Below are 72,089 nucleotides of genomic sequence, written 5' to 3'. Positions count from 1 at the left end.
TTGTAACAAAGTATCATTAATCGTTAAATAACTTTACGATAATACTACAGAAAAAAAAATAGTCAAAATTTATCTTATTTAATATTTATTAATTATCGTAATAATTAATGAATATTAAATAAGATAAATTATGACTGTTTTACTTGATTTTCTTTGATTATCAACTATTTCCGTAACTATATATCTCTTCATAAGTCATTTAGATCATGAATTCATCATGATGAATAATTATCAGGTTTGATGATGATGATTCATAGCGAAGTTACAAATCATTTACTCCTCAAAATAGTTATATAAAAAATTTTACACTATAATGTACATCGTAATTAAACTCTCCCTAAGTCCTAATAATTAACCGTAAAAAAAATAAAATTGTTTTTAACTTTTTATTGATGACACACCTATCTATGCTAGGGTTGTTACGACTACTTCAAATTAAAGTATATATAGTATAGTATATATCAAAAAGTCCAAAGTCTATATAAAAAAAATCAAACTAAAAAAGCAAAAGAGAGAAAAGGGAGAGGGAGGGGCATGTTGCCAATATGCCATGGCGTGTAATAAAATATGCATAAGTACGTGTTTGTGTTGATCTTATTCAATAGCGGAAAGCGTGTGTCACTTAGTCTAAACTCCAAACACACCCCAAAATAACAAAACTAACGTATTTGGATTCATATTTGTTTAATTGTTTTACCCATTCCCCCTTCCGTCCCCTTTGACGGTTACAAGTCTCCATTTTTTTCAACTCTTTATCTTCAATGGTCAATATTCAAAATCATATCATCTCACACACACACATACTAACTATTACAAATTAAGAGTTTAATTGGTGAGTTTTATATTATCGTTTAATCATATATATATTATTTTAAATGATTATTTATATCGTTAATATAAAAATTATTTTTTGTACATAATAATATCTAATTGAATATGCATTAAAATTAAATTTTTAAATTAAAACTAACCAAAATATATATAAAAAATATGCATTATGTGTCTTACTCTTCTTCAATTTGAATGCTTCTGGTTAGAATATTTCTTAATTCTTTTCTGTTCTTTTGGGTTATGGTCTAACCTTTGAACACACATTGTATGAAAGCAAAGACCCATGACTCTCAACTTATATAGCTACCAAAAAACACACACACATGAGATACATGACATATATGATATATCTACAGGTGTGTATATATAAAGAGAGAGACAGAGAGAGAAACACCAACTATCGCAAATTGCAAGACCCATCAAAATTTTCTTACAAAGTTTCAAACTTTGATCATCAAATAGCACAGAACCAATAAAAAAAACAAAGAAGCACCATTGCTACTACTATTTCTAGCTTGATTTCTATTATCAAGTTGGTTGTGTTTGAACCCTTTGAGATGGTGCTAGGTTGGAGTAGAAGGAGGAAGAACAACAATCACAAGGCTAATGGAAAACCAAGCATGGAGCTAGTGATTCCAAACCATTTCAGGTGCCCAATTTCGTTAGACCTAATGAAAGATCCTGTGACATTATCAACCGGCATAACATACGACAGAGAAAGCGTTGAAAGATGGTTTGATGATGGGAATTTCAAGTGCCCTGTCACAAGCCAGATTGTGAAGAACTTTGACATGATCCCAAACCATTCTCTGAGGATGATGATCCAAGATTGGTGTGTGGAGAATAGGCAGCATGGTGTTGAGAGGATCCCAACACCAAGGATCCCAATTAGCCCAACTGATGTCTCTGATCTTCTTCTGCAACTTAAGGAATCTTCACTGCGCTTGGAACAGTTTACTTGCCTTGAATTGATTCAGAAGATGGAGAGATGGGGTGCTGAGAGTGAAAGGAACAAGAGGATTATAGTTGATAATGGAGCACCAGCTGCATTGGCCTCATCATTTGATTCATTTGCAGGTAAACAAAATAAACCCTTTCATGCATTAATACTAGCACTTCATTTAATATCTTTTCATGAGTTTAATTTTCATGGCAGTATAAAATATTTTGTCGTAGTCGTGTAATCACATTTGTTATTTCGAACGACCATTCACTTGATCAATATAAAAAGTAGTCATTTTTTCTGATGTGATGTTACGTAATTGGATAATGTGTAGAACTACTTTACGCATCAAAATTAAATTCATCTTTTTCAAGTTATATGACCAACATGGATTCTTATTTGTGCAGGTGATTCTGTTGAGAGAAATGTGGGTGTTCTTGATGAGATCCTTTCAGCACTGAAATGGATGTTCCCACTTCAATTGGAGGCTCAGAAATCATTGGGGTCCATTGCATCATTGAGCTGTATGGTTTGGTTCTTGAAGCACCAAGACCTCCCTGGAAAAGAAAAATCCATTGTTGCATTGAAGGAGCTTCTCTCCTTTGGTGACAGTAATAATGTTGAGGCACTTTCAAAGATTGAAGGGGTCAACGAACTCTTGGTGGAATTGGTCAACAAGAGAATTAGTCCAACAGTAACAAAGAACTCACTGAGGGTGATCTGGTACATGGTTTCATCATCAAAATCTGAATGTGGTGAGAAGATGAAGATTTCATTTGTGGAGTTGGGATTTGTGAATACCCTTTTGGGAGTCCTAATTGATTCAGAAAAGAGCATTTGCGAGAAGGCTTTGGCAATCTATGATTGTCTTTGTAGCAGTGAGAAAGGGAGAGAAAGTGCTCTTGGGAATGATCTAACTATTCCTGTTTTGGTGAAGAAGGTTTTGAGGATTTCTTCACTTAGCACTGATTACTCTGTGTCTGCAATATGGAAGATGTGCAAATTTGGAGAAAGAGGTGATGAAGAAGGGAAGGTTCTTGTTGAGGCTCTTCAAGTTGGTGCATTCCAGAAGCTTCTCTTGGTTTTGCAGGTTGGTTGTGGTGATTCCACAAAGGAAAAAGCCACTGAGCTTCTCAAGTTGATGAATCCTTATAGGGCTGAATTGGAATGCATTGACTCTGATTTCAAGAATCTTAAGAGATCCTTCTAACACTTTTCATACACAACAATACATAGAAAATTAGACAAATTTTATCTCAAAGATATCATTTGTTTCTGTCTATGTTTGTCACATTTTTTTTAAAACAAAAATAATTTACCAAACATTAAGTATCTCTGAAAAACCTCTTTGAACCAAAAGTTTGCTTTAGGATTGGCATTGATTTTATGGATTAAATGCATGGATCTGTGCAGTTTGTATCATAGGATTCAAAGGATTATAGATAGGGAACATAGAGAAAGATTATTCTTTTTGTATATTGTAATAATTACGCTAAAATATTATATTCGTATTCAATATTTGAGCAAAGTTCTAATTTAGTTATTAACGTTTCTTTCCGTTTTAAAAAATTTTGAACGGGTTGTCTCAATATTAAAGTTGGCTAATAATATTTTATTTCAGAACATAATTAAATCAATCCACTAATGATCACTAATAAAAGTTTTTTCTTTAATTCTAAAACATTGATGATTGATTGCTAGAATTGAAAATATTTTTATAAGAGATTGAGAAAAAGAAGTATTACAAAAAGGTTTTGATTATATTTTTCTAATACAAAATAAAAATCTACTAATCTTCTAAATTCGGATCAGTTGTTCCAAATCAAAGAGTAAGTATTCGCTATTGATATGTCCGAGCTAAGATTAGTTGAGGTGGGTAAAGACAGTTGCCTAACTTATTTAGTAAAAGACTCCTTTTATGACTTAATAATTATGTTATTAACATTTACATTATTTACTTTATTAATTCTTTGTGTTTAATTATAGGATAATATTAAATTTATTTAAATTTTTTTACGATAAAAATAAAATATTTTTAAAATATTAGAGACCGAATTAAAATTATTTAATTTAAATATTAAGAACTAAAATAATACTTTATTTTAATAATTATCAATAATAAGATGAAGTTTGATATATATCAAAATGTGTTTGAACTTTGAACCCCCAAAACAGGGCACCTATCGTGGGGTAAGAAATGAGAATGCAGGCGTGAATAAACTAAGGGCTTATTTGGTAAAGTCTTTATTTTTTAAAAATAATTTATAAAAATTAATTTTTAAAAAATAATTATTTAAAAATTATAGTATTAATATTTAATAAATTATTTTTAAATGAATTAAGTATAATTTTGATCTTTAAAATATAGGTCGAAAATTTTTTTCGTCTCTAATATTTTTTAATATAAGATCGTTCCTAAGATTTGAAATCAAGTTTCAAAATCGTCATTTTTACTCAAATTTTAAAATTTTGGACTAAATTATTCATAATAAAAAAAATTATTAAAAAAAAATAAGAGAAATAGTGTTTCTACTCCTACGGAAAGGGAAGAAGAAGAAGAGAGAAGAAAAGAAGAAGAAGTTGTTTACGATCCATCTCTATTTCTGCCGCTACTTCTGTACAATTTTGGTCCCTAAGATAAGGATGATTTTAAAATCAAGTTAAACCTTAGGGACGATTTTGTATGCAAAAAAAGATTGGGAGCGAAAAAAATTTTCGCCCTATGCCTTAGAGACTAAAATCGTACTTAATCCGAATTAAATTAAAAATGACTTTTGATAAGTATAAGCAATAATAATTGTATTTGGTAAAATAATTTTTAAAATTTTAAATATTATGATAGATATAAATATAAGAATTAAATTTAAAAACTAATTAATATATAATGTTATATTAAATTTTTTAATTTTAATAAATACAACTGTACAAGTTATCTTTAAAAAGATATACTTTAGATACTTTTAAAAGTATTCATATCTTTTAAAAATTACAAACACAAATACATAATTTTTTAAATTTATTAAATACAAAATGAAAAATTTATAAAAAGCACAAATATTTTTTCAAAAATTTTTATCAAACTAAACTTAACAAAGATAATTCTAATTCATGGTTTTACTTATAACTATGCTCGATGTAGATTAAAAATCAGTTACTAAATATAAAATATATATTAAAAATAAATTAAATAACATATATATTATTTATATAGAAAAACTGTATTAATATACATTGATTGATTTTGTTTTACTTATATATTCAAAGGGTGGAGATTTTCATGCTAACATAGAAATCGTTATTAAGTTTGGCTAACTTGACTATAAAAAAGTTTGATGGTTTTGTCAGGAAAAAAAATTAAAAACTATTTTTTATAAAATAATAAATTTAATATTATAATAATATCTAAATTTTTAAAGTATTTAACATTGTTTCGAAAATTAGATTGGAAACCAAGAGCCAGTCCGGTTAACCAAAAATTAGTTATTGAATTGATTTGGTTTAAGATTAAAAAAAAAAAAAAACAGTATGTAATAAATTAGTCAAAAAATTATAAAAACAGTCGAACAATTAGTTAACCAGTTGAACCGGTCCGAATTATTAATAGTTAAGTGGTTTTAAATAATAAAATATAAAAAATTTTATCTTTTTAAAAACTAATATATTTTTATATATAAATATATGTTTTATTATATCCAGTTTAATTCTATTTAAATTTTGATTGAACTTTTAAATTTATAACTCTATCGGTTTAATTATTAATTTGATTTTTAAAAATTTAGTATTTATAATAAAATTTAATTTTTATATACAGTTAGTGTAAAAAAATTTATATAAACAATGAATTATATATTGTAGTATCAACAAAAATAACTAATTTTTACTTAAAAAATTGTCTACCTAATTTTTTCGACCATGGTAGCTAATAAAAATAATATTGTAACTCATAAATTTGATATTATCAGTTTTTGGTATAATTTTTTAAAATTATTTTTTATATTTACTATTTTACATCATATGCATTCAATTACGTTACACCGTGACACGTTAGCAAAAATAATTATAAAAAAAACAGATGTAATCAAACTTTACATCTAAATGAGGAAGAGTTTACATTTAAAATAATATATAATAAAAAAACGGATATTATTAACTAGGAAGTGACAATATCCATTCTCAAAAATAATTTGAGATTTTTGTTTTTCTTCATGAAATTCTCATGTATGTATGTGGTTCTTGAGATGAGGAAGCACAAATTGATGTATGGTGGTTACCATGGATCAGAGATGCAATTTGGACAGTGATTTAAATAAGTTGAAGCTGGAAACACAGAGTCTCTCTCTCTCAAAAGAAAAGAACCCTTGTGGAAGTGTGAAACTTGAAATCAATAGGTCATTTTCATTTCCATGTTTTCAATGCAATGAAGAAACGTCCTCGCAAGAAATCGAGTCCTCTAATAATCTTTTATCACCAAATTATAGTAAGCAAGAATTTTTTTTTCAAATAAAAAATAGGCATTTGTTAATGTAAATAATTTAATTTTAATGTATTAACAGTGTAATTATATCTATTTTTTAAATAATTATTCATATAATCGATGTAAAAAAATAATTATTATTGCTTACATAGTGTTATTTGATTAAATGCATTATAAAATAATTTTATGATTTTAATTTCTAATAAAATATCATTTTCAGATATGTGCTTCAAATTCCATTAAACGTGTGAAATCATTCTTCGATATATCAAATATAATTTATATCACATTCACCTTTATTCATTCAAACACATTTAACATTTCCATCATCATCATTATTATCATTAAATGAATTTTAGAGGGTAGTAAATTTTGTAATTATAATTATTAATTAGTTATTATTGGTATTTTTAATAGTGTGAGATTTTATTCAATAATGTGAGATTATTTTTTTTTTTTGTTGGTTAAATATTGACCAAATTTTAATAAAAGTATTAATTCTCTAAACTTATTATTATTATTATGAAAAAGTCTAGGAGACCAGCAAATTTGTTAAAATCTGGCCAGCACTTAGCTAGCAAAACGAAAATGAATAATTCTTCACCATTAGATAAAATCTTACACCATTAAATACACTATTGATGGCTAATTGATGACTACAATTCACAAAATCTGCTGCTTCTAGCACTCCTCTATTATTATTATTATTATTATTATTATTATTATTATTATTATTGATTTCAAATCATTCTTACCAAATACCGAGCCATGCAAACGCATTATGCCTAAACCAAACCCTATTATAATATGTGAGAATGTAACTTAAAACAATCATTACATACAACACTGCTGCCGCGGTTGCCCTTAGTTGTGAATCCAAGAGTATGTAATATTATTTTTTTTTCTTCGGTATTTTTTAATTTCAAAAGTTAAAGATTAATTCGTCACGAATCAAAATTTCATTTAAGAATTTATTATTAGCTAATAGATTATTACATGTACAAGATAAGAATCAAATTCTTAATATTTATTTAAATAGATGAGTAAACTAGCTACTAAACCAACCCAAATTGACTAGATTAAATAATATCATTATTTAGTGTGAAGATGAAGTGTACCACACTTAAATGGAAACTGGTGGTTTTGCCATTTCGTTCATATCTTATTCTATCAACAAATTAAACGACTCTATCCAATTCAGAATGCGAATCACGTGATAAATTATGTTTATATAAACATGATGAGCACAACACAATGGTTCAAGAACATGATTGAAAAAACTTTGGCAAATGAGAACATTTGTTTGTTTCACACTGCCACTGCTAAAGGAGCAGTGAAACCTTGTTTAAAACAATAGCTACTTTCAGATACAGCCACAACATATAATAATATGTAACATATTACGTTGGAAAATTAATATTTTATAATTAAAATCAACTGACCTGAAATTCTTCCTATAACGTTACATCTAATACAAAGAAAATTGTTGCATACAATATAATAAATTAAAAAAAGTCTAGACCAGTATTTTTTTCGGTCAATATTTTAATAAATTAGCTAATTTTATAACAAAATACTAAAAAAATCCAAAACTTAATTAAAAAAAAATCCAAAATTATAGAAAAAAAATTTAAAATCTAATAAAAAAATATTTAAAATTATTGAAAAAAAGTAAAGAACATCTAAAACTTACTAAAATAAAACGTTCAAAATCATAGAAAAAAAATATCCAAAACATTTAAAATTTGAATAGGAAAAATTCAGAGGTATTATTTGTTTTTATTTATTTTTTAATGTGCATTTACAAAAAAACATCTGAAATATTTAAAATTTAAATATCCAAAACCTAGGTATAAGAAATTTTTGAAATGATGTCTTTATTTTTAATAATTTACTTTTATTTATTTTTAGAGTGAATACTCCATCTGCCCTGACAATTATTTCGAAAGGACAACGAGGTTTTTAAGAAAAAAACACCAACCCGATCCCTGATCTTTTTTTTGGGACTAATTAGTTCCTGTACAAAAAAAATAACATTGACTTTTTTTAGCACAGAAGCTAATCAATCCCATAAAAATAAATTTCAGGAGTCGGATTGAATATTTTTTTTTCGTCAAGAACTTTATTGTCTTTTGAAATAATTGTGAAAGGCTATTTTAGATTTCTCTCAAAATTTTAATTGTACATTCCTAAAAAAATATCTGAAATTTTTAAATTTAAACATATAAAATATATGTATAAAAAACATCTAAAATTATGCCTTTTTCATAGTTTGTTTTTATTTATTTTTATTGTACATTTCTAAAAAAAATTAAAATCTCTAAAATTGAAACATTTAAATTTTAGATATAAGAGTCCTCTGAAACTGAAAGTGATGCGTTTTTTTTATTATAATTAAAAGAGTTTTTATTGTATTTAAATTTTAAATTTTTTTTGTTAGATTTTGAATATTTTTTATAATAATTTTAAATTTTGTGGTTAAATTTTGGATATTTTTCTTATAAAAATTTTAGATTTTTTTTATTTTAAATATTTTTTTAGATTTTGAATCTTTTTTATTTAATTTTAAATATTTTTTATTTATTTGCAATTTAACTAATAATTAATTGTTATTGGCATTCTTGCGCGTATTTACTCACATACGTGTATCCTAAACAGAGACGCGTATGACTTGGAAAATTTAAGGTTCCGTTTGAATAAAGAAAATTATTGTATGTTTTTATTGAAATTACTGCCAAAAATAACAATAAGGTCCACACGTGAAAATAGTCCACCGACTCAATTGACATTAGAATTCGCCGTTTAGTTTATTCTGTTGTTTATTACTAGTGTCCTGCCTTTCATTTCTGGATGGGTTTATTGACCCACCATTTAAGATTTCCATAGGATTGTAATTTAATGCTTAGCTAGGGTGCGTCTCATTCTCACTAATTAAAAAAGTGTTATTATAGTTTCATTTTTTTTAGATATATAGTTGACATGAAGCAAAAACTTAGATGCTATTTTGTTTAACTTATTTGAAAAGGCTTTTTTTTTTTTTGGCATCACCGAATATGAATAGTTGAATACCTATGATGTACGGATATTGACACAGACATACGACACGAAATGACACAGAATATGTCGACACGCAAATTTTAAAATCTTATAAGATATGAGAACACGCATATATATAAAATATAAAATATTTTTTTGATAAATCGTAATGATATTTTGATATTTTATTAATATTAAAATATAAATTAATTTTTTAAATTATTTTTAATATCTTATTTTAATTATATCAAGTATTTAAACTATTTTTTATTTTAATAAATAATAATATTTATTATATCTAAATTTATTTTAAGAATATATGTTAAGAATAAGACTGAACACGACACGTGATGATATTTAGGTGTGTCCAAACGTGTCCGGAAAAAAAATTTTTATTTTTATTAAGATATGGTTGGACATAACAGACACACATGTCAACGAGTGTCGATGAGTATCGTGTCAAAAATATGTCCGACACACAAACACGACAACTCAGTAAACTGTCTATGTTTCGTAGTTAAATACTGACTGATTTTTTTTCCATAAAAAAAAATCCCTTTTTGGTTAAAAAAAGGTAGAACTAAATGCATCTAATTTTCAAAATGTTTTGTTGCTAATGTCTTTTGTTATTATTATTTTTTTACATAATACTATTAAAGAAACAATCAAAATATATAACTGATGGACTTTGGTAAAAGGTTAAAAATTTGTGAATAGTCGAATGATCTACACAATTGAGACTTGGGGGATGATCTACAAGACCATCTATGTTTAGGTGTTCTGTCATTGCAATAAACTCATACCATGAGTATTCAACTATTCATAGAGAATTCATGAGGGATTTTTTTCCTGTTATAAAATATAAAAAAAATTAATTTTTATAACAAATTATTCTTTCACTATATAAATTCATTTTTTCCTGTCATTGTAACTTTTAAATTATTTAGAGTTATTCATATTAATTATTGATATTAATTTTTTAAAATTTTTAATTATTTAAGTAGTTAGAGTTATATTATTAGTCGTAAAATAGTTGAAAGTTATTGATATTAATTTTTAATATTTTATTTTAACTACTTTGATGGAGCAAAACTTGCTAGGTTACGAGGATAACTTTTATAAAATAGATTAGGCGAAACATATTACTGACAAACTTGAACAATTGGTATAACATTTAAGTGATATTTTTAATGAATATAAAATTTGTATTATTTTGGGCATGAATTTTATGTAAGTTGTTTTTAAGTCTAATAGGATGTTACAGACGTGACGGAATTTACTGGCAAGACCCAGCGAGTGTATCAAGATATACCTCAAACGTGCTGGTTTGGAACATGTGGCCTACATAGTTGAGTGTACATGATTGAGTTTTGGCCTTTGCGTTGGTCAAGAAATGACGGCTAGAGTCTTACACTTTTCACCTGTCCTGTGGAGAGATGACCATTACCCTACAGGACATAGCATATCAGCAGACTTAATGTTGATGGAGATTCTGTTAGTGGTTGTGTTAGTGAATAGGAGCAGTCTTATGATGGACGTTCCATGAAGGACATATGTCAGCAGCTGCTAGAACATGTACCAAGTCCCAACCACATACAGATGCAGAATAAGTGGACCGTCAACTTACTACGGTTCAGAGATATTGTATGTCGGAATTTGAAAGAAGATGCGATGGAGGAGCAACTACTATAGTACACCCAAGGGTACATCATTCAAATCTTAGAGGAATCTTATTTACAGACATGTCTGACTCCTGCGTTCAGATGAGGTGGCTACCTCTTTTGGAGGATTTGGAATGCTGTAGTCAACTGTCTTGAGGTTCAACTGTACTTGTGTAGTTATGTGGTTGTACCGCCAAATGTGTCGTGCCACCATTATAGGCAGCGGAACTTGGATGGATGCGAGGGCTTGCTTCTGTCTTGAAGATATCATCACATCTTTGGTTGTTGACTTGACGAATTTGAGCAATGACAAATTTTTTTCATAAAGAAGTATATGCATTTAAAAAATTATGTTTTATTGTCATATAAGTCAATGTTTATGGTTGTGTAAATTTTAATATATCATTTTATTGTAGGCAGTTGGGTCACGAGCTGCATAATAAAATTGTGAAGACCAGGTTTCGGTCTTGAAAACAAGTTCTGAACAACATTGAAATGTATAACATATGTAATTGGTTGCATTTTTAGTTAAATATCTTTGTGTCGTGCATCGATTTTATTTTTCCTTATCTTGATATTGAGTATATTGTCTTGGCAATGTGAACAGGTCAACTGGATTCCATATGTTGACCTGTGTATCTAGAGCATGATTCCATCGATAGGCTAAACCCTAATATGTTGTCGTGTGTCCATTGTTGTGATTTGCAATTGTAGAGTGACATCAGATGGATTGCATTGTCAAGTAGTTCAGTGGTTTGTAGCACATCCTCAGTCCTCACAAAGCCACTGGACATTATTGAGTTACAAGGATATGATGGTAGACTTGATAGAGGGGAATAGTACCCTAATTATTCGGGCAAGTGATTCCCTCATCCATGTTGTTAAGAATCCTAGTGGAAACGGGACGACCTCTCTTGACTCTCATTAGTCAAGGATTGGGTCGAATATAAGGACCATTATATGTTAGCCAGTCATCCTTGTGACCAATCAGTCTAAACTCTATTCTGTAAACCTTGATTACAGTTTTCATGTGATACATGGGATGCACATGATCCTTCCAATCAAGTCTTGCATGTGAGCATGTTGCTAGAACATGAAGACAGGATAGGTGAAGGGCCTGGAAGTATCTTCATTCACATTTACCTTCATCGAGTAATATTTGGTAATTTTGTTGTCTAGATCCTGACACTGCTACTAACTCCTCAATAGTTAATGTCGATCTCAATAGCCTTCATTAGCGTTTGTGAGAATTTAGCACCCACTTGAAACTATGCTTGAGCTTCTGTGCCCTTTTTTGCAAAAAACTCACTCAATCGGAAGTAAGTCGACTTGACAAGAGTAGTAATTAGCAGACTGCAAGTAGCCTTCATGACAATGTTGATGCACTCAAATATATTTGTGATCATGTGCCCAAACCTACGATCCTCATCAACATACTGTGTCCATTGTTCACGTGGTATTTCTTCTAGCCAGTTTGTGATTGGCACATTCTTCACCCTCAATCTGCCAAAGTAGTGAGCGAACTCTCTTTGTGACTTCAAATATGCTGTATTGACGAATACTTTATTCAATTCCTTGTTCTTAAAGTATGTCATGAAGTTGGCTGGAATATGTCTTGTACAAAAGGAAAGGTATGCGGGGGTTTCCAACTACTTTCATTGGTATTCAGTGTAACATTAATGGACTTGTGCTTGTCAGAAATCACCAATAGACCTGGTTGAAGCATGGCTTCCTGCCTGAAATAAGACGAAAAAATGAGCAAATTTTCTTTGTCTTTCTTCGACCACAACAAATGCAATAGGCAATATGTTTGAATTGCCATATTGGATGATAGCCATAGGCAGAGTACCTCCATATTTTCCATACAAGTAAGTGCCATCAATGAAGATAAGTGGTTTGCAATGCTTGAAAGCTCTACACAAGGAGAAAACATCCAAAACATCTGATAAAACATAGCCCTGTCATTATCACTATGCCAAGATTGTACTACAAGTTGCACCCAAGTACCTAAATCATTATAATTGTTAGAACATATTAAAATACAATGAACCATATGTAACTGAATGCAATGTAATGAATCTTATCGAGTAAGTACATCGATATTGAGAATAACTACTTAGGAAGTTCGTTGTATGATTCCTCCCAATCTCCATATATTTTGGCAATGACTTTCTGCTTTGCAAGCTGATAAACCTCTATTTCATGGTTTATCTTGTGCTCAATTAAGTAGATTTTATCAACTCTTTACTCACTTATTCATACTATTTGCATGGTTTTACTTTTTCCTTCCGGATTTTGTGCTAAGATTGAAAACATGCTTCTTTGGACTTTAAATTTGCTATGTTTAATCTCTCTTGTTACCATACGATGCCTTGATATGTGTGTTAAGTGATTTCAGAGATTACAGGGCAGGAATGACTTAGAGGATGGAGAGGAAGCATGCAAAAGTAGAAGGAATACAAGAAACTGAAGAAACTGCTAAAACTGTCAGCCTGACCTCTTTGCACTAAAACGATCATAACTTGAGCTACAGAGATTCAAATGATGCGGTTCTAGTTGCGTTGGAAAGTTAACGTCCGGGGCTTCGATTTAATATATAATTTGCCATAGTGGTCGTACAGCTAGGCGACGCGAACGCGTGCTCTACGCGGACGCGTCGCAGTGACGAAAATCAGCGTGGCAGATTTCATAACCAGCGAATTCTGGGCTGTTTTTGACCCAGTTCTTGGCCCAGAAAACACATATTAGAGGCTATAAAATGGGGGATACATCCATTCATAAGGAAACAACATAGACGATTCATAATTCACTTTTCATAATTTAGATGTAGTTTTTAGAGAGAGAGGTTCTCTCCTCTCTCTTAGGATTAGGATTAGGATTCCTCTTAAAGGATTTAGGATTTCTTATTGTTTCAACTTATAATTTCTTCTAAGTTCCAGGTTTAATGTTCTTTTTATTTATTCTCCCAATTTAATTTATGAACTTTTCCATGTTAGAATTGATATCTTCATTTAATATAATTTGAGGTATTTCAGAGTTATGATTGCTTTCTTTTATTTATATAAATAATTTAGATTTTTCCCTTTTGGCTTTGGTTGAGTCATTGGAGACACTTGAGTTATCAAACTCATTGTTGATTGAAAATTAGAATTCTTCAAGAATTAATTCGAGTTCCAATAACTCTAGCCTTTCCCAAGGAAAGATTAGGACCTGAGGAATCAAAATTAATTCATCCACTTGATTTACATTCATAGTTAGAGGTTGACTTAGTGGGAGAAAAATCCAATTCTCATCACAATTGATAAGGATAACTGGAATAGGACTTCCAGTTCTCATACTTATCAAGAGCTTTACTAGTTATTATTTTAACGACTTGTTATTTTACATTACTTGTTCAACCCTTTTGAAAACTCTAAAACATACCTTTTTCCATAACCAATAATAAATCATACCTCCCTGTAATTTCTTGAGAAGATGACCCGATATTTAAATACTTCGGTTATCAATTTCAAAGGGGTTTGTTACTTGTGACAACCAAAACTTTTGTAAGAAAGGAATTCTTGTCGGTCTAGAAGCTATACTTACAACGGAAATTTATTTATGAAAATTCTAGATTGCGCGAGAGTTTCATTCTTCACAAGCCAAACTTTTCTATAAGACGCTTTGTAACCAAAGTGATTTTCAACAGATCCTTAAAAGACTCTTATGCAAATCGTTGGATCTTCTTTTACCATTGTGAATATATGTTGAGCTATTATCTTCGAGTCAAATATTCCATGGTCCTGGCCTAATGATGTTTGCATGCAAGAATAAGGATCGTTGTATCTTCTAACCTCCCATTTTTTCTGCTTTCGGCGATAAGAAATGTGTATGCCCCGTTGACAACCCAATCCAAACTGAGTGCATTGTACAACATATTTAAACTAGTCACTTTCTAATATCTTATACTCCACAGCCCTCTTGATACTATATATTTTAACTACCATAATGACTTTTTTTTGTTTTCAAATTGTTGACCAATCTCAAACTCATTCGTTGGATCATCCTTAAGGCCTCCCTGACCAAAAGATCAATCTCAATTCATTGCTTTGAGATTCAACATGGAATAATGAGGATGATCATACAATCTATAATGAAGTTGTTTATCTCTTCATCCTCCTCATTAGGTATATCCATGGGTTTAACCTCTACTTCTTCACCATTGGACATCGGGTTAGCTTAAGAAGGATCTATCATTAGGTCTCTGATCGCAGAACTATCATGGCTTTCAAAATCCGCTTCTAGAATATAAAGCTTGAATACTTTGTTATGGGAATTAATGAATTTTTATTTTATAACAGAAAAAAACCCGGTTCATGAGCCAACTTATTTAATAGTTGAGTCATGTAAGTTGTCATTTCAGATAATCCTCTGTTAATCGTGTTGCAATTATCTAGATTTTGAGGATTGAATCTCACTTAGGTGCAAGATGGGAGTGGATCCTCTCCAGTGAACAAAAAAATTGGATGGTATCCAGTGAAAAATCTCACCCTTCATTGTTTTCTCTCTCTCATTTATTTCTGGTCCCACTTGTAGAATTAAAGGTGGGAGATTACACTTTATTCTCTCCAGTGACAAAAAAAATGGAGAAGATCCATTTTCGGTGCAAGATTCTATTGTCGAGGTGTGATGCTTTCTCACCAAGACAGGTCGGTCTCGATAGGCAAAGAAAATTGAGATTTTAAATAAAATTGAAAAAATAAAATAGATTTAAATCGTAAAGCTGTCGGACTTAGTAAAAATTTAGCAAAATCAATCGAATTATCTAAAATCTTAATATCAGAAGATTTTAAAAGTTAAATCGAGATTTTGGTTATTTTAGTCTTAAATGAGTTATGTGTGTAACTATCGACTTACTTATAATTGGATTCTTTTTTGCTAGAAGTGTCTTGGACTTTGAGTATAAGGCTAAGGTTGGGCTTATATATGTCATGGGCTCTTTCTTTAGTATGCCTAAGTTAAAACAATATTATTTCTAACCAAGTTGGGTTGGTCTAGTTGTTAGCTTACTAAGTCGTTTATGTAAATGTCGAGAGTTCGAATCCGCATTGTGCATGCAGTAATCCATTGGCCAGCGACAAACCTTTAAATGGAGTTTAGATCCGCAACAGATTAATTCTTAGCATGCTGGGCTAAAAATACTGTGAGAAAAAAAATACTATTTCTAATTTCTATTGTTTTGATAGTAATTTTAACGGACGGCTAATGTAAAATTTTTTTCTTTTAAAGTTCCAATCACATAATATAACCACAAGAACGTTTTCATTATTTCTAAAACTTCACATATAAGCATAGCACTTACTCTTATAAAATTCTCAAATATAGGGTTCGTTTGTTTGTACTTCTAGGATAAATGAAATACTTTTTTTTTCAAAAATAAAAACTTTTTTAAATAATTTGTTTGTACTAACAAAACAAAAGCATAAAATAAGCAATTTGCTGCAGTTTTTTTAGCAGGTAAACAGTTGAAAAAAAATAGAAAAATAATAATAAGATTATAAATTTATCTCCACATATTTTAAAAAATACAACTATATTCATTTAAAAAATATAAAACCCTACCGGAATACAAATCCAATAAAATTTCTATATTGCACTATTCTAAAAATGAGATTACATTATATTATAATTTTTTGTTATATCTAAACATTTTATGTTATTTTAAAATAGAAAATGTACTAATGTATATGTAAAAATTGTGATATATATAATTAAAATAAAATATTTTTAATAAAATTAAAAATATAACTTAATTAGTACATTCTACTAAATTTATATAATAAAATAATATATCTTTAAAATTTTCAAAAAGATCATATTATGCAAAATAATTTTTTATCACGAGTACATGACCATAATTGTAAAATTATATAAAAAATATTTATATATTTGTCGTATCCAAATAACGAACTGCTTCTGATTCTAATGAAAACTACTTCAATAAATATATACAGGTAAAAAATATTTTTCTACTTCTGCTTAAAAAAAAACTTCTCTCAGACAACCCCCCCCCCCCCCCCCCCCCAAAAAAAAAAAAGCATAAGCATATAGTTACGTCACCAAGCCTGTATTCTCTTGTATAAAAAGTTCCATTATGACGACTTGAAATTTAAGTGAATAATAGAAATTGATGCTAAATAGTAAAGCTTCAAGTAACAGAAACTTGCAATCCACTTTAGACGTCTTTTAAATTAAACAAAAGTGAAAAACCACACACAAAAAGGTTGTAATATAAATCTCTAGAGCTGAAACAAATGCTGTTTTGTCAAGAGTGTATAATTTGGTACATCAGACTCAACTATAGACTATAGCTGCCTCCACCAAGCAATAAACATATCACAATATGAAGCTGCAAAAAGAAGCTACTTGGACTTGTACCTCTTCTCCACTTCCTCCAAATTCTTGAGGTCCTTTTGGTACTTGCATATGCGGTAGATAGACCTGTCACAATATCCAATTATTCACATAACATGATACTTCCATTCTTTTAGATCCACTTGTGTGAAAATTTTACATGATCTCGCTATATGTTCAATTTCACGATGGATTAGAAGTTTCCGTGGGTACAATACTCGGCTCCATTTAATCAAAATTATGAAAGTCGTCACATAATAAGGAAATGTAAAATTTTGTGTGTTCATTTCCTATTGAGACAGTAACAAAGGAAGGACTTGTAATTAGGCATATCAACGATGCTCATTATAAAGCACAAGAACATCGGTGATCTGAGTGTCTAAGCCGCTTATGAATTAGTTTAAAACTCAATTTGATTTGGGTAACTAATTCGTCGACAGCTCAGATTCGTTCGATGCTTCCACTCTCGTGCTTTTTTATAATACTCTCCCTATTAACTAGGTCAATTCCATTACCAAAAGAAAAAAGAGATCCAAATGTAAAATTGGTGATGGTGCTTTACCAATAGAGAAAACAAGCTGCAATGCACAGTACCACATTTCTCTGAGCTTTGTATATCTGAGAAAACAAAATCAATTAATAGTCCGTAAGTAAAAAATGTAGTCAAGTATAAGGAAAGAGAATCAAATCTGGCAAATCTTATTTTCAATTGAGTAAATCAAAAGAATATTACATAGTTTCAAACCCCAAAAACTGGTATAAGGCATATATTTTAATTTTTAAATAGTTGGAATTTTGAGATTTTTTGGGAAAGCAGGGAGGCGATAATAAAAATCACAAAGTATATTGACAAGACTACGATCATCTGCATAGCAACGATAGGAAACAAGGGATTGAGACAGTTCCGATCAGGCATGCAACGAAAGTCTGTACATTGTTAATAGAATTTGCACTATCAGAGAACCTCGTGACTTATTGAAAGAGAGAAAGAAGAAGGCAGGGGACTGAACACCAAAATGCAGTTAACTTCTTAAATCCGATTTAAAATAAAGAAAGCATATTGTACCACTCAAGACCAATATGAATTTAATTTCTTGTTGCACTTTTGTTGTTAATGTTTATTGTCCAGTATTATTTACAGTTTGCAGCAACTGATTATTGTATGTTTACTAGAAAGCCAACATTAAGTTTGTTTTCATAGATGGTAATGGTAACATTTTTGTCTTAAAACATATGTAGAAAGTGTGCTTTCAAAATCTTCACATATAGTATTTATTTATCTTTACATCTGATGACTTAAAACACATTTGTTCCCAATCATTTAAAAAGGCTACAATGTTTTGATAGGTGCTGTAAACAAAGCTATATGAATTCAAAGTGATTTATCTCACAGTCAATATATACCTACTGCATGATTTACAACACATTTGAAGATTTCAAGAAGTGGAACCCTTTGGCATAAAAAGTATGAACAACAACAACTAAGCCTTATCCTGCTATATGAAACAAGACGAAATTGAACAGAGCAAAGCAAAAACCACTGATTGATTTTGATCACGATCTGCTTACATTGAAAGCTGCTTTCGGAACCTGCCCATGAGTAAGGATCCTACTTTCCAACTACATGCAATATACGGTACCAGGAGGCTGGACTGAATTGAGTGAATTTGGATACACAATAAAACCCAAAAACTAGATTAAATACAATTAACATGAAAGTTTCAAGTAATATAAATTAAACATGACGGCTATGAACTTTCTCTGAGTGCAACATTTTGGTTTAAACCACCGATAGATATTCAAAATGGCGACACGACATAGGACTGTAGACCCGAAGGGTGTGGTTGGGAGTTGGGATCTCAGATGGCGTGATGAAGGAAGGGAATGGCTTGATGAGTAAAGAGGACAAAAATATTAAGAACAGGTATAGATAATTCAATCACAAATAAACATCTATAAAGGGGTTAAAATCCAGTTAAATGCAACAACTATTCTGAGGCTTTATGTGATTAGCTTTGTAACATTCAGAATCACAGAAGTCTCCAAAGCAAATATTAAACAGCTGGCAGTAAAATGTGTGCTTTAAACTACAATCCCATGGTGTGCCAATCTATAATTAACCATTGAAATGAGCAATTCGTGAATAACATAAGCCAATTTGACCAACATTTAATTCCTCAAGGGTTTTGCTAACTAGGAACCAGCCCACTGGTAAAGTTTCTAAAGTTGAAAGTTTGTATTGAAGGGGTATTTTTCAGAAGTGTTCAAAACATTCAATGCATTCAAAGCTCCACTACTTTTACTTTCCATCATTAGAAACACTAATTAGTACCTTTAGGACACTGGTTAGCTAAAGCCAATTACTAATACTTTTGAATCTCTATATTACTTTTGAATCTCTATATTCTTGCCGCATTCATTAACTAATTATAAGTTTGATACACTTCCCTATCACCCATAATCACCAAAGGTAAACTATGAACATTCAGTGGCCATAATTCAGGGAGTTCTCTAATCAGGCTACTTTGACAGTAAGGCTAAAATCAAAATCACCGAAATCTAAATCATTCTACGTTCACAACTCAAAAGGGCAGAAGAAAGTCCCAAACAACATATTTCACAAAAAAATACTTACAGATTTCTCATATCGATCTCTCTCTGCAGCAGTACAAACATCAGATGTACACATCAACCTATGCTCATTCTTCCAGTATATATCTGCGAACAACCACAAAATCCAAATTCACTGAAAACTAACACAATAATTCCCCCAAAATCACCACATGGATCTCCCAAAAAACAGTGGCATGGTCGAATACAACTAGTCAACTACCAACGTAAATCATCCCAAATAGAAAAATGAACAAACAATATATCTAATTTTTGTTCTACGACTAATTACACGCAAACCCTAAATCAAAGAAAAATTGCACAATTTGCAAGCACCCTACCTAACAAAAAGTGGAAAATTGAAGATTTTGAGGCACACACATGAAATTGAAGAAAGGAGTTAAGACAAATTGGAAGAAGAGCATACCGACAAGCTGGAATCCAGCGAAAGGAACAATAAAAAGCGCAGGTTGGAGAATGAGGGAAACAAAATAAACCAGACGGTCCCTTAAGAGCTTGGGAGTCGGAAGTGTAACGAGAATGGCGACGGCAGCCTCAGCAGCCACCACGTAGGAGAGAACCAACCACTGCAACGCCATCTGATCACTCTCTTTCTTTCTTCTTCTTCGTTACTCTGATTCTTATTTCGTTTTGTTTTCCTTACTCTCTGTCTTTCTGTGCCAAGTCTTTTTCTTGTCGTTTTTATTTTCCTTTTTCTTAAAAAATTATCATGGATACTTTTCTTCCAGATTAAGTTGGATTAATTGTCTTGGGGACATGGGGTAGTTTATTTACAGGCTCGATTTTATACCTGATATAGAATTTAAATAATTTGATATTTTAATTTAAATGAATAAACACAATTAGTTGAATTAAAACAGGCCTTTTACTTCTTACATTTAAAAATAATCAAAAGGTGTTGAGAGTCGTTAGATGATTTGACTGATTTAACTAAATTTTTATCTAATGATTCTCAATTATCAATTTCATATAAAATCGATTGTATCTGATTTTTCACCATAATTAAAAGAAAAAACATAACAAAAATAAATACATATTAAGAAAAAAACAAAGAGTGAAATTTTTTGGTTTATTGAAGATGATATTTACCAAAGTATATTAGAAGAATGTTTAATTATATAAATGAAATTAATAACGACTAACAAAAATATGAAATATGTATACTTCTACAAATACAAAATGTGCAAATTAAAATGTGGTTAATATAGAAAATAAGAATTATCACGTAATTATAAACTAAAGCAAAATATATGTTTTTTTATGAGAATCTAAAATTTGTATATTATATCTACGAGTGTATTTAATTTAATTGGATCATAAACAACACTTGATCAAAAAATTTTAAACGACTCATTCAAGCAAAACAAAAACAACAACAAACACTCTTTATTTAAAGTATGTAACAGTACACAATTTTTTCTTCTCATCAATAAACATGCAAGTTTGTTGAATAGAAATGTTAAATGCTGTTTTAAATTTTTTTTTAATAAACAGTGGCAAATTACAATAAATAGTCAATAATCTTTTATTGTAAGAGTTATAACTTAAGATGTTGACAAAGATATCCTACACACATAATTAATAATAAGCATAAGAATTCTAAATGAACTTAAAGTTATATATTTCGTGAATCAATTTGGCATATAACTAAAATCTTGTAAGAAAGGTGGATTAAAAACCATTATTTGCGTGTGATTTATTTTCATGTGCACCATATTACTATTATAACAATCGAAAGCATGGGACAAAAAGAAAAAAAGTGAACAAAAAGAAAAAAAATAATAAAAATTAATTGTTAGCAAATTGAATATAAAAAACATGTCAACAACTAAGAGACATCTGAATATATATCAAGTTGAATTTCAAAAATATTATATATGAAAAAAAAGAACCTATTTTATTTACGAAAGAATTAATAGATTTTGAAATTCCATGGGATGAAGTTGTGCCATAAGAAAAATGAATATCATGTTATTAACAAAATAAAAATATAATAATTAAAAAATCTATATAAAAATGAAATATCACAAGAAAAGATGTTAAAATAACAAAATGCATACACAATATATGAGCTATACTTTTTTATAAAAAAAAGCTAACCAATGAGACAATTGCACGATTTTCAGCATCTACAAACAATTTTATAAGTGAAGCATTAGTTGAAATTCTATACACATTATAGGCAGAGTATATGTTGTCATCATCGATAGGTTTCAGATCAACCATCAAAACTAACTTCTGACTCATTAGTTTGGACAATATTTTTGAACCATCTGAATATAAGTTATTACTCTGTAGATTAGAATATACCGGATCATTTACATATTTAAGAATTACATTGTATGAACATAAAAACCTAAAACATAATTAACAGAAAAAATTAATTAAAATAGAAATGAAAATTCTTGTTGTTTGAATACAATTGGGTGCATATAATATCTGAAGTCTTTTTTAAAGATTCTACATAGGAGTTACTATTCGAAAAAGTAAATACATGATGTATAAAAGGAGTTAATAACAAACTCACCATAAGAAATAAAGGATTATCTTTTAACAAGTCTCTATATTTTTTGTCTATAAGGTAAGCAAACACTTTATCATGTAAAACAAAGATATTGCAACTTTCAGCATGGATAACAAACACTCTACATCTCATATTTACATAACATGTAAATATTATGTCACTAACAATGAAATAGCTAATTAGTATGAGTTTTAGAAAGAATACAAATCTTCAATTGAATATAGAAAAGCAAGACATTTTGAATATGATTAATTGTTAATCTTGGAAGACCATCTGAGCAATGTGTTAAACAAAATTCACAGAATGGAAATTAAAACGCTGATTCGGTTCAATTTTTTTCCACATAAACAAATAGAAAACCACCACCGATGACAAGTAGGGATGTTTGTAATGGTTCCAAACCAAAATAACACGAGAAACCTACATTTGATGAAAAATATATATTAAGCAAGTGTGAAAAAATAGTTGAACATATAAGTAATGAATAACCAATACAGTCAAAAGAAAGAATTTAAAACAGAAGTATGAAAGTTGCAATGATAAAAGATAATACAGCCTTTTTTAAAGTGTATTGAGCAACCAACCTATTCAGATTGACCTCAATAGTTTTCATAGTCTCAGCATTAATAGATATTATAGTTTCCAAAGGTGGTAAATGATCACGAGGATGAGGATTCTGTATTATATCCTCATAAAGTGGTGAGAATATAGGTGTTTGAATAATTCACTACAACAGAAGAAAATAATCAAAGACAATTGTAAGAAAAATTATAAAAATTTATAATTATCTTTATTAAAGAGAAAGATCATATGGTAATAGTAAAAAATAAAAAGATTCGACAAACTAACAGTGAAAATTGGATCCATCTTGAATTTGAAAACAATTTCTAACTCCTGACAGTAGTTAATGACTTTAAATGAACCCGTGTATGGAGTATATCTCACTCGCTTATGTTCAACTTTAAAAACCACCTCTTTATCCACAACAGTATCAAATAATAAAGGATATCTGGGCCTATCCATGACCTATAAAATCAGATTTAAAATTCGAGAAATATATTCAATAGATATGCACAAGTTTTTTTGAAAAAATAAAAAATGATGGGTACAAATTAATAAAAGATTAAGTAGTTTGCAAAAGTACCAGAAAGTCATTCTCAAAATTTTAGAGCAAATCAAACAACTTGGTTTTAAGTAATACGACAACAGAACGATCATAGAGAATGAAAACAGATTTGTTTGTGTTATCTTCAACATGTAACAAAAGTCTGATTCTAGGATCCAAATGTGAAATTTTATTAGGTACATAGGAAAAAAATATAATTACTATTAATGAAACCAAAAAAATCACAAAGCAAAGTGTTCAACTGTTTATGAGGACTAACTTTTTAAGTGGATTCTGTATATTTTTTCTACATTGAGAGCTAATAAAATCTTTTCATGATAATTGTAAAGGATGTCCACAAATATAAGAATAGAACCACCAATCGTATTGTTTACAAATAACTTTAACTTTTCTAACATTGAAATAGCCCTCCTATGTTAAAAAAATGGTTCAACCAAATATGGTAGACTAATTAAACACAGAAAAATTGCAACAGATAAAAAAAAAAATTAAAGGAATAAGTGATTATGGTACACCACTGAAAGATAATAGAAGTAAAACATATATAAAATTATGGTTTCACTAACTGAAAATAGGAAATTAACCTCATCATCTTCCTTTAATTCAAGAATAGTTTTATTCTTATATAAATTAATAAAATCATTAACAACATCAACAATAATGCAATCATCACCAGCAGTCAGAATTTGGGTGAACCAAGGCTGGAAAGAATTCAGACTGCATTTATAATGCGGATCAACAGAACAATTGCCAGTCAGATATTTTTAAAAAGTCTAATACTAAAGAGAAAATAACATTTGAGAAATCTAACCTATATATGAACTCTACTGCTTGAGGGATGTCAGAGTTAACAATGACATTTGTACAATTTATGATATTTTGCAAGCCAACGTTTCGTTTACTCAATAGAATTAATTAATATAACATGAAAAATATTCATTAGAAATTGAGCATTTATAAATTAAACTGCAATAACACGATACTCCTAAAAGATATAAATAATAAGTACGGAATAATAAAAATTTTAAATTATATTTAGAAAACATAACACAGAGTACAAGAAGCATCCATATAATTTAACTCTGACAGATTTAGGCCTGGCAGCATGGACCCTATCCGCGGGTACCCAACCCGGTCGGGTAGGGTTGGGCACGGAGCGGGTAGGGTGCAGGTTGAGGTTCAACCCTACCCGCACCCTGATAATGTGTTATATATGTATAAAAATGTTACATATGGGAGTTGAACCAAGGACCTTAAGCGTGTGCAAAAGATACCTAGCCACTAAACCAAATGTATAAATTTGAAAATTTACTCATTTATTTTTATAAAACGTATTGGATATTTTATGAGATATAAATACAATTTTGAGCAATCTAGTGTCCTCAATTCAGATTATAGCCCTAATTTCACAGCCACTCTCTCTCAACGGCGCAAACCCTAATCCTCTTCTCTCCATTCTCAAGTTCAAATCTCTCTGGACTCTGTCAAAATGCCTTAACTATTTCGAATGAAGTTTGGGTGAGTGTTCTAAGAGCTAATTCATGTCAGTCTTTCACTTGCCCTTTGATAACAAGTCTTTCTATTTACTTACAAGGAAAATTGTATTGAAAGCAAAGAGAAGGCAAATTCCCTGAACTACTCAAGCTGCGGGGAAGATCTGCAAGCTAAGACCGTCGCCAGCTTGTTCGCAAAGGGCTTCTATTAGGTAGTATTTCACTATTTCTCTTGATGATGCTCATCATCTTGCATGAAATACAAATTGTGGAAATCTATTGACTTTAAATCTCTGATTCTTCGTTCAGGTGATAACAACATCGGTGATTTTGTCTATGTTGACTCATTAAACTTGTTCCCTAACTTAGTGGTAAGATTTATACTGTGAAGTTTTATATACCTTGCATAGTGTACTTCTTAGCTACAATTATTCTGAGTATTTCAAATTATTTTGTAGCTATAATTATTTTGAGTATTTTTTGAGCATGTCTTTCATGTCTGATTGAGTTATTGTATCTCTTGCTTCTTGTAAACACATTTTTTTTGGTGTATGTTCCTCTGAAACTGCTTTCTTTACATCACATAGATGGAGTCAGATTATGAATTCATAATTTTAATCCTAAACAAAAAATGAATGGAGTCACATTTTTTTTAGCATGTCTGATTGAGTTATTGTGTATATTCATAATTTTTGTGTGTGTATATACTCACCTTTGAGGCTGAAATTTATTTATAAACAAAAAATGGAAACTAGAAAAGACAGCGACATAAATTAAAGGTTGCTCTTCTCAAAGCTTATCCAAAGTTAGAGCAAGTTTAAAGACCCTTTCCAACCCCCTCTTTTTTCGAAAAAATTAAAGGTTGCAAGGATCTATCCTTAACTGCACTCTATTTCTCACTAATGAATTATTTTATTTTTAGTTCTTTTTGGGAAATTGAATATTTGCTGACAAACTACTGCATATGATGATTATTTATAATTGCTAGCTGTTGTTGCTAGCTACTTCCACACACAAAATTACTATGTACATTAATTTAATTTGTATGTTCTAAATTAACAACCCGCATTATTCAACCAGCAGCCACATATGATGATTGAGTGCATTGTTGATTATATTATTTTTAATTGGATAACCTGAATTCTTCACATTACTATACTGAATATTATGAATAATAGAACTCAAGAAATTATTATTAGAAACAACAGTTTATCAAGATCATTATCAAAAGTTTAGAGAGGGAAAAATGTAATTTCGATAATTAGTTAGCAGGGATTATTTTAGTTCTCATGGGGCTCTTATACCTTTTCAAAAAGAGTGAAGTTGAAATCTTGTGATTAGAAAATAGAATTTTTGACTAGCTTTGACAAGATGATTATTTTTTTTACTTTTATATGTATGTGTGTGTAATTTGATTATGTAATTTGATTTTATTTGGACTAGTTGTAATTTGTATATCTGATTATTTATACAAAGTGTATTTAAACATGTCACACACACACACACACACACACATATATATATATATAGGGAATTCACTTCAAAATGTCAAGTACTAATATGGATGTAGTGGCACAAGATGTGGCTGCAGAAGAACAACAACAAGAACCTCCGGTGGAAGCAACTGCTAATTTTGTTCCAGATGAGTCCACTTCAATTGAAAATAGCAACAAATCGAGTGTAAAGAGTGTTTATTGGCAATACTTTACTCGATTTCAAGAGGAAAAAGATTGGAAGGCAAAATGCAACCATTGCAAATCTGTTCTTGGAGCCAATCCAAGAAATGGAACTACAAATTTGAAGAATCACGTGCTCCACTATTGTAAAAGGATCAAATTAGCAAACTCTAGGCAATCAACAATTGTTGATTCATTGTCTAAACATGCAAGGAGTGCTGCGGATGCTTTTGTATTTGATCCATCTTATACAAGAAGGTGTATTGCCAAGGCCATATGTATGCATGAGTACCCTTTATCTTTTGTGGAACATGTTGGAATGAAGGAAGTATATGCATCAATGCAACCAACTTTTAAGGTGCCTAGTCGAAACACAATCAAGAAGGACATTTTTGAAATGTATGAGTTAGAGAAGCTTAACATGACTAAGCTAATGGATGGAAATGCTAGTCGAGTAGCAGTTACAATCGACATGTGGACTTCCAACCAAGAAAAAGGATACATGGTTGTCACGGCACACTACATTGATAGTTCATGGATTTTGCAAATGCGCGTATTAAGGTAATCTTCTAAATTATACTTCTAGTAATTGATATGACTTTTAATATTTTTTTACTTGAAATTAATTTATCTTTTAGATAATAACTGAAATATATTTTTGAACGATTTTCAGTTTTACTTATGTTCCCGCTCCTCATACGAGTGAAGTGCTCTCGAATGCATTAATGAAAGTTTTGTTAGAGTGGAACATAGATAGAAAATTGTCAACTATTACATTGGATAATTGCTCTACTAATGATGCTATGGTTGATGAGTTGTTGGGGCGCTTATATTCAAAATATTTGTTGTTGGGGGGTTCCATGTTGCATATGCGTTGTTGTGCTCATATCTTGAACCTAATTGTGAAAGATGGTCTAAATTTGGTTAAGGAGAGTGTGAAAAAAATTCGTGACAGTGTGGTGTATTGGACTTCAACCCCTAAAAGACATGAAACCTTTGTGAGTTGGTGTAGTAAGTCAAATGTTCAATTTACAAAAGAATTAGCTCTTGATTGTCCAACTAGATGGAACTCCACTTATGTGATGTTAGAGACTGCATGGTTATATCGAAATGTGTTTTCTCGATTAAGACAAAAGGATCCTAATTACAAAAGTTTGCCAAGCAATGAGGAGTGGGACCTTGCTAAAGAAATTTGTGGTAAATTAAAGTTGTTTTATGATGTAACCCAATTATTTTTTGGTACTCAAGTTCCAACAGCCAACATTTATTTTAACAAAGTATGTGATATAAATGTTGCCTTGAAAAATTGGACTGCTTCTCCAAATCCACTGATTAGTAATATGGCATGTAGTATGAGGGTAAAATTTGATAAGTATTGGAAAGAAATTCATGGCATGATGGGTGTTGCTGTCATTCTAGATCCTAGGTATAAGCTTGCTAGACTTGAGTATAAATTCTCAATGTTATGTCAAAATCAAGATGAGTGCTTAAGTAAGATTGAGAGGATCAAACAGATATGCTATGACTTGCTTCATGAGTACCAACAGAATCCATCTAATTCAAGTAATGTATTTGAGGATTCTACATAAGAGCTACAGATGAATGCAGAGCAAGATGATGATGCTGCTTACCAGTTGTATATTAGATAAAAGAAAAGGAAAAAGGGTTCATTTGTGAAGACTGAATTTGATCATTACATAGAGGAAGTTGTTCATCCTTTGAGTGCCGACTTTGATATTTTAGCTTGGTGGAAAGTGAATGGGGCTAGATTTCCAACACTTCAAAGAATTGCGAGAGATATATTTGCTATCCCTGTGTCTACTATTGCTTCTGAGTCTTCTTTTAGCACAAGTGGTCGAGTAATTGCTCCTCATCGTGGTAGTCTTCATGAAGATATTGTGGAAGCTCTTATGTGTAATCAAAACTGGTTGTAGGCAGCATATCGTCAAAGAGGTTATTTATGATTTAACTTTTTTATTTGTTTATGCTCATGTTAAATTTATATATAGATTGATTAATAAATAAATTTATTATCTTTGATTTTTAGGTAGAAAACCTGATTATCAAACTGCAAATGATGATGATGATGATGATGCTGTATCTGAAGTAATAGACTAGTGATGGTGTTGTTGCAACAAATGGAATGCTCATAGAGACATGAAATTAAATAATTTTATTTATGTTTATGTCATTTACTTAGACAAAGACTTTTATGTGTAATTTTAATATTTAATGGTTATGTTGTGTATGAGATACTTGTGTTATTTGTGGGATAATTTGTGTTGTTTGAATACTTGTGTTATTTGAATGCTCATGGGATAACTTGTGTTATTTGATGGTTATGTTGTGTATGAGATACTTGTGTCATAATATTTCTTTTTGTCAACCCACGGGTAGGGTCGGATACCCGCGGGTTGAGTGCGGGTAGGGTTCAGGTTGGGTATTTCTCAACCTGCGAGTAGGATAGGGTTGAGTTTTGGTTAAAATCTCAACTCGCGGGTAGGGTTAGGGTTGGGTTTAAACCCTACCCTACCCTACCCGTTGCCACCCCTAGACAGATTGAAGAAGAACAATGGGTGGCAGCCCAATAGATTTCATCAAGTTTGAGTGCATGGTTGCCAAAAAAATCTTTAAATAAGTAACAATGAATATAGTAGTGGGAAGATATAAACAATATGAATAAGAATTAGATATTCACTTATTATGTGAATAACAGTAATGAAATTATTTGTAACAAAGACAAATAATATATGAAAAACGCATTATAAAAGACCTATTAACACTACAAGAAAAGCGTTGATTACCGTCAGATTAATTGAGTAAATCCGCTGGTAATCAAATTACCATCAGATTTACTGCCATCCTATAGTTGATGGTATAATCGGCATCGGAAACCCCTTATCGGCAGATTTTTTTTGTCCAACGCTAATTACCGGCGGATTATCCATCGGTGTTTTCAATGGATTTGTCGAGTTTGAGTTAATGATTACTGTCGGATTAATTCCATGGTAACTTTGGCACTAAACCCTACCAAGGATTAATCTACGGTAGTATTTTTATTTATTTATTATTTTTTTGGCACATTTTTGCCACAACTAACAGTCAAATCAAATTAAAACTCTTATTAACAAAATTATTATTAGAAATATAAAATTAGCAGAAATTAACAAATTATTTTATTAAAAAATAAATGGTATGAATATAATAAAATGTCACACAAATAGAGTACTGTACCCTAAACAAACAAAAATGCATAAAACCCTAACATCTACAGATTCTGATAATCGTCATCGTCGTCGTCCCCTGTTATGGCGGCAGAATAGGTGCTGCAGTCGGTGCCCCACCAGCAGCATCGCCGCTGGAACCAGCAGCACCACTGCTTCCAGCGCGCATCTGCTGGCTGTACTTCTCTGTCAGGTCTAAGTTGATGGCAATGCGTGCAAGAATCTCTTGATACCACTATTCAGACTACTCCATTCGTTGGTGAAGCTCTTATGTTAGCTTCTGCACCTCCTCCCTCAGGTTGACAACTTCCTGGGGATCAGTAAGACTGGTGGCAGAAGCAGAGGTAGAAGAAGCCACCAACGCGGAGGAGCGAAGGTCACTGGTGAAGAACAAGCCCAACTCAAAGTGGCAATTCTTGTGGGGTTCAGAGGCAGTCTTGCACCAAATCCTGTCGAGATCCATGACTGAGGTCTCAGAGCTGGCTTTGTCGACTCCACTAGGCGGTTGAAATTGAACTCACGACTGCATACCATCGAGCCAAATCCTCAATCAGATGACGGGAGATGGTGGAGGGGCATCCTGCTCGAGGGCATTGGAGGTATCACCTACTGCAGGCTCTGTCAACATCATCACTACAACTGCAGGGGGTGTAGCAGAAGGAGGTACCAAGTTTGGGTTTGGGACCATGATAAATTGCTGGTCCGATGGACCCGCCTGTGACGTCACAGGGATAGACGGGATAGCCAGGGTAGAGGGTGATGATTGGGCAGCCCTGGGGAATTCAATGGAAGCACACTCTCTACCACGACCACATGTCCCACTCAACCTATCTTTGCTGCCTGTCGTCATGTATGTACAGCAAATATATAATAATATAACAAACACCAATAAATAATAATATAAGAAGAAACTCAAGAAATAACAAATAATTCGAAAAGTCGTTTAGTTTAGTAAATCAGAAAAAAAGAGAAAATTACATAGTGTTTTAGTTTCAAAATAATTAAATTAGACTTTCTGTAACACCCTACCACACAGGGCCTTACGCTTAAGTCGTAAAGCAGAGGTGGCATGGTATTACGACTTCTAAAAGAAAATGATATGTACATAGATATAGTTGAATGAAGTCATATCTAGGAGCCTTGAAGAACAAGCTAAAGAAAATCGATAAACAGAAAATCGTGACACACTCGCATGGATATTCGTAAAATGGACAGGTAAAATCGAAAGATAACTGAACACATATATATACATATCAGAGTTCCAAAACTCAGGTAGCAAGCTCCAGACTCGACCTGCGAAGCTAAGGCCGACCAGAGTATATAATTATGTTTATACACAACCCAAAATAAAAGTCAAACCACAAAATAAACCCCTGTATCTCCAAGTCGACCTCTAGGAGGGACAAAACACAAAATATACATGCGGAGATTCTATAAACATATATACATAGCCTAAAACAAAATATGACAGTCCAAAAGACAGTTCTTCGCTCGTAAGGAGGATACCCAAATGCTCAACGAGGTGTCTCTCGACCTGCATCTGAAAAACAACAACATAGTATGGGATGAGAACCGGAGGTTCTCAGTATGGTAAAGGTGCCCGCATAGTTAATATAAAAGGTCTCGGGAAAGCCAGAGGCATTCCTAAAACTTCGACACTCAGATTTCAGCTTAAGAATTCAACTAAACCAGAAATTAGGTAAGTTGTCTAGGTATTCTAATTCTGAATCTAACTTTAACCTAATAATTCACGTTCTGTCTCCTCTAATCCTCCGAATCATTGGTGGAACAATCCTCTCTCCTCACACCTTCGTCAAGAGGAATTTCCCAAAAAACATACACATACAATTCAAGCAAAGAAAACACAGATAGAGAAGCATTTACAGCAAGTAGAACAAGTAGCAGATAAGTAGAATTTAACAGTTAAACAAACTAAAGCAATGCACACCCAAACAAAGCAAACAAATGCATATGATGTATGCCTGTCCTATGGCTGATGAGTCTCATCTGTCGGTTATACAGCCAACCCGACAAGTCCTGGTAGTTAACCACTGGACAGTCCCTCTGTGCGCGCATCCCCAAGCTCATAATATTCCATGGAGTCAAACTCCAAGCTCAAATATAATATTCCATGGAGTCACACTCCAAGCTCAATAGTATAGTATTCCATGGAGTTAAACTCCAAGCTCAATAATATTCAATATTCATATTTATATGCATGCCCATGGGGGAATCCGGGGAGTTAAAGTGCCCGGTCACATCTTGCGACAGAGGGTCAACAAATAGTCTCAAATACATAAGCCACATAATAATCTCTTTCCCTTTTAAAAATGTTACCTCAAATCAAAACTCCAATTCTTAAAGAAACTTTAGCAATATCTCCTCTAAGACTCAAATTTCTGCCACCCTTCAAGGGTCCCAACTATCAAACCAAACACCTCTCAATCACTCAAATCATTTACAGTAACAAATTATTTCATAATCAAACAAATACCAATATTAAATCTTTTTCCAAACCGACCAACTTCAACAGCAAATTATTGACAACAGCTAAACCTCACATTTTATACCATATACACAATCCATCAATTATTCATTCATTTCATTCCTATCTTATGGTCTTCTAGCCTAAGTTTTCACGTGACATTAAACATTAACTACGAGAAACCAAAACCATACCTTCGTACGGAATCAAAATATTCAAAGCTTCGGAGAAGCTTTCTGACTGAGCTATGTCATTGTCAACTTCCACTAATCAAAAATGGTACTAACGTGTAGAGGAGGAGGTTACGAATACTTTCACCGGATTAGATTTTTTATTGGAGTTACGAATTGTAAGAAATCGAAGTCGGAAGTTTGGTGAAGGTTTACGTTCTCTCTCTTTTTCTCTCGGTTACGCTCCTTCCTTCTTTTTTTTCGTTTTCATCCTTGCTGCTTTATATAATCCTTAGCATACAAGTATAATTATTACTAGAAGAATGATATTATTATTATAATTATAATATCTGGAGTACATTAATATAATATATATAACGATAATGATAACCTTTACTGGATATATTTATATACAATGAATTAATGATTGAAGTACATTATATGCATAGTCTTTAGTGGATAGTAATAATCGTGTATATATATATATATATATATATATATATATATATATATATATATATATATATATATATAAATGAAAGCATAGACTAGATAATCAATAGTAGGCAAATCAAATAGTTATAATATTACTAACGTAATAATAATAATAATAATAATAATAATAATAATAATAATAATAATAATAATAATAATAATAATAATAATAATAATAATATAATTATAATAATAATTTTATATATATAGAGTTAATAATATATGAGTTACTAATCTAAATGACATTAATAATTTAAAGGTGAAAGATATTTGATGAAGTATTAGCAAAACTAAGCACAACAAAAATACCGATATTTACTTATATTGGCAGATATCGAACTTGATAATAATATTATTAACTAAACTCTATTTCTAAATTAAAATATCAATTACTCAAATTAAGATATACATATAAGTTTCATTTCTTATAAATGACTAGAATTATAATTTTAATTATGTAAAATATTTTATCATAAAATATATATAATATGAATTTGATTAAATTCAAATAGTTATAAAATTAGTTCAATTACTGATAATAAAATAATTTCTAAAAATAGAAAATTCTAATTTATGAAATAAATTATAACTTATTTATATTTCTATTTTTAAAACTGAAAGTCACTACATTCTACCCTCCTTACAAAAATTTTCGCCCTCGAAAATTGATATAAGATGGAAGAGATTCATACTAACTCCCCTTTTTAAACATGTCAAAGAAAAACAGAAAGATTTGACATGTTTAGTTTGCAAATTCAGGATATTCTTATGGCTTAAAAGTCTACGCAAAGCGGAATATACAAGATAAACTCGATGCAGAAAGGTTATAAGGCAGGCTGGTATTAGAATGACGGGTTTATCGCTTTTAATACTTGTTTCATCTAGTTCCTAAATTCTACCGATTCTAATGGTGTCATCATACGTAATACTTTCGAAACTGGTTCAGCCTCTGACACTAAATCTATCACAACTTACTTTTTCTCTTGACACCTAATCGGTTATTAAAGAGATATTTTTATCGGCCTAATTTTCTAGTATGTATCTAAGTCCAAAACTACATCCAGTCTTTCTAGTCCTAAACTTTCATATTCGATTATGTAACCTAAACGAAAGCGGGGTCCTAGCTCTATACAGAACAAATCCTTTCTACGCATTCGGTATCATACTTACCTCGATCCTGTCGTGGCCAACCTGTACCTGCGGCTCTCCCACGCGAACAATCCCTAGACATATGTCCCGGTGCTCCACATCGAAAACACATTCCCAGTCCGTACCTGCGCGGCTCTTCTGGAGTGGTCTCACCAAAGCCTTCCTGTAGCAGTGTCCACTTCATGGAGCAATCCTCAGTGAGCTGGCTCTTCTTAACCAACTCAGTGAAATTTGTTAGCTTTTGCGGATACACGTAATTAAAGATATCTCTCCTTAGTCCTTTCTCATACTGAGCACACTTCCATTCCTCATAATCAGCTGGATTTCCTTGACAAGTTTTTGAGAAACGGCACAGGTTGTTGAATTCACGGGTATAGTCGGCAACGGACATATCCTTTTGCTTCAGCTGCATTAACTCCAATTCCTTTGCAATGCGAAACGCATGCAAGAAATATCTCCCATAAAACTCTGTCTTGAATCTATGCCAAGAGACATCCGTTAACTCCACCTGCAAGGTATGACACAATTCTTGCCACCAATTCTGAGCATCTCCTTCCAACATATGAGTCACTATCTCTACTGACTGTACTTCAGGAACATGCTGAGTGTACAAAAACCTCTCCACTTCTCGAAACCACTGATCAGCCTCCAGGGCATTGACGTTTCCGTTAAACCGAGGTGGACCATTCTTGAGGAAGTCAGTAAGGGTCATTGACCTATAGTATCGACTTACGTTACTCGTACTAGCACTAGCGTTTCCACCTCGACGTCCTTGCTTTGGTTCAACCTCGGGATTTTCTCTCCGTATACCTCGTTCAGATCCACGAGACGACATCTGGTCCCTGTTCACACCAAACAAGTGATATTAAGTTGATCAGTCTCAATATCGCAAGTCTAATGCTTCAAGTTCCAAATGCATGCTCATGAACGTTTATGCCACATATATCAATCAGATATCCTAATAGCACATACACACACCCAGAGTATGCCCAAAAGCATAATCAGTTCATCCCTCAGGCTCTACAGGAATGAACTGCTCTGATACCATAATGTAACACCCTACCACACAGGGCCTTACGCTTAAGTCGTAAAGCAGAGGTGGCATGGTATTACGACTTCTAAAAGAAAATGATATGTACATAGATATAGTTGAATGAAGTCATATCTAGGAGCCTTGAAGAACAAGCTAAAGAAAATCGATAAACAGAAAATCGTGACACACTCGCATGGATATTCGTAAAATGGACAGGTAAAATCGAAAGATAACTGAACACATATATATACATATCAGAGTTCCAAAACTCAGGTAGCAAGCTCCAGACTCGACCTGCGAAGCTAAGGCCGACCAGAGTATATAATTATGTTTATACACAACCCAAAATAAAAGTCAAACCACAAAATAAACCCCTGTATCTCCAAGTCGACCTCTAGGAGGGACAAAACACAAATATACATGCGGAGATTCTATAAACATATATACATAGCCTAAAACAAAATATGACAGTCCAAAAGACAGTTCTTCGCTCGTAAGGAGGATACCCAAATGCTCAACGAGGTGTCTCTCGACCTGCATCTGAAAAACAACAACATAGTATGGGATGAGAACCGGAGGTTCTCAGTATGGTAAAGGTGCCCGCATAGTTAATATAAAAGGTCTCGGGAAAGCCAGAGGCATTCCTAAAACTTCGACACTCAGATTTCAGCTTAAGAATTCAACTAAACCAGAAATTAGGTAAGTTGTCTAGGTATTCTAATTCTGAATCTAACTTTAACCTAATAATTCACGTTCTGTCTCCTCTAATCCTCCGAATCATTGGTGGAACAATCCTCTCTCCTCACACCTTCGTCAAGAGGAATTTCCCAAAAAACATACACATACAATTCAAGCAAAGAAAACACAGATAGAGAAGCATTTACAGCAAGTAGAACAAGTAGCAGATAAGTAGAATTTAACAGTTAAACAAACTAAAGCAATGCACACCCAAACAAAGCAAACAAATGCATATGATGTATGCCTGTCCTATGGCTGATGAGTCTCATCTGTCGGTTATACAGCCAACCCGACAAGTCCTGGTAGTTAACCACTGGACAGTCCCTCTGTGCGCGCATCCCCAAGCTCAATAATATTCCATGGAGTCAAACTCCAAGCTCAAATATAATATTCCATGGAGTCACACTCCAAGCTCAATAGTATAGTATTCCATGGAGTTAAACTCCAAGCTCAATAATATTCAATATTCATATTTATATGCATGCCCATGGGGGAATCCGGGGAGTTAAAGTGCCCGGTCACATCTTGCGACAGAGGGTCAACAAATAGTCTCAAATACATAAGCCACATAATAATCTCTTTCCCTTTTAAAAATGTTACCTCAAATCAAAACTCCAATTCTTAAAGAAACTTTAGCAATATCTCCTCTAAGACTCAAATTTCTGCCACCCTTCAAGGGTCCCAACTATCAAACCAAACACCTCTCAATCACTCAAATCATTTACAGTAACAAATTATTTCATAATCAAACAAATACCAATATTAAATCTTTTTCCAAACCGACCAACTTCAACAGCAAATTATTGACAACAGCTAAACCTCACATTTTATACCATATACACAATCCATCAATTATTCATTCATTTCATTCCTATCTTAAGGTCTTCTAGCCTAAGTTTTCACGTGACATTAAACATTAACTACGAGAAACCAAAACCATACCTTCGTACGGAATCAAAATATTCAAAGCTTCGGAGAAGCTTTCTGACTGAGCTATCGAAGAAGAAAATGTCCAGAATCGTCTATGCCTCCTAAAATTCCCGTTGGCCAAACCCAAAGAAAAGATGAGCTATGTCACTGTCAACTTCCACTAATCAAAAATGGTACCAACGTGTAGAGGAGGAGGTTACGAATACTTTCACCGGATTAGATTTTTTATTGGAGTTACGAATTGTAAGAAATCGAAGTCGGAAGTTTGGTGAAGGTTTACGTTCTCTCTCTTTTTCTCTCGGTTACGCTCCTTCCTTCTTTTTTTTCGTTTTCATCCTTGCTGCTTTATATAATCCTTAGCATACAAGTATAATTATTACTAGAAGAATGATATTATTATTATAATTATAATATCTGGAGTACATTAATATAATATATATAACGATAATGATAACCTTTACTGGATATATTTATATACAATGAATTAATGATTGAAGTACATTATATGCATAGTCTTTAGTGGATAGTAATAATCGTATATATATATATATATAAATGAAAGCATAGACTAGATAATCAATAGTAGGCAAATCAAATAGTTATAATATTACTAACGTAATAATAATAATAATAATAATAATAATAATAATAATAATAATAATAATAATAATAATAATAATAATAATAATAATAATAATTTTATATATATAGAGTTAATAATATATGAGTTACTAATCTAAATGACATTAATAATTTAAAGGTGAAAGATATTTGATGAAGTATTAGCAAAACTAAGCACAACAAAAATACCGATATTTACTTATATTGGCAGATATCGAACTTGATAATAATATTATTAACTAAACTCTATTTCTAAATTAAAATATCAATTACTCAAATTAAGATATACATATAAGTTTCATTTCTTATAAATGACTAGAATTATAATTTTAATTATGTAAAATATTTTATCATAAAATATATAATATGAATTTGATTAAATTCAAATAGTTATAAAATTAGTTCAATTACTGATAATAAAATAATTTCTAAAAATAGAAAATTCTAATTTATGAAATAAATTATAACTTATTTATATTTCTATTTTTAAAACTGAAAGTCACTACACTTTCAAAGCATTCTAACTTTATTCTATCTTATTTTCTATTTAAAGTATTCTAACTTTCAAAGCATTCTAACAAAGCGTTCTAACTCTCAAAGCATTCTAACTTTGTTAACAATTTTTCAAAACATTCTAATTTTCAAAGCATTCTAACAATTTCTCAAAGCATTCTAATTGTTCAAAGCATTCTAACAATCCAAAAAATTTGAAATGCAAACTCAAGAAAGCACAAAATAACATGATGAAATATCACTAGCAATGCATACGGAAAAACGCTGTAATTAATCAGCATAAACCACTAGTTCCAGCAGCAATATGAATTAGTAAAATAAGCATTAATATAGTAATTTCCTAACAAAGCAACTGCAACTAGAGAATCATCAAAATAGTTAAGCATTGCTCAAATAAATTCAGCATCAATTCCTTAGCCAAATTAATAGTAAAACGCAGAAGTAATAATTCATACCAATTCAAATAATCCCAGCAGCAAGAATCGGCAATCTCAGATAATAATTCCAAACACATTGAGCAGAGATCAGAACCTATCAATCTAACTAAATTATCCTAACCTAACCACCTAAAATCAACTACAACAGAAATTAATCTACCAAAATGAATTACTAAAAATCAACTAACTAAATGAAATTTAGATTAACCAAGCAAAAATCAAACAACATAAAAAATAGATTCAATAAAAATTCCTAACCACCTAAAATTAACTGAAACAGAAATTAATCCAACTAAACTAATTACTAAAAATCAACTAACTAAATGAAATTAAGATTAACTAAGTGGAAATTAAACAGAGTAAAAAATAGATTCAATAAAAACCGGACATGCAAAGCAATTAGAAGAAAGAAGACTGAAGTAGGTGGTTCGAGCAGTGGCAGGGGCAGCCTTTCCAGTAGCGGCAGGGCAGCAATGGCGGGAACAGACATTAGAGAAGGGGGCATTTCGAGCAGCGGAGCAAGATAGGGCAGTAGCGGTGGCAGAGACGATTGGAGCAGCAGTGGCGGTGGTGGCCTTTGCAGCGATGACAAGGGCTAGAGAGAGACTGAGAAGTGAGAGGTTAGAGAGAGAGAGAGAGAGAGAAGAAGAAGAAGAAGAAGAAGAAGGTGAGAGATTAGAGAGAGAAAACAAATTCAAAATGAAAGGGAAGATGGTTTGCAGTTCGAATTTTGGACACGATTACTGCGTTACCGGTGGATTAATCCGACGGTAACATGGTGCGTGTAACCAAAACACATCATTTCACTAAACAAGGTTCATCGTCGGATTTATTCGCCGATATATCCGACGGTAGCTAGCGCACCAAAATTTCCTTTTTTCCCTCCAAATTTTACCGTCGACGGTACCGTCTGAACATCAAGTCTGACAGTAATATTTTAGAGTGACAAATTTATTGCCAAATTTAACGATAAATCTGATGAAAAGCACGTCGCTAATGTCCGATGCTTAATCCCACAGTACATTCGACGGTTTTAAGCGTTTTTCTTATAGTGTAATGTTTAAATATAAATCAATTGAAAAATAACTATAGTAAAGATGTTCATGTGTTTGAAATGTTTGAATTGAGAATGCCTAACCCATTTGTGTAAGTTGTATGACCACTAACTTCACTTTCTTTCCAAAAGAATCTCGAACATCTAGATACTGACGGACACTTATCAACAGACTGATTACATCTAACACAACAAAATGAATAACAAACAAAAAAAACTTAATATATAGATTAATTGTCAAATTGAGAGAATAAAAGGATATTGGAAAGAAAATCATTAGTATATGTATACAAAGACTAAATAGACTAACCTATCAAATATGGTCTTCTTTCTGTAATCGTGATACATGTTCAATATTATATAAAACGTAAGGAGCTTCTGGGAATTTGAGACCAGGTAAAGGGAGAACCTCTATATCAATCTCAAAAATTGTATCGATGCTTGCTAACTTTGGCTATTCCAAGATTTGGAACCAGTGTGAACTTAGATATCGAGTAAACATCTCTTTGTTTGAGAATGTCTTTAAATTGAGCTATAAGATGTTTCTTGATAGTACATTGAATATTATGACACTGAAAATAAAAAAACAGACGTTCTCAACATTAAAATATGAAATACTATTTGTACAGAAAAAGAAATAAAAATGAGAACTATAACCTGCTAGTTTCAAAAATAGTTAAGAAGTATTTTCTAGACACATTATTTGAATAAAAAGATAGACACTAAATCAAATAGTTGATGATATACAACATTAAGTTAATGCATTTAAGATAACTAATCGATTCATCCATCAGTAACATTTGAAGGAACAAAACTTTTTCGTCTTCGGAGACTAGATTAGAGACAGGTTATAACCTGATGATTTGAACCTTAGTTCTAAAATATGTAGACCAAGAATTTATATTAGCAAGACTCTGCTCTATTTTTTTTGGGGACCAACAAAATTATATTTGATTCTGTCATGACTCAAAGTAGTAAAGAAACCCATAAGAATAATGTATAAACTAAACAACGAAAACATAAAAATGAGAAGAGTAATAGATTGGATATAACTTACATGTATTTAAATATGATAAAGATAGCTAGTAATAAAAGGAAAGTAAAAAATTGGCATTCTAATTTCTTTTATTAATGACCAAATTAGATACTTGCACAAGAAACTTAGACACAAGCATAGAAGAAAGTGATGTAATAGACTTGTCCTAAAGTAGGTAACTGTCAGTAGAATAGTTTTTTTGACTACACTATAATTATGGCTATAACTAATTTTAGAAATAGCTTCCAATGCAGACCAATTCAGTCTATGTACCTAATTAGTTAGCTAAAAGAAAATTCATTGATAGAGAGTTATTTGTTTACACAAAAAAAGTTGTGACTATATTTTCTTTGTTAATGAAGAGATTAAAAAATTTAAAACAATAAAGTCATACCTGAAATTAGCATTAATAGTTGGAGTATCTTGCAAAATAATTTATTCCTCTAAAGAAAAAAAAAAGAGCTTTTTAAAACTATGGGAACATTAAAAAATTAAAAAGGTAGGTTAATAAACACCACATACAATATATTTAAACTTAAAATGAAGAGAAATATTAGAAGGAGGAATAACATCAACCAATTAAGCATAGAAATTTAACCAACAATATTAATTAAACACTAATTTTATAATAATAAATATCTATAATGAAAAGATATAAATTTTAATTTCTTTTAAAAAGAAACAAAATGAATATAGCAAAACTAACCTCTTCTATTTTCACCTTGTTGTCCTCTCTTTCTTTTAAAATAGTTTTTTCTATATAATCTTACAGTTGTATAAGATTGAGACATTTCTATAAAGTTTTAACCAAACTAAAGAAATTTAAAACTAACTAATATTCACCATAATGTTATGTTGAAAAAAGTAGCAATTTTTTTTAGACACCACTTCAATTAGAGGTGGCGGGAGTATCCGAACCCGCGGGAATTCGACCTGTCCCTACCTGGTTGGGATGGGTTCAAACCCGACCCGAAGCGGTGAGGGGTTGGGTTTAGGGTGAACCCGCCCCTACCCTACCCTATCTCGCTCACCTTACTCAATTGCTCACCTCGCTGTTGTCCATCAACGAGTTCACATCGCTCCCACTTCTCTTGTTGCCGTCACTCTTCTCGGTGGCTCGTCTCTCCGGTCTGCGATCTGCGGTCTCTAGTTGCTGCTCACCTTGTTGTCCCTCCTTCCTCCTTTGTCATCTCTCACTATTAAGCAGTAAGCACTCCTCTTTCACTCACCACATACTGAGTTAATTTTTAGGGTTTATTTATGTTAAAACAGTTAAAGTTCTTGCCTTTCTGACTCATTAATATTATATATGATTATTATTGTCTTGTTGATGGTTTATAATCTGATTTTATATTGTTGATTGTTGATTTTGTGTTGTTTATTGTTGATGGTTGAATGTTTGTTGATTTTGTGTTGTTTATTGTTGATGGCAAAATGTTATACTGTGTTCTTACTTAGCTGTTGCTAAATAAGATTGATAATCTGACTTTGTGATGGAACATTATGAATTTGAATGTGGATTAGGCATTTATGCTATGATTTATCATTTTTGTGGTGGAACAATGTTTAAGTGCATTCTAAATTTTAAAAAAATTTACAAACATTAGAAACAAAAATCAATCTTTACTCTAATTAATATTTTTAAAATGTTATTAGAAAAATACCGCTTGAAAGCTAATCTATCTCAATCTTTTCATTCTTCCATAACCCTTTATTTAAGTATTATATATGTCACTGAAATTAGGCTTTCACTTTTGTCCATTATGAAATGGTGATGATTTTAGGACTCACATAAAAGTTGTATCAGAACAAACTTGTCATGGTATATATTTCAAGAAATGTTATGATCTTAACAGTTAAGCAATTGAAGAATTTAGACTAATATATATAATGAAATGCATGTTTTTGTGTTGTAGAATTCCTTATATGATTGAGTAATTGGAAACTTGACTTGGTAAAATTTTGGAAGGAAAAGCTTGGAAGTTTGAAATTTACAACATTAAGGTGTGAGTTTAAGTTTCGGATAAATATCATGTAATGTAACATGAAGTCCTAGACTAGTGGACTTAGGATTATTGTTGTGGTTGATTGTTTGGTTTAGTAAAAATTGTGATATATGTTGGTATGATTGAAATTGTGTTGAAATGAAATGGGTTTAATTGTTATAATGGTAACTGATGTGGAATTGGGCCGGAGGCCTTGATAGGGTGAGGAGTCCCCTATGTGGTAAGTTGAGATAAGTGGTGTGAATTGTTGCGTGAAATTGAGTATGTGTGTTGAAGCTTTGATTAAGAATTTGGATATATGAATATTGTATGTTGTTGTTGAGAATGGATATAGTCAATATAATGTGTTAAATAAGTTGGGAATGAGTTGATTAGGCTTGGAATAGTTGAGGATTGATAAACGAGTGTTTGTAATGTGTAGAAATGGTTTTAGAATGGTTTAGGATTGAATTGAGTTGAGAATTGAGAAAATTGAAGAATTGTGTAAATTTGGTAAAAATAGATTTTTATTCAACTTCGACAGGCCATAACTTAGCATTCGGAGTTCGGATTTGGATGAAATTTATTTTAAATTAAAGCTAGTGAAAAGACCTTGAAAACCATCTAAGAATGAAGAAAAATGGATAATTACACAAAAAGTTATAGAGGTCTGAATTTAGAGGATTAAAACTGAATTCTGAAAAAGTTGCAGAAACTGGGGTCTATGTACGTACGACCCATGCGTACGAATAAGGGGTGTTATAGAAGTGAAATAGTTTTGTGTGCATACCATGAGTACCCACAAAATCCAAATCATGCGTATGCACGAGCCATGCATATGCACAACTTGCATTTCAAAATTGAACAATTTTCGTGCGAATGTCTACGCGTACGAGCCAAATTGAACTCATTCATACGCACGAGGCATGCATACGCATGACTATCATGTTTTCAGAAACGATGATTTTTAACTATTTTAGCCTATCTAACTAGATCTTTCACTTTCGTAACCCCTATAATGAGTATAAAAACGGTGGATTAGAGGGTAGAAAGCGTTACGAAGGAAATTATTGAGTCAAAATAAGTTAGAAGTGATTGAAGAGATGAGTTGATATGATTGGATGATGGAAATGAGTTTGATTGACATGATACCTGTCTGGGTAGATGCAAGGGTTGTGGCTTTGTCCCACTTATTCCGGGTTGATATTTGAGTTGCTTGGATTGATGCAAGGGTTGTGGCTTTGTCCCACTTGCTCCAGATTGATATTTGAGTTGTCTGGGTAGATGCAAGGATTGTAGCTTGTCTCACTTGCTCTGGGTTAATATTTGAGTTGCCTGGATAGATGCAAAGGTTGTGATTTGTCCCACTTACTCCGGGTTGAGATTGGAACCACCCGGATAGATGCAAGAGTTGTGGTTTGTTCCACTTGCTCTGGGTTGAGATTTGAGACACTTTGTTGATCCTATGTCGCAAGATGTGGCCGGACACTTAGACCTTCCCAGATGATACCCCCAAGAGAAGGTGAGAAGGGCACACTACCTAGAATTGATTTGAGAATCATCCATGATATTGATGAATGAATGAATATAAATACCTCTTGGGGATGCGCACACAGAGGGACTGTCCAGGATTCGCTATCAGACCTGTCGAGTTTTGGCTAATAACTGATAGATAAGCTCATTGGCCGTATGGCAGGCATGCATCATTTGCATTTGTGTGTATTGAGGGTATGCATCTTGTATTTCGCTTGTCTTTTTTAATAATTGTATCTTTATGCTAATTGAGCTGATTGCTTTATCTGTTCTCTCTATTTGTATATTCTTTATATTATTTTGCATGTGTTTGAACAACTAAAAGATTCCTTATGCTAGCGATGGTGACACTGAGGGTTGTTCTTGATGCGATGTGATGATTGGAGGTTTGTGAAAAATTAAGAATAAATTGATAGATTAGAATCTCTAGATAAGTTGTCATTTTCTGGTTTAGTGAGAACCCTAGGCTTGGATGAATAAAACTTTGAAGATTAATATCACTTAGAGAGCTCTTGTTACCTTATATTGTATCGATTCGATATTTTTTCCTATTGGAAACTCGGGGGTTTGGGTTCTCACCCATATATTATTTTCGTTTTTCAGATGCAGGTCCCAGCGCTCCTCAGTGAGCAAGAGTTTTATCTGGAAGATGGCGAAAAAGACTTTTGTTTATGTTTTTATTTTAGATTCTCTCATTCTTTTGGAAAAACTCATATGATATACTTATTTTGAAGATTTGTCTTTAGAGGATTTTGATGTATTTTTTAAGAGATAGGTTATGTATATCAAATTGTTTTACGGTTGTAACATTAGTCAATCTAATCTTCGCGGATGAGACTAGTTGATATTTATATATACTTATATATATCTCTTTACCTTTATTTTTCTTCAAGCTTTTAATTATCTATCTTTTCCGACACGCTTATGTATGTTATTGAGTATGAACGATTAGATTGTCTTTTTAGCCAGAATTTAAATCCTTTTTTACAAGCTTCTAGTTTAATATCTCTTTCTATATATACATACGTATTTATATTCCAGTCTTGTATTGTAGCACCAAATTCTCATTGAATTATAATTTAAGCATAAAGTTTTGAAAGGTAGGGTGTTACAACACATACTACAACAATAATAAAAAGATAATACTATTGCCAAAATCATTCTGAAGAAAACTCTGGATATTATTAAGGCATTGTTAAGAAGAAGAAAAATAAATGAAAATGAATTAGAGTTATACAAAAGGAAAGACCAAATTGAATCACAATTTCAATGTGGCACATCACTTAGTCATTGCACACTTTGGCATAGCAATGGAGTGCCACATCATCACTACACAGTTAATTTGGCATCGGAAAGGAGTCCAAGGACCATTATAGATTTATAGTGTACAGTTCAATTTGAAGGATTACTATAACCAAATTGGAATATAGAAAATTAAATTGAATAATAGTACAAATTTCAAGAACTATTACGAGAATTTACTCAAACAAAAATAGTAATATCAACAACTATATATCATAATTATTATATGTCAAAATTAATTATTCGTCTTAATAAAGGTTCTTTTAATTTTTTGTTTATTAAAATAATTAATTGAACAGCATATAATAATTTCCTCCTAGATAGAATTGAAAAGAGAGAAGAATATTCAGATATATAGCAATGCATTGAAAGAAATTAAGAGTAAATAGACAAGAGGGAGGTTGAGAACACATATACATGGGCTAAAAAATGGATGAAGCATTCACTGAACTATTCTGCTGCCTGGAAATTATAGAAAATTGATATTTTCTTGTATATTCTAGTGTAAGAAAAAATTTTCTGTTCAGTATACTTATACATTACATATATCAACTTATTTGTGATAATCTTTAATTTCTTATTTAATTTTATATATATATATAGAGAGAGAGAGGAAGAGAGAGAGAGAGAGAGAGAAAATCAGTGTTAGTTTCATTCTAAATTTATCATGTTAATAAAACTATGCCATTTGAGTTGGTTGCCTCTGAACTCATAAACCACAAAAGAAACTAACATAGAAGAGAAATTAAATTAAAATAAAAGAAAAACACATACCTACCAAGCATCTCCCAAATTTGTGTACATCACCAGCTCACGGGCTTTGTACTGAAATCTTAATGTTAATAAACAGCAAAATAAGTTAATAACATGACATTGATGTATGTGTATATATACTAATTCTAAGAGAGAAGAAATTAAATTATTGTGTACGTAGGGCTGAGAATCTATGCCAGAAGATTATTTATATATCTTTATTCATCATGATCACACCTTAATCAAGTTAGAAAATCTGAAACAAAACTGAGAGAATAAAGAATAATATAGCAAAAGAAGAGGCAAGAGAAGACGTAGTGAGGGGAATGAAGCCTGGTCCGAAAAATTGTCACAAAAACTCATCACATGAGTAGTTAGACATCTCGAGTCAGGCGGCATTCCCCACACCATCAATCCCTCACATTCATTGTAATATATGCTATCTAATTAAACAATAATCATCATATACAAACTTTACCCTATAGTACTGCGTGCACAATATGTATATAAGCATGCACTAAAGTGGGAAAAGTGTACTTGTTTCTTTTCTTGGCTTCCAAACAGAACTTGTTATGTTGATTATTACATGCATTCTTGGTGGGAGGTTGGAAAAGATATACAACATACAGGTGTGTGTGCTGATTATTGTTATCTTGACTTCAGAACTCACCATGTCCATGTGTGTGTGTGTGTGGAAGTTGGAGGCTTCTCTTTGTCGTTAAGACTTTCCAACATTGAGTTTTCAAGATATGTTGCTTAAGATTGGTTAAAACTTAAAAAGGTTACGCTCTTCATTTTCATGTTTTATGCATAACCACATCAAAAGTATCAATTTTTATCCTCCATTATTACCGCAAAAATATGTGGAAAAATTGAAAATCGATTTTTTAGTTAATAATTAGTTAATACTAATGTCTTTCCAGAAAAAAAAAAGCTTTTAAAATTATATCAGCTTTGTTATGGTATTATAGATTATAGTAAAAAAGATTTATAGAATCAAATTATTTTTATAAAAAAATTGTAGGGAATAAAAGTCTCTATCAGCTAAGAAGACTAAAGTCTCTATAAATAAAAAAATTAAATATTTTTTGAAACAATTGAATCTTGATTCTAATTATTAATCACAACATTAGTATTTTCTTAAAATTATATGTAATAAATATTTGAAGAAAGAAAAGTGAAAATATATATAGATTAAAAATAAGCGATAAAATTTAAAGTTAAATAAAAAATAAAAAATATACCTATAATAATAATAATAATAATAATAATAATAATAATAATAATAATAATAATAATAATAATAATAATAATATTTTTGTGAATAATATTACTGAATTTTTTTAATTATATTATTTTATTAATTTTATTTTTTGTAGAATAAATAGAAAGATAGAGAGTGATAGAAAATGAGAGAGAAAAGAGCAAGAGATATAAAAAAAGAGGGAGACATGAAGTTTGTTAATTTTAGAGAAAAAAATTATTTTAATTGTAATGAAAGAATATTTCGTGACATATTTTATTTTGTCAAATTGTTAACATAAAATATAAATTATAAGTTATATATGAGTGAAAATGGTAGAAAGAAATAGAGAAGGAGAGATGTAGATAAGAAGATGGAGGAATAGAATTTACTGGAGGAAAATATTTTATCTTAATTTTATTGAAAAAATATTATGTGATATATATATATATATATATATATATATATATTGGTTGTTAAATTAATAATATAATATAATTAGATCTTAATTTTAATTTTAATTTTAATTTTAATTGTAATTAAAGAATGTCATATTGTATATTTTTATTGTTAAATTTATAATTAGTCATTGATAATAATATATACGAAAAATAAAGTGGATGAAGCAATGGAATTGATAGAAAAATAATCAAAAAAAGAGAGAAGAAAGAGAAAATTCTTTAATTTTAAAAAAAGATATGATTTTAGTTGCACAAAAAAGCGATATGTAGTACATTTTAATTATAAAATTAATAGTATGTATTTTTTTATTTTTGTTAATTGATTATTAATTAAAAAATTAATTTTATAAAAAAAAACAATTTACGAATATTCAAGATGAATTTCATTAATATATTCAAAGGCGAGTGGGGCTGCAACTCAAATTGTACAGTTAGTCGTGTTTATAATATATTTATATGAGAAAATATAGGATAATTTTAAGAATTTAATTTGATATATTATTTTTATACATGTATTTAATTACACAATATTAAATTAATAAAAAATATTTATTTTTTTATATTAATTATATAAATAATTATAAAAAAAATAAATATAATTATCTAACTATATAAAACATTTTACACAAAAATTAAATTCTAATTTCAAAAAATTTATATATGCGTGTACAATTTAAATCATCTAAGATACCTTTGAAATTGATTTTATTCATATATATTTGTTGCCTTTCATTTTAAATAGCTCAAATGATATAATCTTTTCATACTCACCTAAAAATTACAAATTTAAATCTCTTTATTTTTAGTGAAAAAATTAAAAAATAAAAAAAAAAACACAAAAGAAAAGAGTGGTCACTCCTTTTGTGGAGAGTGATGGGGAGTTAGGAAATTAGATGAGTGAGCTTCTAGATATGCTATTATGCCTAATGGGTCCTCTTTATATAAAATTGACAAAAAGAGGTAACACGTGCAGGATGATTAGAGTAGCATATAATGTTTGATGAGTGCTGCTACTAAGTACCAAAACTCATCATCATCATGATTGATGAATGTGTTGTGTTGTGAACTGTTCTAATTTGCCCTGTTGTGTTGTGTTGTGTTTTTATGATTATTCGGATTTTTTTATTTAAATATTAATTTCCATTTTACGCAAAAGTGGAAAGAGTTATGCAAATGCGTACGCATGGTCATTTTGCAGCACGATGTGAAGGAATTAAAAACATTTCGCAATCAATCTAACTATTAACCTAAATCCTTTTAGCAACTAAGTTTAATAAAATTGGTTCAAATTCAACTAAAATTACTTTCATTATACTAATGTGTTTGATTAATACAAATATATTCTTTTTCATCGTGTTTCTTCTTCTTTTTTTTTGCGTTATTCCTTCTTCTTTTTCGCATTCCTCCTTCTCTGCTTTCGCATCCTTTCTTCTTCTTATTCGCGTTCCTTCTTCTTCTTCGTATTCTTTTTTCTTTGCGTGTTTTCTCTCAATTATTATTCTTTTATTGTTGTTATTGTTGCTGTATTTTTTCTTTTTTTCTTAGTTTAATTGAGGTTCATATAGATTTAGAAATAAATTTGATGTGTTTTTATTGATGATTGAGGTTTTTTGATTGTTTGTTCAAAACTGAACTAATTTTGGTTTATTTGTGTGTTAATTAAATTTCATCTGATATTGTTGATAAGTATTGACTAAATTTTTTATTCCTTTAATGATTTCAGTTCATTTCTTAGTTTAATTGAGGTTCATTTGGATCTAGAAATAAATTGGATGTATTTTTATTAATGATTGAGTTTTTTTGACTACTTGTTCAAAATTAAACTAATTTCGGTTCATTTGTTTGTTAATTGAGGTTCACCTGATGCTATTGTTACGTATTGACCAAATTTTTTATTTCTTAAGTAATTTCGGTTCATTTTTTAGTTTAATTGAGGTTCATTTAGATCCAGAAATGGATTAGATGTATTTTTGTTGATGATTGAGTCTTTTTGACTACATGTTCAAAATTGAACTAATTTTAGTTCATTTGTGTGTTAATTGAGGTCCACTTGATGCTGCTGATAAGTATTGACCAAATCTTTTAGCATCCAAATGAACCTCAAATAAACTAAGAAATAAATCGAAATTACTTAAAGAATAAAAGATTTGGTCAATACTTATCAGCAGCATCAAGTGAACACACAAATGAATCGAAATAAACTAAAAAATGAACCAAAATTATTTAATAATTGCATCAGAAAAAATCAGAGCCAAGATGTTAGCAAAATATTGGTGTTGTTGGTGATGACGATACGAAAGAGAAGAAGAAGAACCTACGTGTGCAAATTTAAAAAAAAAAAAAAAAAGAGGAGGAGAAGGAGGAAACGGAGAGGGAGAAGAAGACGCGTAATTTGAAAAATGGTTATAACAACTTGGTTAAGTATTTTGCTTGGATGTAGAGATTTTTAGATTTGCTACACATCCAAGCAAATAAGCAATATTACTATCCAAGTCCAACTAAGTAGATCCAACACCAACAAAAACTACTCTCATTAAAAAGAGCGTGATTACACGCGCCACATCATTCTTCCAACCAAGTCATTTACGTTCACGCGCAGAATTTTACGTTATCGTCGTCGTCATTGTCTTTTTCTTCTTCTTCACTTTCCTCCTTCTCTTTCTCCTCCTTCTCTTCCTGCTCCCCCTCTCCTTTTCCTTCTCCTTCTCTTTCGCATATTTTTTTTTCATCGTCATTATTTTGTTGCTTCTTTTATTGTTGTTATTGCAGTAGAAGGTGAGGAGAAAGAATATTAAATTGCGCAAGACAATAAGTCCAAATGCACCTTATTTTAATGAACCAAAATTATATCGTGCTTGAGACACAATTAACTCAGAAATAAACTGAAATTGCATAATGGATTGCGAGACAATTAACTCAAAAATGAAACAAAATTACATAACAATTGCGACACAATTAATTGACAAATGAACCGAAATTTACCATAATGATTGCGACACATAAACTCAGTTCGAAAACAAGCACACAAACAAGACTGAATCATGAACAACAACATATCTAAAATCAATTTTTGATTAGACAACCTCATTAATATGTTTCTTCTTTTTTATATATATTTTTTCTACTTTTCTTGGTTTTATTCCTCTTAAGAGATTAAATCAAAAGGAATTTTGAGAAAATGAAATAAGAAGGTGAAGATGAAGAAGTAAAAGATGAAAAAAAGAAGAAGCAGTAGAAGATGAGAAGAAGGAGGCGAAAGAGTTTTAAGTTGTGTAGGACAACGACTCCAAATGCACCTTAATTCACTAAAAAATGAACCAAAATTATACAATGGATTTCGACACAATTAACTCAGAAATGAACCGAAATTACATAATGGATTATGACACAATTAACTCAGAAATGAACCGAAATTACATCATGGTTGTGACACATAAACTCAGTTAAAAAACATGCAAACAAACAATACTGAATCATGAACAAAAACACATCCAAAATTAATTTTAGATCAGACAACGTTATTAATATATTTTTTGTTTGATATTTTCTTCTCTTTTTCTTGGTTTTATTCCTCTTAAAAAGTGAAACTAGAAGAACTGTAAGAAAATAAAAAAAAAGAGACAATAAAGAAGAAAAAGATGAAAAAGAAGAAGAAGAAGCAGCAGAAGATGAGGAGGAAGAAGAAATTTTTTTTTTAATTGTACAGGACAACGAGTCCAAATACATCTTAATTCATTCAGAAATGAACCGAAATTATATAATGATTGTGACATAATTAACTTAGAAATGAACCAAAATTACATAATGGATTGCGATACAATTAACTCAAAAATGAACTGAAATTACATAACAATTGTGACATAATTAACTCAAAAATGAACCAAAATTACATAATGATTGCGACACATAAATTCAGTTCGAAAATAAGCACACAAATAAGATTGAATTGTGAACAAAAACACATCCAAAATCAATTTTGGATCGGATAACATCATCAATATGGCAAAAATTCAACAATAATAATAACAATAATGACGATAACGATAACAACGAAGAACAAGAAACCGTTTACGTTCAAAGTGGGAAGTTGTTCATGTTTAAAAGTCAGTTACGTGTAAGTGGTACGTAGATGTAAAGGAGGTTATAAAAGTGGAAAGTTGTTTATGTATAACTTAGTTAGACTTGATTAGTGAAATTATTTGGACGCAGAATATTATTGTAATAAGATAATGGTGAGTGGTGGCGGTGAAGGAAGAGTAGCAATAAAGAATTAAGGTTGTGGTATTAAATGGATTAAGGATTAAAGTTAAATTTTTTTTATAAGAGTAAAATTAAAAAAAAAATATTACTAGATGTTAACCGTTAAAAAATTAACTGTAAAAATAAAATTTAAATTTATTTAAATGTTAAGAATAAAATTAAATTAAATTAAATATTAAAAATATTTTAAAAAAAATCGTAAACATTAAAAATAAAAAATATATTTGATCTGATAATGAAAAATTTTCATTATTTTTAGTTATTACTTTTATTTTTGGTCAAAATTGTTAGTTATTTCTTAAGTTTTGATAGAGAAATTAATACAGTTCAATCAGGTTAATCGGAATCGGTCAATTAGTCAATTTAGTTGAAACAAAAAATTATGGTGCAAACTCAAGTACAATCAACTTTACGTAAAGTTAATATTTAAAATTTAACTTCAAATAATTTGATTGATTTGATTAAATTTTCATAACAGTTCTTAGATATTAATTTTATGTAAAGTGTATGTTTGATCGCCATTATTTTGTAAAAAAAAAAAATCTTTTTTCAATGAAAAAATATCTTTTTTTTATTTTTTAACGTGTTTGGCAAATTTCTAGTAGTAAAAATAAAAGCACTAGTAAAATAAAAAAAATATATTTTTTTTGAGAAGCTGTAATTTACATATTTTTTTAAAAGATATTTTTTCCTTAAAAAAAAAGATATTTTTCATATAATAAATAAATAAAAAATACTTTTATATTGTTATACCCAAACATAATTGATAAATAAAAAGACTTTTTTATATGAAATATCCAAACAAAAAATTACTTTTACTTCTCTATAAGATCTTTTAAAAAAATCACAAAAAAAAAGATTTTTTAAAAAAAATAACTCAAAAAAAATCTTTTTTTTTAAAAGCTCACCCAAACAAACCCAAAGTCTACTTCAACTAAGTTTTCACCAAAAATTATTTGGCAAAATTTTTTAAAATAAATTTGCCTCACAAACCAAACTTAACCTTGCTAAACCCTATCAGAGACAACGGCTGCAGCCCCCACCACCAGCTGCCATTCGCCCTCTTCTCCTCGCTGTAGAATCTCTGTTCGGACACATCGCCACTTCACCGTCGCACATCGGTCATCTTGTCGGTCGCCTCTTCGGTCACCTCGCTGTTGCTCACCTCTACGGTAAGCACTCCTCGGCCTCCTCCCTTACTAGCCACTGCTTGCTGCTTGCTTGCTTCAGTGCTTCGTCAGTTTTATTTTTCAATCTTCAATGCTTCTTCTCTCGGTCGTTGTCGCCGTCGTTGACCCAACCAGCGTCGGTCACCTCACCCGCGTCCCTCTCCTTGCTACTTCACGGTTGGTCTACTTCGTCTCTGTCGCGGGTTCGCTGCCCAAATTGCCTTTCTGTTCTGCGCCGCGAGTGATGTCGCTGTTTGCTTCTTGGACGTCGTCGACGGTAAGCTCCTCGCCTCTAACCTTGTCGTTCTTCCCTGACTTCCTATATCGTCGCCGTGGATTCTTCAATTACTCTTGAATTAATTTTGGGTTCATCTTTTTTTTTCAATTAATTTTAATATTCTGAGCTGAGTTCGTATTCTGAGTTTAGAATTGGATTATTTATTTAATTTGTTGAATGCTAGCGTGATTCTAAATTCAATTAGAATTCAATTTAATTTGAATTCTGAGTTTGGAATTGGATTCAATTTAGTTTTTGTTTTTGATGTATTTTCAGTTTAGTTTGGATGCTGATTAATGGATTAGAATCCTAAAAACTAAATATGGTTATATGCATTCAGCAGGTTTAGAAATTTTTTATTTTGTAAACTTTTAATGATAAATTATAGACATTGTGAAACTTTGAAATTAGTTTAGAAACGATTGAATTTGAATATCTGAAATTATATATTGAATTTTAATAAATTTATTGCATATTTAATTAAACTAGTTTTGATTCTGGTTAGACCTTTGAACCATTGAACCAGTCACTCCACTAGTTCAATGGCCGGTTTGGTTCTTGCAACCTTGGTTACATAGCCCAGAACGGCAGAAACCAACGGCGACCTAATCACTCCATCATACACCAGCAGCCACTATGCGTTCTCTCTCTGCCGTTGCTGTTGCTATGTAATCTCTCTATCTCCCCAACCTTTTGCTTTCTCTCCTCACGTTGTTCTACCCACCAGCATCCTTTGCCGCCGACTGCGAACTCTGCTGCCGGCACCGCAATGAACACCGTCTCCTTCAGTAACAAAGTTTTGCGTTCTCATTCTTCATGTTCTATTAGTTATCCTTTCTCTTTCTGGTACATAGTTTTGTGTCTCTTGTTTTATTTAATCCAAATATTCGTTATTTTTTTTTTCTCTTCCTCTGTGAATTGAATTTATTTATTTTTAAACTTTATTCGATTCAGCTGGATGATTAAACCCTGCAGCATTATGATATAAAATAAAATCTTCTTAAAAAGTGAGAAGATTTGTTTCTTCGGCTGATTTTAGAGATTAGTAGTTGTAAGTGAGATATGTGCGTTAACTTTCAGGAATTTATAGTTCATTGAGGGAAGAAGAAAGTATAGGTGGTTTTTCTGCACTTAGAAATGTGGGAAAACCTAAAAAGGATGGTATTCTTGGAACTGCAAGCACCCCTAAGCAGCTGCACTCATTATGGATAAAGGAATTAGCAAAGGTATTTCCTTATCATTGTTGATTATCAGTTGCTTAGATCAATATAATATCGAATGTGAATTTGCCTGGTGCCTCCTTTGATTTACTTTTCATCTTTTATTTGGACTTGGCATAAGTGAAGAAACCCTGTTGCTTTATGAAAGAATGATCTAATTAACATTCTGGAACCTTAATTAGCTTTTTGGATATAGCCAATGTAGTATGCCATACTGTCAGATGTATCAAAAAATATTTTAATAATTTGTATGCCATAGCCATATATATGAAGAACATTAGAGGACCTACATAAAGCTGTAACTGTGCTCCATCATAATTGATGAAAGCACATTAATTATGTCTCATCTTTCAGGTTTGGTGATGAGTAAATTTTTCTCTTTGCTGTGATTCTAATCTCTGTCTTCTGGGTACATTTCTATATATTCAGTAGCATAGTTTAAATAGTAATTTTATAGATCAATCATTAAAGAAAATCACTAAGTTGTTGAAATAAGCTCAATTTGGCATTTTCATTGTATAATTATTAAAGATTTGATGACACATGAAAAAATGATCACAACAAACGTAACTTCGCTTGAACTTCAATATTGTCATCCTCAGTAGTACATATTAACATTTGTACTGTTTAATGTTGATGATAGCCACATCTGCGTTTTCTGCATGCTTCTATTAGATATATAGATATATAAATAATGGATCAATCCCTTTTAACAACAACATTACTCCCTTTTAATTTGTATCTCAGGACAGTTCCACTACCACTTAATTTTAAGTTTATCTAGCTTTTTTAATAGGTTAGTTCTGGTTTAACTCTTTATGAGATGAAAATAGTGTGATTAAACTTTATTCAATTCATCTGGAGCTCTTTAATCGTTGTGATATGTCCTGCCCAAATAGAACCTTAATTTTCTTGTGTATGACTAGATCCTACTGCTTTATGAAAAATTGAACCAATTAACATTCTGGAACCTTAATTTGCTTCTGATTTGCTTGTCACTTGAATGTAATCAAACACAAATGGAAGGATGAAGGCCCTAGTTTGCTTCTGTTTTGCTTGCCATTTAGGTTCACTTCACCACTAGTCCACTACCATTAAACACAATGTAGTAAGTGTCTTGCATATGATGGTCTGCAGTTCTTGATTTATCATATCACACAGATTATTATTATTATTATTAATACATGAAAAAGTTGAGAAGTAGATGAAACACCATCTCTGGAATCATTTTGGAACCTATTTGAATTACAAACTAATAGTTTACAATTAAGTGATGATGAGGAATAAAATGAGAAAAAAAAAATTAGAAAAGGAGGAAACAAAGGTTGAGATATAGATTATGAGATAAAGGGAATTCTAAACAAATATTGATGACTAAAAGGTGATATTTGGATATGTATCATGTTGCTAAATGCCAAACTAGTGGGTTTTTATGTTGCACTCACCTGAATTTTTTCTTTCTGGTTTCAGGTTCTTGAATCACCTCTGGATAGATGCAGGAGTGTGTGAGGTAGTGAAACACCTAAATATCACTTATTTTTATAGTGAAACATTCACTTAACTTATGGTCATTGTTATGTTTTGTGTGTATCAGTAGAACTAGTTCATGTCGAGTTAAAAATGTTATTAGCTAATTTTTTGGGGGAGTGAGAGCGAAAGAGAGAAGTTTTAGTGCTTTGTGTTGAATAATTCTAAGTTACATGGCTACAAGATGGCCAAGGGTGTTAACACCCACTTACCTTTCTCAGATTATAAGAACCCAAAAGAACCCTTCAAAGGCTCTTCAAATTTTCAATGATGCCAAAACCAAGTACCCTAATTACTCCCACAATGGTCCTGTCTATGCAACCATGATCAGCATCCTTGGAGCTTCAGGGAGGATCAATGACATGAGGAGTTTGATTGAGCAGATGAGGGAGGATTCATGTGAGTGCAAAGATTCAATCTTTGTGTCTGCTATCAAGACGTATGTGAAAGCTGGGATGCTAGATGAAGCTGTCTCTTTGTATAGGGATATTCCTCGCTTTAATTGTGTGAATTGGACTGAATCTTTCAATACCCTGATGGAGATAATGGTGAATGAGGACCGGCTTGAATCTGCTTACCGGCTCTTTGTAGAGAGCTCTTGTGGCTGGGCGGTGAAGTCTCGTGTTCCAGCCTTGAACTTGTTTATGTATGCTCTCTGCCAGAAGGGCCGCTCTGATTTGGCGTTGCAGATATTCCAGGAGATGGATTTTCAAGGTTGCTACCCGAATAGGGACAGCTATGTGATCTTGATGAAGGGATTGTGCCATGATATGAGGTTACATGAGGCCACACATCTTTTGTATTCAATGTTTTGGAGAATATCGCAAAAAGGTAACGGTGAGGATATTGTAGTTTATAGAACACTTTTGGATGCTTTGTGTGATGAGGGAAAATTCGATGAAGCTATGGAGATTCTAGGTAAAATCTTGAGGAAAGGACTGAAAGCACCCAAGCGATGTTATAACCGACTTGATCTTGGTCAGTGTCGTGATGGTAAAGATATAGAAGGCATTAAACGCTTGATTCATGAAGCTTTAGTCAGGGGCTCAGTTCCTAGTTTGGCAAGTTATACAGCCATGGCTGTTGATTTATACAGCGAAGGGAAAATCGACGAGGCCGATAAAGTTATTATTGAAATGCAGAGCAAAGGATTTAAACCAGCACACACTATCTTTGAGGCAAAGGTAGCTGCATTGTGCAAGGTTAGTGAAGTGGATGAAGCTATAAAGGCAATTGAGGAGGACATGGTGGAAGCAAATTGTCTTCCAACTGCTAGAATGTACACTATTCTCTTGAAAAACCTTCATAATCTCGGATTATTAACGGCGGTGCTCAAGAGTTTGAATAAGATGTCAAAAACAGTAGGTTTCAATACTGACAAGGAAACTTATTGCATTTTGTTGGAAATGCTTTGTCATGAAAGGAGATATCTTGAAGCAAGCGAAATTATGGAAAAAATGTCACATAAATCATATTGGCCATGTGAAGACAGTTACAATTCACTGATTAAGGGTCTTTGCGGTCTTGGAAGACAATATGAAGCTGTTATGTGGTTGGAGGAAATGATAAGCCAAGGAAAGTTTCCAGAAGTTTCTGTATGGTATTCATTGACATCTTTGTTTTGTGTCTCGGATAAGATGGAAGTGTATAATGAGACATTTAGCTGCCTAACAAGTTTATGATTCTTTTACTGTTGTAGTTGTATAATAACTAAATTACTAGAATACTATACTTCAAATTCTTTTATTTACTTTAGTGCTTCTCTATTAGCTTCAAAGACATCACATTAATAGTCACCAAAAAAAAAAGACATCACATTAATAGAAATACAGATATATCATTTTATACAATTCTCTTAGTGTCTTGGCCCTTGGGATAGATTTTTGCTATGTTTTCTATCCACCCAAAATATGAGAATAATGTGGCGGATTTTCTCTGGGAATCAGATTCCTGGGAATGTTTGGGTTGAGAATTTGGCTGGTACATGATTCCTGAATCCTGAGAATGATAATCTTAAGAATCAAACTTCCTGAGTTTGGTTGACAGTTATATTGTAGGAAATATTGTGTTAATTTTTTTTTAAAATATCCCTAATAATTTCAACTTAGAAATAGACCATTTTTACAACAAAATTATCAAAAACCATTATTTTACCTGCAATTCTTCACATCATAAGAATCAAATAAATTAAAATTGCTGATGTAGATGTCAACAATTATAAAACAAATTGTTGTAAAATGCTCAAATTGATATTTCACTTAACTTCAATGCTCAAATTCTTTATGACAGTTCCTTGGGTATGTCCATAATCAATTAATCTTCTCTCTGTAATGCTCAATGGTAATTTTTTTAAGAGGTTCTTCACTTTTCATTAATGTGATGCTTTCTTGTAATGGCCAACCATGTCATGTGCATGTGGCAGGGTTGTTAACTAAAACTGCTGGATTTAAACAAAACTGCTGAGACCTTGGAGGTACACACAATGACTTTTCCTCCCTCCTCATATTAATTTAATTTAATCATCTATTCTATTGTTTGTTACTTAGATTTACTCTTAGATTTTTTATTTTATTATTGTTGTCTTTAACTAATGTTTTCTCATTTTAACGCTTGAACCAAGAAAAGGCACAAGTGTAGGGCGATATTGTCGAGCAGGTTAAGCTAATGGATCCACCATGGAATAGAAACCACGCAACAAACGGCAATCATCAACACATAAATACAAGGTGCTGCTAACTTTTGAGATGACACAAATGGCAATGTCTATCAATGCAAACTGTATATGTGGTAAAAAAAAGCTTGTTCTGATAGAGTTATGATGCCAATAATTTTGATTTCTTACAATTGGTAGACATAAAACTTGTTCATGCTGCTTTTGAAAGAGATCATCCATCTAGTAAGCCTTCTAGTGAGATAATACATCTGTATAATTCTTTTTGAGATTATGTAGTGATTTCTTATGTCCATATTTATCATCTCACTGTCAAACTTATACAAAGAAATTTAGAGCAAGACTTTTCAATGTGAATTCCCTGTTAGAATACATTGCTACTTGTTCATTTCTAAGGTATGTGGCTTCTTCATTTGCCTTCAAATGTTGATGAGGCTGAGACATCTCTGTTAATACTTGTCTCTTAATCTCTTTAGCTTTAATACTTGTGATCTTGTTTGTCAATTATTGTTCTTGTTCTTTGATCGTTCGATTTTTTTAGCTGTTAATGGGGAACCCTGAGTTAAAGTGCTTGTATTTGAAAAATTTAAGTTGTATGTGTTTTTTTTCTCCAACTAACTGAACTAAGAATTGCTTTGAGAAACGGTCATAAGGGCTCTGTACCAATTGAATGGTTGTTCTTCTACTTGTAAATTTTTTTTTCACGGTATCTCCCAATCCGACAGGTTAAGGATTAATCTGTCGTGCTTCATTTTAATATTTGCTGCTTGCAGCTGTTTAATAAATTGCTGAATATACAAGGCAAAATTCAAACCTCAACACTTGCTTCATTGAACTAGTAAACTAACTAGTTGAACTGGTTTTCACCGGTATCACTAGACTGGACCGATTGAAAGTTTGATTTATCAGTTTTTTGGTCGAACTAACCGATCCGGTCCAATTCTTACAATACTAGTAAAAATAACGGTTGTATTAAATTGTCATTTTAATATAACAAAAATAACAATTTTCAACTCTCATTTGAGACAGTAAAAAACCGTTTAGGGTTGGGTAGTGTTAGGGAACCAATGGCCTAAGCATACAATGTGTACAATGGGCTAAATTTTTAGTCCATGAGTAAAATGAACATCACCCATACTATCCAGAATAACCATCCGGATACCAGAAATAATAAACATCTCATGTTATAAAATCACCCATCCCAAAAATTTAAGTTGATTTTGGAGTTCACCAAAGATTGAACTCTTGACCTTTCGGATTTAGAACTCTAATACCATATCATGAACCCACTCATCCTAAAAGCGTAACCTAACAGGACAATGTAACACTAATGGTCATATCTCTAATACTTTTTAAACCTCCATTATACACATTGTACGCCATTGGCTCCCTATACTTTCTCTTTAGGGTTTTATACTAATTGAAAAAAGTGCCGTTTTAAAATGATTATTGTAACCGTTTCTAAAAAATCGTCTTAACTTCTAAAATAATACTTAAAATTACAGTGTTTTTTAAAAGAGTAATGCCATACATTAAAGTTTTTTTTTATGAATCAAGTTCAACCAAATTAAATAATAAAACTTAGAATAATACTAGTTAAAACTGATTTTTATTATGTTAGACCAATTTTATTGGACTTAATTAACAAAAAGACTTAAATGTATAATTTTTTTAAATTGTCATTCTTAATTATAATAGCAGTTAAAACCATTATATAATAATTCAAAAAGTACAGTAAAATACCAATTCTTTTTGTAGTGTCTTTTTATTTAACCATTTATTTATTTGTGCACCTATGTTGGTGAAAAACAATTAGGCACTAATGAATCATTCCCATTGCATTTTAAATTTACTTTGATATTAGTTGTAGCTGCTCCTTCTTTAATAAAACTAGAGTGTTTCGAGTGTAGCACCTATGATGCACGAATGTCATGGTGGCCCATGACATTTGCTTGATTTCCAACATTTTGATTATTATTACACCCACAAATTATTATGACTCCCATGCATGTTAGCATGTGTGGTTTACATATGAAAAAATGAGATATTTTAATGGAAAAATAGTAAACTCAACCATTTAGAAATTTGTCAACTGAAGGTTAGTTCATTGCTTTGAAAAATACAGTACAGAATTGTTAAAAATGTTGCCGCTGTTTCAATTTGTTCTTGTTTCTTGATGCACACGTTAACCAATTTAAATTCTGAAACAATTTAGAGCATAGAAAATGCTATCTTTTATAAGCAGCAAGCGGAACATTGCCTGTGCGACTTGAATTATTTGTAGTTGCCAAGTCGAATAGAGATAGAGATAGAGCTTCTTTGATTACTTGCTTTTTGGTGTTACTTTTAGTACTAAGGTTTCACATGGATTAAGGGCTACATTAGCTGTTTGCTTACTCATTTACTCTCTAGAGTGTGTGCAAGTATAGTGGTTCATTATTCATTTACTCTCTAAAAGAAGAAAAAAATTTGCCATTGCCTCTGTCTTCTGCCATTTAAGACTTCTCTGTGCTGCACTGCTAGTCCTCTGGCTCTGACTTACCATATTTGGAACACCCATTACAACCCGAGTTGCTTTCTCTTTTTTGGCGCTTTTACATTAATACATTAATACAGTAGACAGAAACTTTATAGATTTGCCATTGCCTCTGTCTTCTGCCACCTACTTTTTTGTTCTCTCCATTACCACCCTGCTTCCTCCCTAAGCCGTTCTATTTTTACGATTATGCTATGAGTTTAGCTTCATCACTTTATGTTCAATTTCAAGTTCTAACTATTATTCCGAACTAATACAATCTTATCTTATTTTATATTTTTCGGTGACGAGAAAATTAGAAAGCAAGAACTCATTCACTTTCTGATTCATAGTAGGTTTTTTTTGTTCAATCATCTCTTTTATTGTTTTTTCTTTTTAATGATTGATTCAATGCAAGACATCTTTTATAAATAAAAAAACGTATTTTTGACAGAAGTTGAAATGAAGCACGAAAAACAGAGGAAAAAAAAACTTTTTGTTCAGCCATGGTGATCATTAACGGTGTTGCTAGCAGAACACGAAAACAATGTTCGGATCCTGATGATCACCGTTAATGATCATCATGGCTGAAAAAAAAAAAGAATTTTTTTCGTTCTTCCTGCTCCGTTTCACCTTCTGCCAAAAAACGTTTTTTATATTATAAAAAATACATTGCATTGAATCAATCATAAAAAAAAATGAAAGAGAATAGTGAACAAAAAAAACCTTACTCTGAATCAGAATGCGAATAAGTTCTTGCTTTCTAATTTTCTCGTCACCAAAAAAATAAAATAAGATAAAGATTGTATTGACTCGGAATAATAGATTAATGTTAATGTAAAAGGCGCCAAAAAAGAGAAAGCAACTCGGGTTATAATTTGTGTTCCAAATATGGTAAGTTAGAGCCAGAAGACTGGCAAAGCAGCACAAAGAAAGTCTTAAAAAAGTCTTTCCTCAACTGTTCCTCCTCTCCATTTTCTTCCTCTTCTCCTTGTTCCTCCTCATTCTCCTCACCATAACCACTATACTTGCACAACACTCTAGAGAGGAAATGAGTAAGCAAACAGCTAATGTAGCCCTTAATCAATGTTCCACTTGCTGTTCATAGAAGATAGCATTTTCTATGCTCTAAATTGTTTCAGAATTCAAATTTGTTAACATGTGGATCAAGAAACAAAGAACAAATTGGAACAGGGCAACATCTTTGATAACTCTGTACCCTATTTTCAAAGCAATGAACTAACCTTCAGTTGACAAATTTCTAAATGGTTGAGTTTAGACATCTTCCTATTAAAATATCTCATTTTTTCCTATCTAAACCACACATGCCAACATGCATGGGAGTAATAATTAAAATAATGCAAAAAAGCACCTCTTAAGTTCTAATTTGTGTGTGTAATAATAATCAAAATGCTGGAAATCAAGCAAATTTCAGATGACCAGATAACCACTTCAAAAGTTTTCAATGATTTCTCCACCATGACATTCGTGCATCACATTATTGATTCCATTCCTTCTTTTTTTTGGCTGTATTTGGATCTTCTATTGTCTTTTCATGTTGTTTGTCATGTTTCAATCTTTGTCATTGATTAAAATTGAATGTTTATCTTTTAATGGTGGAGATTGAAACACAACTTAAAACATGAGAACATCTGAACCCTTTTGCATCTCCCTAACATAGAGAAAGCATAATTTCTTAAGGAAAAGACAATACTATCTCCTCTTTAAGAACAGGGAGAAACTTAGAAGATCCAATTTTATTATTTATTTATTTATAATGGAGAATTACCTTCAATGTACTTCTTTTGGAAGTAACATTCATCAAATTCATCGTCATCTGTAAATTGGAAACAGAAAACAAAAACCTTCAGTTAAATTTATAGAAAAATAAAAGAGAACAGGTAGTATGAATTGCTCGGGTTTAATGCTTTTATTAATTAATATTGAAATAGTAAACTTTTCCATTTGCACAATTAAGTCAACCATTTTGATTAAGCACGAGAAAAATAGATGGACTAAAAAAAATATACGGTGCTTCAATTCATTAAATAAAGACTGACCTGAAGACCTCTGTTTTACTATCAGTTGAAGCTCCATTTCAGAAGTAACAATACATAATGTTAGGCAACAAAATTTTCAAACAATCTAGTTGCTAATTATCTTAGTCATGTATGTATTTCCACAGATACTGCACAACTTTTAGTGATTACCCAATACTCCAAACAACCACAACTATATAAAAATGTTTCAAATTGGGATAACATAAAAGAGAAGTTAATAAATTTGACACAAATCCATATTTAAAGAATCCAAGTGATACCACAAACAACAAATTCAGCCTTACTTCATGAACAATCTTTAACAATGAAACCAAGGATTCATTCGTTAAAAAGTACAATTATACCTTTCCACGTTTTGCGGCAAACCGAAATTTAAGCCATACCAATATCATAATAATTGATAAAAATAAGAACCACATTAACTTCTAATTGAGACAATAATTAGTAGATCTCGTAATCAATTTCATCATTCTTCTTATATCATATATCAGCAATTACTGATTTCTGCTTTACCCAAAGAAATGCTTACCCTCTGCATATGACTGACACATTATCTGCCGTCTCAAGCTCTCCCAATTTTTCCTGCATAGCTTAAGAAAACACAGGAAATGAGTTAAAAAGAAAAACAAATAGCAATAAAGTTAGCAAGAAATTCTAACGGATAACAAACAATTCAGAATTTGCAAAGGACTTTGGCTGCAACAAAATTAGATTCACTTACCTAGTAAGCAAATCAAAATTATAAGAAAGAAGGAAAGAATCTTTTCCGAGCGCGTGACGTGCAGCAGATTCCATCGCCGTTCTATTTTTCTGACAGCCAGTTCTCTAATCTCTGTTTCTTGCTGCGGCGACACCTTGTTGAAGATCCTTGTTGTCATGCTCTTCATTGTACACCTGAGGCTTCGCACCCTCCTCGATTCCATGCTTCCAATGATCCCAAAACTCATATTTCCTCAAACTCTGCTCTGTGCTTTGTTTGTTGCTATGAACAGCAAAGCATGAAGCTTAATAAGAATATAAATACACAGTTTAATAACAATACTGATAGGATTAGTATTGGGCTAGCCCAATTAGAGAATTATACTATAAATAGAAATGTGGTGTAATAATGTGAGATATGCATGAAGTAATTGGAAACTCTACTTTCTCTCTTTGGCCCTAGTTCTAGGGATATCTCTCCTATTCTCTCTAATTTTTTATCTAATTCTCTAATTCTTGATACATATTCCTATCAAATGGTGCTTTCATTGAACACCATGCCAAATTCCTATGATGACCCAATTTGGGAGCAGATTCAAACTAGCTTAAATCACTTGAATTCAAATTATGAAAATCGAACCAAGATACTTGCAGAAATTCGGGCAACTTGCACCAAAATTTGTGCAACTTTGAACGATGATCAACGACTCCAGCAGCCTCCAATATGCCAGATTCAAGCCAAATCAGAAACAGAAAATTCAATCCAAATCCAGCAGCAAAAAATTCAGAAGCTGAAGAAAAATCAGATCTTGGACCAAGGTCCAGTTCTAGAACCGAATTCATCAGAAGATTCATCATCAGATTTCAAGTTTCAATTTCAACCACAACAAGCAAATTCAACAGAAACTCCATATCAAACAACAATTCAACAATCATTATTGTTAATTTGTAATTACAATGAAGCAGTATCACAATTTCAGCAACAACAACCAAATTCTTGCCAAAATTCAACAATCATAGATGCAGCAAAAGAAGAAGAATCAAAATTCAATTCCAGAACTGTAATCATAATTACCTCCAAATCAAGAAAATCACTTACTCTCGGGAATAATTACGAAGACGGTAGCAGATCGCAATAATAGTAGAGAAATCAGAACGTCCTTCAACGAGTCAAGCAGGCCCACTTTTCTCGCGGGGTCTTCAGCAGTGACGTTCGCGATGGCGCTGGAGCAGGTGGAGTTCGCGTATCCAAAACCGACAAAGGTGAGGGTGCCGCGACCGCCACCGAAACCACCGCATCTGAACTCGAATGCGGTGGTCTTGGTCGGCACTGACGACGCTTCAGTGCTGCACAGAGGGGGCGGCTTCGAGGATGACGCACCAGCAGATCTGACCCTCGGTAACGGCGCCGGAGATCCTCGAAGGTGTGGCGGAGGGTTCCAGTGCGTTTCTTCGTTCTTGGCAAGGCCATCTCCACTCCTTGCGGCAGTCTTCCCTTGGGATTGCGAGGAGGAAGCTCGAACGATGAAGAAGCAGGTGGCGGCGACGTTTCCATGGAATCGCGACGGGGCACAAGACAGCGACGGGTTGCTGCAGCTGGCGGTGGATTCGGCAGGAGGGAGTGCGAACGGAACCGAAGGTATATGGAGAAGGAGCCGTTGGAGCCGGACGGTGGTGCTTGGCTCGCCGACGGCGGTTTTTCGGGCAGCAGCGACACTCAGGGCAGAGAAGGAAGAAGCCGCTGGAGCTGCCTGGAAGGAGAAGGAAATTAGGGTAAGTGATGCTTTGGGCCAATGCTTAATTTCTGAAGCCCAGTTCCAAATTCAGGAGGTGATGGATGATATATTGAGCCCAATTCTCAAGCTTTTACTCTTTTTGGGTCCATTTCAGATTTATGTAGTAATTATATTTTGTTGGTTTTGGGTTGGATTAAATTATTTTCAATGGGATCTGATGGTAAATTTTTTAAACAGAGGCATAGAAAATATTATTTTAGGATTGCTGATATTTTTTATTACTTTTATTACTTGTAATTAGCTTTTACAATTTTTAAGATTTATACTTTTTTTTTTTGCAACTTTAAGGATAAAGTTGTTTTGAAGGATAGGATAATGATAGGATTAGTATTGGCTAATCTAATTAAAAAATTATACTATAAATAGAAAGGTGGTATAATAATGTAAGATATGCATAAAGTAATTGAAAACTCTATTTTTTTTCTTTGGCCTTAGTTTTAGGGATATCTCTTTTATTCTCTCGAATTTTTTATCAAATTCTATAATTCTTGATACAAATTCGTTGAGTAAAGTCTTAAAAAAAATTACCATAATTTTAGCAAGATGTAGGACTCTGTTTTTAATTAACTGCTCCTTGAGGCCAAAAATAAAAGCCATCATGAAAAAATAAGGCTACAGTTGGTGAGAGAAAGAGAAAGAGGAGGATTGGACATTGTTGATGAGCTCTTTAATGAGGCTCTTTTATTTCCTCGAGTGCCAGTACTGACGACGAACCTTGTGCGTTTCCTGACAAGCTTCTGCGCCATCTACACCTGATCAGTGGAGGCAAAGAAAGGCTTCATCTGCGCCCCATAGACAATGACATTTATAATTTCTAACTTTTTTCTGATGAGCGAATGTCCAACCATCTCTGATAACTTAAAACACAATTTCTAGATGATAAGACGAAAATAAAAATGAGAAGAACGATTAGAGAAGAAAAAAAAAGAAAAAGAGGGTCGAAGAAACAAGAGTGATTCTGATTTATGTGGATAAAGAAAAGAAAAATCCAAAAATAGATAGAAAAAAGAATTAAAATTTAAAATTTTTTGATAAATTGTGCCAAAATTTACTATCAATCCTGCTCGAATTATTGCAGTATGCTTCATTACCCTTTTATTATTTTGGGATTGTTGATTCTTTAGCAACACTAAACATAATAGATAAAAAGATACTTTAGAATTTGAAAAAAAAATTGCTATTTTTTTCTCTTCTCCATCAAACACAATAAATTTTCAATCTCTTGTTTACTATTTATCCAATTAAAAACTAGCATTTTCGTTTTTCTCTGCTAAATGGTGGTTTTGAGATTATTAATACATTCACTCTCTTTAACTTACTGGACAAATGTCTTCCCAAAAAACCTAACACCAGGTATGAGATTTTTAAAAAGGATTGAAATTCTAGCAAAAGGGGCAAAGTTTGTAATTACCATTGTATATGTAGGATAGAATTGTTATTTCCATAGCAAAAAGAACGGATGTTGATCGGAGGAAAGCCAAAAACAGTATAAAATTGGACAGGTATTGAGATATCTGGACGTGTGTTACTGTTTTACTATTTTATTTTTATTTATATAAAAATAAAATAAAAAACTAATATGGATAGGGAAGTTTTGTATGCAAGAGGTCCATTAAGGGTACTGTTCACCTACACATTTGCTAAAGTCGAAGGCAATGATATCTCACTCAAGGTTTATTTGGGTGAATTTTTTAAAAAATATCTTTTTTTTAGTTATTTTTTTTTAAATCTTATAAAAAAATAAAAATAATTTTATATTTGGATATTTTATGTAAAAAAGTTTTTTTATTTATTAATTATATTTGAATATAACATTATAAAAGTATTTTTTTATTTATTTATTACATAAAAAAATATTTTTTTAAGAAAAAAAATTTTTAAATATGTAAATTACAATTTTTCAAAAAACAATTTTTTATTAGTGTTTTTACTTTTATTACTAAAAATTTACCAAACACGTTAAAAAATAAAAAAAATCTTTTTTTATTAAAAAAAAAAATTTTTAACAAAATAATAGTGCCCAAACATACACTAAAAAAAAGTTTCGGTGTGTAAAATTCTGTCAACTAAAATGCATATATATATATATATATATACCTATATTAAGTGTTGCTTCTTAAATATGCGTGCTTACATTTATACTGATTCGATTAAATGCAAGTTTGGTCTTCTAATTGTGGGCTATCCAAAATCTATGTTACTCTAGTTTATTAATGAGGTCTAAACCATGTCTACGAATTTTCTCATCCTAAATATTCTACTTATTAGCATATCCATATTTATATCCCTGTCTTTAAGATTTGGTTCTAAAAATGAGAAAAAATAAGATATTAAAAATAAAAATATAAAATATAAAAAAATAAATATTTTTATATTTTATTTAATAATAATATTTATGTCTTAAATAATATTTTATGTTTTTTAATAAAAAATAAAAAATATACTAATATCTATGTCTACATATTATTTATTAAATATAATTTTATGTTTTTATATTTCTGTCTCCTGTTTTGTATATAAATAAGCACAATTTAATATAAAATGATTTATTTGAGAGTTTAGGATTATTTATTAATAATAAAAAAATAAATAAACAATAAAAATATTAAACAATGTAAATAAAAATGATAAGTTATTTTAGGTATTTTTACATCAATGTTTTCACCATGAGTACGCGTTCGGTTCATTATGCAAAAAGATGTTCGAATTTGATTTTATTTAATGGATTATATTTCGTTCACTCAATACTATATAATTATTTCACCATGAGTACGTGTTCGGTTCATTATGCAGAAAGCTATTTGAATTTGATTTTATATAATGGATTATGTTTAGTTCACTCAGTATTATACAATTATTTCACCATGAGTATGTGTTTGGTTCATTATATAGAAAGATGTTCGAATTTGAATTTATATAATGGATAATGTTCCATTCATTTAATACTATACAATTGTTTCACCATAATAACATGTTCGGTTCATTTCTGTTCTGTACAATTCAAAATTCTTCTTTCTTACCTTCTACTGCTTCTTCACTAGAGAGAAATGGAGAAAAAAGACAAAAAATACAGCAACAACAACAATAAAAGAATGACGATAAGAAAAAAACACGTGAAGAGAAAAGAACGCGAAAAAGAAGGAGGAGGAACGAGAAGAAGAAGAAGATGCTCCGTTCGTAAACGAGCATGTGAAGCGCGGGGGAGAAGAAAAGAAGCGTTGGGTAAAAGCGGTTTCATGTGTGTTGAGCTCATGTATTTTACGTTTCATTTAATGGTATTGGGTTTTTTTTGTGTTGGGTCAACTTGAATGAACTTGGATACAAAATTACATGGATGTGTAGCATAGCTGGCTAATAATAACACTCTACATCCATGTAAAAAATCCATCCAAGTTATCCAAGCAATATTAGCCATATGCGCTCCCCTCCCTCCCTCACTCGTATGTCATACACGCGCTACACATAACGTGCTTCAACCTAAAGTTTTGCTCAACGTAAATCTTCTGCTGCAACGTAAACCATCTTCTTCTTTTTCTTCTTCATCTTCTTCTTGTTCTATACTTGCGTTCTTCCTTATTGATCTGCATTGCCTTCATCGTTCTCCTCTGGTCGCGTTCATCTTCTTGTTTTCTTCTTTTGATCTGGTTACGTTGCATTTATCTTCTTCCTATTCTTCTTTGTTTTCTTCTTCGATCTGTACTTCTGAATCGAAACAATGAACGACTCAACTTCAAATTAGTTGATTGAGAGCGATTTGGATTATTCTTATGAAACGAATCAAATTGAGGAAGTTTAGATTATTCAATTTTGAATCGAATTGAATAGAATGCAATTGCTAATTTGAATTGAATTGAATTTGAATTGAATGGACGAAGGTGTACTGAATTGAATTGATAATCTGTAAATTGTAGGCAGAGCTGTTTGAATTTGATTTTATATAATGGATTATGTTTCGTTCACTCAATACTATAAAATTGTTTCACCATGAGTACGCGTTCGGTTCATCATGTAGAAAGATGTTCGAATTTGATTTTATATAATGGATTATGTTTCGTTCACTCAATACTATACAATTGTTTCACCATGAGTACGTGTTCGGTTCATTATGCAGAAAGCTGTTCGAATTTGATTTTATATAATGGATTATGTTTCGTTCACTCAATACTATACAATTGTTTCATCATGATGTTCGGTTCATTATGCAGAAAGCTGTTTGAATTTGATTTTATATAATGGATTATGTTTAGTTCACTCAGTATTATACAATTGTTTCACCATGAGTACGTATTTGGTTCATTATACAGAAATATGTTCGAATTTGAATTTATATAATGGATAATGTTCCATTCATTTAGTACTATACAATTGTTTCACCATAATAACATGTTCGGTTCATTTTTGTTCTACACAATTCAAAACTCTTCTTCTTCACCTTCTACTACTTCTTCACCAGAGAGAAGGAGGAAAAGACAAAAAATACAACAGCAACAACAACAAAAGAATGATGATAAGAAGAAAACACGTGAAGAAAAAAGAACGTGAAAAAGAAAGAAGAGAATGAAAAGGAGGAGGAACGCGAAGAAGAAGGCGAAGAAGAAGACCCTCCGTACATAAACGAGAAGAAGAAGGCGAGGAGAAGAATAAGAAGAAGCGCTCGGCAAGAGCGATTTTGTGTGTGTTGGACGCGTGTATTTCACATTTCATTTAATGGTATTAGATTTTTTTAGTGTTGGATCAACTTAGATGAATTTAGATACAAAATTATATGAATGTGTAGTATAACTGAAAAATATGTTAATTTTGACCACTTTGTTAGAAATAAAAATATCTTACTAAAATCCTTTTGAAGGTTGATTTGGGATATTAACCACTGTATTTACAATATTCGTCTTTATTAATTATTTTTTTATAGAATCATACAAGCCATGACCATTTTATTTAGGATTTTCAAACGGACTAGTTTAATAATCTGTTTAGATCTAACCCGCTTAAATTAAAAATTATATAGGCTGATTTGTTTTACCTTTTACTTATTTACAGATCTCAGTTTTTAAGTTTAAACTGTTTATAATTAATTTGACAGATTATACACGTGTTAATCCATTTATTTTTTATTTTTAAACAAAGGGAAAAAATCAGTTTTAGACTAAAAGAAATTTTGGACAACAAAAAGTCACTTTTGGACAAAAAAGGCAAAACCTTAAACAGACATCCTTTTTAATGGATGAGTCGAATTTTGGGACAGTTAAAAAAATATTGCGAAAAAAAAGATAGATTTTTTTTTTTTGAAAAAATAAACTAAAAATTTGCTATTTTTTAAATTAATTGAACTCAATAAGTTTAGCCTAAAATTCAAAGGGACTTTATTTTTAAGGTAAAAATCTATCCGTTTAACGGATAAATAAGTTAGTCCCATGGATTTGGCCAATTTCGCTTTAGTAAACCATATCCATATACAATGAAATTGTTTTTCAATCAAGAATAACAAGCCTCCACCAGAGTGTAACCTCAATTCTCAAGCATGAGTTATCTGAGTTTACGACTCATAATAGAGAAAATCTAGGGACAACATTTTAATTAAAATTTGGTAAGTACTTAATCAGTAAAAAAAAGTAATTCTTTATTATTAGATAAAATTTTACATTATTAAAAATTTTATCCATAATTAATTGATGACTACAAATCACAAAATATGTTGACCCCTTAACACTTCTCCTCATAATATTAGCCATTATCTTAAAAGAAATCGTAATGATACATCTTTTTTTTATTTTTTACTATATCTTTTATCTGTAGGACTGCGCATGGATCGGATAATATCCGCGATAATTATCCGCTTCCGATTCGAATTTTGTGGATATTATCCGATCCGCATAGCCATTGGATCGGATCCGATCCGCACTATGATCGGATCGGATTGCGGATTCGGCAATGATATCCGCGGA

General features: G+C 31.4%; 3 protein-coding genes across 7 annotated transcripts; 2 read left to right on the top strand and 1 right to left on the bottom strand.

The window, feature by feature from the left end:
- Positions 1–1,019: 1,019 nt before the first annotated feature.
- Positions 1,020–3,290, top strand: LOC130982484 (U-box domain-containing protein 21-like). The gene is made up of 2 exons (XM_057906505.1): positions 1,020–1,908; positions 2,182–3,290. The coding sequence occupies exons 1-2, from the start codon at positions 1,389–1,391 to the stop codon at positions 2,982–2,984; spliced, it is 1,323 nt and encodes a 440-aa protein (XP_057762488.1). The 5' UTR covers positions 1,020–1,388; the 3' UTR covers positions 2,985–3,290.
- A 13,847-nt stretch (positions 3,291–17,137) lies between these two features.
- LOC130983282 (uncharacterized) lies at positions 17,138–20,683 on the bottom strand. Of its 2 annotated transcripts, XM_057907500.1 has the most exons (5): positions 20,376–20,683; positions 19,974–20,056; positions 18,908–18,990; positions 17,901–17,956; positions 17,138–17,425 (listed from the first exon to the last, which is right to left on the bottom strand). In XM_057907500.1, exons 1-5 carry the CDS (start codon positions 20,545–20,547, stop codon positions 17,283–17,285), a joined length of 537 nt encoding a protein of 178 aa, XP_057763483.1. In that variant the 5' UTR covers positions 20,548–20,683; the 3' UTR covers positions 17,138–17,282. The 2 variants fall into 2 exon arrangements, with proteins under 2 accessions (XP_057763483.1, XP_057763484.1); XM_057907501.1 differs by lacking the exon at positions 18,908–18,990 and having other exon boundaries at positions 20,376–20,668.
- A 32,525-nt stretch (positions 20,684–53,208) lies between these two features.
- On the top strand, positions 53,209–58,149 carry LOC130979730 (pentatricopeptide repeat-containing protein At1g05600). 4 transcript variants are annotated; one of them, XM_057903255.1, is made up of 4 exons: positions 53,223–53,382; positions 53,515–53,656; positions 54,737–54,882; positions 56,347–58,149. In XM_057903255.1, the coding sequence occupies exon 4, from the start codon at positions 56,577–56,579 to the stop codon at positions 58,083–58,085; it is 1,509 nt and encodes a 502-aa protein (XP_057759238.1). In that variant the 5' UTR covers positions 53,223–53,382; positions 53,515–53,656; positions 54,737–54,882; positions 56,347–56,576; the 3' UTR covers positions 58,086–58,149. The 4 variants fall into 4 exon arrangements, with proteins under 4 accessions (XP_057759237.1, XP_057759238.1, XP_057759239.1 ...); XM_057903257.1 differs by having other exon boundaries at positions 53,233–53,656; positions 56,347–56,386; positions 56,625–58,149; XM_057903254.1 differs by having other exon boundaries at positions 53,209–53,656.
- Positions 58,150–72,089: the final 13,940 nt, after the last annotated feature.

Source organism: Arachis stenosperma, chromosome 5, assembly GCF_014773155.1.
Source record: "Arachis stenosperma cultivar V10309 chromosome 5, arast.V10309.gnm1.PFL2, whole genome shotgun sequence".
In the NCBI taxonomy this organism is placed as follows: domain Eukaryota; kingdom Viridiplantae; phylum Streptophyta; class Magnoliopsida; order Fabales; family Fabaceae; genus Arachis; species Arachis stenosperma.
The sequence above is the reverse complement of the archived record's forward strand: the minus strand, read 5'-3'. Positions and strand labels throughout refer to the sequence as shown.

Excerpts from the sequence above, each read along its gene's own strand:
- LOC130982484 (XM_057906505.1), top strand. The coding sequence starts at position 1,389 with ATGGTGCTAGGTTGGAGTAGAAGGAGGAAGAACAACAATCACAAGGCT. Across the intron at positions 1,909-2,181 it reads ATCATTTGATTCATTTGCAG|GTGATTCTGTTGAGAGAAAT; the intron begins GTAAACAAAATA and ends TTATTTGTGCAG.
- LOC130983282 (XM_057907500.1), bottom strand. The coding sequence starts at position 20,547 with ATGGCGTTGCAGTGGTTGGTTCTCTCCTACGTGGTGGCTGCTGAGGCT. Across the intron at positions 20,057-20,375 it reads CGCTGGATTCCAGCTTGTCG|ATATATACTGGAAGAATGAG; the intron begins GTATGCTCTTCT and ends GGTTGTTCGCAG. Across the intron at positions 17,957-18,907 it reads TTCCGAAAGCAGCTTTCAAT|ATATACAAAGCTCAGAGAAA; the intron begins GTAAGCAGATCG and ends TTGTTTTCTCAG.
- LOC130979730 (XM_057903254.1), top strand. The coding sequence starts at position 56,577 with ATGGCTACAAGATGGCCAAGGGTGTTAACACCCACTTACCTTTCTCAG.